The 72,089-nt window shown below is 43.5% G+C and overlaps 1 protein-coding gene across 5 annotated transcripts; it reads right to left on the reverse strand.

Annotated features, from left to right (window-relative positions):
* Positions 1-11,323: 11,323 nt before the first annotated feature.
* Gpatch2l (G-patch domain containing 2 like) lies at positions 11,324-60,440 on the reverse strand. 5 transcript variants are annotated; one of them, XM_045154827.1, is made up of 10 exons: positions 60,305-60,440; positions 56,933-57,604; positions 46,097-46,161; positions 42,605-42,637; positions 41,461-41,540; positions 37,209-37,276; positions 35,863-35,917; positions 33,860-33,945; positions 20,947-21,041; positions 11,324-13,226 (listed from the first exon to the last, which is right to left on the reverse strand). In XM_045154827.1, the coding sequence occupies exons 2-10, from the start codon at positions 57,592-57,594 to the stop codon at positions 13,063-13,065; spliced, it is 1,308 nt and encodes a 435-aa protein (XP_045010762.1). In that variant the 5' UTR covers positions 57,595-57,604; positions 60,305-60,440; the 3' UTR covers positions 11,324-13,062. The 5 variants fall into 5 exon arrangements, with proteins under 5 accessions (XP_045010762.1, XP_045010759.1, XP_045010758.1 ...); XM_045154824.1 differs by having other exon boundaries at positions 11,324-13,223; positions 42,461-42,637; XM_045154823.1 differs by having other exon boundaries at positions 42,461-42,637.
* Between the last annotated feature and the right edge of the window lie 11,649 nt (positions 60,441-72,089).

Consider the following 72,089-nt stretch of genomic DNA (forward strand, 5'->3'; position numbering starts at 1 on the left):
AAGTACAGTATTTTCTATAACAAGGGTTTTGTGGACCTGGTATTCGAGGTTTACTTCAAGAACACCCATCCAAAGTTTCCCGCTGGAGGAAAGATGACTTAATACCCAGGAGACACCATTGAATTCCAGGGCCCCAAGGGGCTGCTGGTCTACCAGGGCAAAGGGAAGGTTGCCATCCACTGGACAAGAAGTCCAACCCTATCATTAAGACGGCGAAGTCTGTGGGCATGTTCGCAGGAGGGACAGGAATCACCCCGACGCTGCGGGTGATCCGAGCCGTTGTGAAGGACCCAGATGACCATGCCACGTGCTGCTTGCTCTTTGCCAGTTATACCAAGAAGGACATTTTGCTTCGGCCTGAGCTAGAGGAACTGAGGAACGAGCATTCCACTCGCTCCAAGCTGTGACACGTAGCGGACAAGGAATGCTGCTGCACTTTCTGATGGCTGTCATGGCCACTCCCCTGCCTTCCCTCCATGCATTCACCATGCCCATTCACCCCCTCCCTCCCCACCATTGTCTTTCATCCCCTCATAGGTCCACATCCCACCCCAGGGCCTGGGTCCAGCCTGGTCTGCCCAGCCCTGGTCATCCAGCTACATTGGCCCCCGAGAGGTGCCTTTGGGAACAGGGCTCTGCGTCAGATAGCCACCTTCAGTATAGGCTCCTGGGCACTTGTTTTGTAAATCACTACAAAATCTAACCTAGCAAGCTTTAATGTCCTCTGTGCTTTGTTTGATACTTAGAAAGACCTTCCCACTGTTGAGTTATAAAATGATTTTCTTTTTATTGCTCATAATCTTAGAACTTAACTCTTTGTTTAAATCTCTGGACAGTATGCAGTTTATCCTGGTGCGAGGATGAAGTGGAAACAAATACATATATATATTTTGGTTCCAGAACATTATGCACTGATCCCCATCCCACTGATTCAAAAGTCACCTTTACCATTTCCTCAATAAGTATGCTTGCAACTATTTCTGAATCACTGTATTCTACCTCTCTATCAACAGTTTATTAATTTATTATCACTATTTTATTTAGCAATAAAATCTGTAACACATACAAATGTTAACGACTACTGGAATTAGTCCTGTTCACTTCTATCTGAGCTATTCTTGCCTATTTACTTTTCCATGTGAATTTCAGCATTAGCTTATATTAAGTCTTTGTATGTGTGTGGAGGTGTTTGAGGTAGGGTCTCGCTGTAGCCCAGGCTGACCTAGAACTCACTCTGTAGGTCCAGGCTGACCTTGAACTCACAGCTACCCTCCTACCTCTGCCTCCTGAGTGCTAGGATTAAAAGGATGCACCACCTCGCCTGGCTTATAAATGTTTTATTTTTTAAAAGCCTCCTAGGGGCTGGGGAGATGGTTGAGTGGCCAGAGGCGCTTACTTACAAAGCCTGATGGCCCAAATTCAGTTCCCCAGTATGTGCCACATGCATCTGGAGTTAGTTTGTGGTGGCAAGAGGCTCTGGTGTGTGCACTCTCTGCTTGCAAATAAACAAATAAATATTTATTTTTTAAAAAAGAGTCTTCTGGGCTGGAGAGATGGCTTAGCGGTTAAGCGCTTGCCTGTGAAGCCTAAGGACCCTGGTTCGAGGCTCGGTTCCCCAGGTCCCACGTTAGCCAGATGCACAAGGGGGCGCACGCGTCTGGAGTTCGTTTGCAGAGGCTGGAAGCCCTGGCGCGCCCATTCTCTCTCTCTCCCTCTATCTGTCTTTCTCTCTGTGTCTGTCGCTCTCAAATAAATAAATAAACAAATAAATTTTAAAAAAAAGTTAGGGCTCAAAAAAAAAAAAGAGTCTTCTGAAAACCTATCCATGCTCGTGCAAGCAACCCTAGTTAAACTTAATGGGCTACCAGAAAAACAGACATCAAAGGAAAATGGGGACCAGTTAGTTGGGAAGAATAAGGGGGTTCAATGGGAGTGGGAGAAGGAACAAGAGAAAATAATAGGGGAATGAATATGATCAAAATACATTATATACATGTATACAATCAAAAATTCATTATTACTTAATAGAAAAATAAAAGCCTTCTGGCAGAAAGCAAATAAATAAAAGGTTATTGGCATTCTTGGCTATCACATTACATTCACAGATTAGCTATGGGGAAGGGATAGCTTGAGGATGTTGATGATGCCTATGAATGATTTCATTTGTTTGGGCTGTTTTGTGCCCTTCATTGGCATTTCAAATTTTTCTGCAAATAAGTTTCTTTCTCAGTATTTTTTAATATTTTTTGCTGCCATTATAAAAAAAATTATCCTCTAGAACATGAAATTGAGCACTGTGCATCTAAGCTAATTCTGAAAAACTAATTTATTTTTAAATTTTATATATTTGAGAGAGAGGGAGAAAGAAAGAATAGACACATCAGGGTCTCTTGTAGCTGCAAACTCCAGAAGCATGCACCACTTTATGCATCTGGCTTTACATGGATACTAGGGAATTGAACAAAGGTCATCAGGCTTTGCAAGCAAGTACCTTTGACCACTAAACCATCTCCCCAGCCCTCTGGAAATTAATTTATTAAATGTTTACTTTGTTTGTAAGTTTGTGTTGGCCATCTTTAGCTTCTAGGTGCTCGATCCAATCACGTCATACAGAAATTGTGATTCTATCTTCTCAACTTCTCTTGCCTTCCGATTCCTCTCTCTTTCATTTCCTTCTCTTGTCTAATTATTTCGTCTAAGTCCAATGGAATAATTTTAAATAATAACAATAATCAGCAGACATCTTTGTCTTGTTCCTGACTGTAATAAAATTGCTCCTAATATTCTCAATGAAGCACGATTCTGGTTTTGGATTGAGATAAATATATTTTATCATATTGAGGAGACACCAGCTATTCCTAGTAGTAAATGATCCTTGCTTTCCTGAGTAAGCCTCACTTAGTCACGGTGAATTACTCTTTTATCTACAGACAGCTGACTGGATTCAGATCCTAGCATCACCATGTGTTAGTACTTGTGTTAAGGCTGAGCATATCTCCTCCTCATGATTCAGTTTCCTTGTCTCTTAAAATGAAGATGAGAGAGCCAGGCATGGTGGCACATGCCTCTAATCCCAGCACTTGAGAGGCAGAGGTAGGAGGATCACTGTGAGTTCAAGGCCACCCTGAGACTACATAGTGAATTCCAGGTCAGCCTGGGCTAGCTAGAGTGAGACCCTACCTCAAAAAAAAAAAAAAAAAAAAAATGAAGATGAGAGCTTAGTGGTTAAGGCACTTGCCTGTGAAGCCTAAGGACTCAGGTTCGATTCCCAGTACCCACATAAGTCAGATGCACAAGATGGCACATGCATCGGGAGTTCGTTTGCAGTGGTTAAAGGCCCTGGTGTGCCCATTCTATCTCTCTATCTTTGTGCATCTGGCTTTACATAGGTACTGGGCCATCAAGCTTTGCAAGCAAGTGCCTTTAACTGCTGAGTCATCTCTCTAACTAGTTGGGTTTTATAGTTGCTGTTGTTTTGATAATATTATTTATTATTTATTTATTTATTTATGAGAGAGAGAGAGAATAGGTGTACCAGGTCCTCTAGTCACTGGTGGTGAACTCCAGACTCATGTACATCTAGCTTATGTGGGTTCTGGAAAATTGAACCTGGGTCCTTAAGCTTCACAGGCAAGTGCCTTACTGCTAAACCACCTCTCCAGCCTCTGCTGTTGTTTCTTAATAAAGTCAGATGTCTCCACTTGCACGTGGATCTCAAGAAGTAATATGTGATGACGGCATGATTGGCCCCAGTCCTTCACCCTTCTTCATGTCCCCAGCCTTTATCATCTGAATTTACACTCTTCCACCTCAGGGGTGGTATGTATTTGCCCACTGGTCCAAAGAGAACGAGAACAACATGGAGCCGGCTGCTCTGGCCACTGCCCTTCAGCCTGCAGCTGACCAACACCTCTGGGTTGGCCCCTCCCAAGTTAAGACAGGGACAACATTTCTTAAGAAAGGACAAGGCAGCAAATATTCTAGAGTATGTAACCACAAAATGTCTCTGCCCATACATTCTTCCCTCTTTCTTACTGAATTCTTTAAAGGGGGGGTCAAATCACAGCCCCTAGCAGCCCCAAAATGAGCCTTAGGAAAGATGTCACCTGGAGCCATAGCTTCCTGACTCCTGTTACAGAGGAATTCAACCTGATCTTGGTTTTCCTAGTAATTGTATGCTTAATGTTACAATATTAGACTTCTGATTAGTTTGGAAATGATCCTAGCATATGGTATGAGAAACAAACCAATTTTCTTTTTCTGTATGGTTACCTATTGAATTCTTTCCAGTTATCCCAAAGTCATTCATTCTTCTAGTCCATCTTTCCCCCAGGGACTTACGGCACCTCCTCTATTGTATCCTGATTTGTTTTCTGACCTGTGTGTGTGTGTGTGTGTGTGTGTGTGTGTGTGTGTATACATACATGCTCATATGTACATGCGTAAGCATGTCTGTGTGGAGGCCATGGACAACCTCGGGTGTCATCCCCAGGCACATCATCCACCTCTTTTTTCAGAAAGTCTCACAGGCTAGGGTTATGGATTAGCGGTTAAGGCATTTGCCTGCAAAGCCAAAGGACCCAGGTTCAATTCCTCAGGACTCACATTAGCCAGATGCACAAGAGGGCGCACGAGTCTGGAGTTCATTTGCAGTGGCCAGAGGCCCTGGCGGGCCCATTCTTTCCCTTTCTCTCTCTCTTTCTCTGTCAAATAAATAAATGTTTAAAAAAGAGTCTCTCACTGACCTAGAGCTCACCAATTAGGCTAATTTACCAGTGAACTCCGTCCTGGGAACCTCCTGTCTCTCCCTCCCCAGTGCTGGGGTTACAGGAAAACATCACCATACCCAACTGTTTTACACGAATGCTGGGAACTGACGTCAGGTCTTCATGCTTGTGAACCAAACACTTTACCCGCGGAACCATTTCCCCGGCACCTGAATTGTCTTCAGCAATTAGACCTGTTTCTAAGCTGTCTCGTTTGTTCCACTGCTCTGACTGCCTATTCATGTAGCTGGAGCCCACTGTCAGTTAGAGGTCCTGTGTTAACGTGTACTGGGACAGGCCCGCCCTCCTCCCCAAATGCTGTTCTAGACTTTTCTTATTTGTTTGCCCTTCCCAGTCAATCTTTTAATTAACATGTCTAGCTCCAGAAAAGGAACTGATGGTATTTGGGAAATCACAGAAAATCTTTCTGTAATGAGTACAGTCCCAGAGTTTAAACTACTGATCAGATGTGTTTAACGTCACAGGACTAATCAAGCTTTTCTTTCTCTTGATTGAATTTGATAAATGATATTGTCATATGTGGATCCTAGCTACAGATGATTGGGCTTCTGTGTGAGAACAAAAATACTTAGTAGCAGAGGCCAGTAAGTTGAAAAGGAGACATAAAGGGAAGAGAAAGGAAGGGAGGAGGATACTTAATAGGTTGATATTGTGTATATGTAATTACAATGATTGTAATGGGGAGGTAATATGATGGAGATAAATGATAAATGATTGTTTGGGACCTGTCCCTTTTTTTCTAAGCTTTCAAATTTATCAGAAGATTATTCACAGAGAATCTTATTAACTTTATCATAACTATATAATTACTTCCTACTTGGTTTGTGGTTGTCAACTGTAAGCTACATGACCTTACTGGTGGGTGTTCTTTGACACCTAGATTGAAGTCTATTCTTTTATTTTTTTATTTTTACTTATTTATAAGGCAAGAGAGGAGGGAAAGGGCACACCAGGGCTTCTAGCCACTGCAAATGAACTCCAGATGCATGTGCCACTTTGTGTATCTGGCTTTACACCGGTACTAGGGAATCAAACCTGGGTCCTTAGGTTCTGCAGGCAAGTACCTTAATAACTGAGCCACCTCTCCAGATTCTTTTAGAGACTTTATGGTTGTTTCTGCTGGGTGTCTGCGATTATAACTGACCCATATCCACTGCCAAATAAATTCCATAGACAGAAATTTTATTATTATTATTTTTTAATTCTTTTACTTATTTGACAGAGAATATGGGCACACCAGGGCCTCTTGTTTCCCAAACCACCGGCACATGCACCATACCGTGTATCTGGCTTTACATGGGTACTGGAGAACCAAACCTGGACCAGTAGGCATTGTAAACATACATCTTTAGCCACTAAGCCATCTCCTCAGCCCTCCCTTGTGCAGAATTTTGGCTAAACAAGTACTATAAACTTGGAAAGGAAACCTATAAAATGGTGTCAAATATTTCTAGGTGAAAGCCAGGCATAGTGGCTCATGCCTTTAATCCCAGCACTCAGGAGGCTGAGGCAGGAGTATTATCATTAGTTTCAGACCTGTCTGGGCCACAGAGTGAGTTCAGGTCAGCCTAAGCTAGAGTATGCACTACAGCGCTTGGGAGGCAGAGGAAGGAGGACTGCCATGAGTTTGAGGCCATCCTGTGACTTCGTAGTAAATTCCAAGTCAGCCCGGGCTAGAGTGAGACCCTACCTCAAAAAACCAAAACAAGGAAAAGAAAAAAGAAAATTGTGCAAGTAAAATATTTATTTGCAAGCAGAGATAGAAGAGAGACACAGAAAAGGTGTGCCAAGGCCTCCAGCTGCCATAAACTAGCTCCAGATGCATGCATCACCTTGTGCATCTGGCTTTCTGTGGAGAATCGAATTCGGATCTTTAGGCTTTGCAAGCAAGCGCCTTAACTGCTTAGCCATCTCTGCAGCCCAGAATCAGACGTTTTTAGAGCTCCCAGGTGATCCTAATGGGTAGCCAGGGCTAAACCTCTGATTCAGTGGACTGTGACCTCACTGGCAGAGTACAAAGAAAGTAGCAATCATCCAGTGATAGACAGGGCTCCAAAAGGGTTGAGGAAGGGTATTTTTGCTAGGAGTCTGTGAATACATTAAATCACCAGGCTGTATGTGGTGGGAGCAAGCAGCTGAAGACAGAATGAGCAAGGCATGAATCAATGGGGGAGGACCTGGGGCACAAGATTCTTCCAGGGCAGGACGGTGGTGACCCTGGGCTGCGAGGGTAAGCAGGAAGTACAGCAGATTGGGTTTTCTGGTGGGGGAGGGGTGTTATTGAAAAATTCAGCAATTCAAATTGTCATGATTTTAAGGTGGCATCAGCTTGCTTATTCACGCTTGTGGCCCGCTGTAAGGAACAAGATGTACAATCTATGCACAATGAAATGAGCTGATTCTAAAGTGAAAGAAGGCCCTTTTTAAGTTTGCTGATATTTTCTTTCATTTCTCAATTCAAAACATTTGAGAGTTCTGCAAAGGTCAGAATTATTTGTAGAGAAAGTAAACATTATTTTACACTATTAAAACCTTAGTTTTTTTCTTGAGACAGGGCCTTGTCTTAAATTTGGAGCAATCCTCCTGCTCCAGCCTTCCCTAGCGCTGTGATCTTAGGCATGTGCCACCATACCATCAAGATGCAATTTTGGGGCTGAAGAGATGGCTTAGAGGTTAAGATGCTTGCCTGCAAAGCCAAAGGACCCAAGTTCGATTCCCTAGAACCCACGTACTATCTGCCGCTTTCTCTGTTTCAAATAATTTTTTTGAGAAAGGTAATTGTGGCACACATGTTTACTCTATGCAGAGACTAGAGCATCTAGTGTCCTCTGTCACTCTTACACATTGTTTCCTCAAGAGAGCGCTCTAATGCTGCCATTTTCAGACTGGCTGCCCAGCGAGCATGTGGTTTTCCTGCCTCAGCTTCCCACAGGACTCGGGTTATTGGCATGCGTGGTCACACCCAGTTGTTTACATGGGATCAAACAGGCTCTCATGCTTGCCTAGCAAATGCTTCTGCCTCCTGAGCCATCTCCCACCTCTCCAGAAGGGGTTTTCACTGATCTTCACACTGGGAAGAAGTTGTGTGTTTAAAGACAGGTATACCAAGCATCTGAGGACACAGGGCTAGACACAAGTAACTCAGCCACACCTCTCTTTGAAAGAGAACTTGGACTTACAGGCTTTGGCAATAAGTTAGGGCACAGCCTAAACTACTACATGTTACACACACAGAAAAAGTTACTTCTTTTCCAAACCAAGATAAAAGGATCAGAGTCTGCAATGCTGAACCCCTGACAGGATATTGCTATTGGTTCTGGGAACCCTCAGACCCACCTAGCCAGGGTATAAAGAAAATAAACATAAGGCATTTGCCAAGTGCTGAGATTAAGTGCTACTCAAAGATTATCAAAAGCTCGACAGGAACTTACATACTTATAGCACGTTCCCCAAACGATTTTCTCTGGATTTTCTTTGTCCTGAGCCATGTTTTAAAGCATTCATAATTATCCTGGAAAAAGTATGGTGCTTTTTGTTAGAACTAAGATGTAATAAACACACAGTTAAACTCACAGGTCATAGTATCTTACATTTTTCCTACCAATTGTGAAAAATGTCTATCAGTCAAAAACTCCTAATTTGTTCTTATATATTGACCCATTTTCAAGTTATTTTCATCTTTTTACACATGGTCATGAAATATTTTCTTAAACGTCATCCTTTCCTAATATTTTCCAACCATACAGGAGATTGAGAGGGAAAAATATGGGCAACAGATACTAAGCTTCTGCAAAAAATCATACCCAAGACCTGTCTTTACCTACGTTTCTTTTCAATTTGGCAGTATGTACTTCTAAGAATAGCCTGCACCAGAGTCCCCCAGAGGAAGGGTTGGCTGAAAGCCTTCAGGCCCTCACTCTCAGGCTGACTCTAGTGCTGGTGAGGCAAAAGTGTGTGGCTAGGCTACCCGCCTGCGAGAGGCGCTGCTCTGCCTCCTCTCTCCTGTGAGCATCTGCAGGACAAGCCTTATCCTCCAGAAACTGTGCTTGAAACCTGCTGAGCCCCCACACCAGCAATTTTGCCAAGCGACTAAACACACTTCCAGGAAAATGTGTTATTTTTCCCAGCTTGTTTTGCCAGGCTTGTTTTTGAGAAACCTTACAATGCACACTCGTTTTCTTTCTCCTTTTTCTACATTGCCACTTGCAGGCATGGGGTGTTCATCTTTCTGAGATCATACATAACACGAGGGGACAGCTTCTCTGGACCACTTGTTTACTGCCTGGTGGCAGAACTTACATTCGCCTCATCTTGTCTCTTTCAGTTTCTTCAGGGACTAGGGACACTTTCTGATTGGTGCCAGCAGCAATCACTCTGCTCATTGTGGTAATGGGAGTAGCAGGTAAGGCAATACAGTAAAACTAGGGCTGGAGGGATGGCTTATCAGTTAAGGTGTTTGCCTGCAAAGCCAAAGGACCCTGGTTTGATTCCCCAGGACCCACGTTAGCCAGATGCACGAGGGGGCACACATATCTGGAGTTCACTTGCAGTGGCTGGAGGCCCTGGTGAGCCCATTCTCTCTGTTCCCCTTTCTCCCAGCCTCAGCAGCCGACAAGAGCAAATGGCTCCCGCGACCCCATGATCTTCTCTAGACAGCCTCCAGGGCTGCCTGAGCATGCCAATCAGCTCTGAACTCAAGAAGGGTTCACAAGACACTGACTACAACTTCTACCGCTGAGGTTCATCTACTGCCTTCTTTCCGGGGATGGGAAGCATATAATAACATAATATACACAATATGTGATATATGATGTAATCTGTGTGCACTGTTTCTGATCCCAAAATGCAAAGCATTATCAGATTAATCTTTTTAAGTCCATAAATAAATACTTGCTTTACTTTATTTTGTTTTTCAAGGTAGGGTCTCACTATAGTACTTTTTTTTTTTTAATGAGAGAGAATTGGCACACCAGAGCTTCTAACCACTGTAATCAAATTCCAGAGGTGTGCACTATCTTTTTGCGCATGTGCAACCTTGTGTGTCTGGCTTACGTGGGATCTGGAGAGTAGAACATGGGTCCTTAGGCTTTAGAGGCAAGCCCCTTAACTGCTAAGCCAACTCTCCAGCCCATTGCTTTACATTTTTGAGCTTTACTTAACAAAGAAATTCATTCATAAGTCCCAAAGAAAGAAGCATTATTTATCAACTTTGGGTCATCTGGTGTAAGAACTACCTTGCTTAGAGCCTATTTCATAGCCCAGCAACAATGTCATCTGAAACCTGTAATTGCAAGTGACTTTTAAAGAATCCAATGCCTGGGACTGGAGAGATTGCTCAGTGGTTAGGGTGCTTACCAGTAAAGCCTAATGACCTGAGTTCGATTAGCCAGTTCCCACGTAAAGACATATGCACAAAGTGTCACATGCATCTGGAGCTCGTCTGCAGCAGCTGGAGGCCCTGGCACACTTATTCTCACTCTCTCTGTTTGCACATAAATACAATTTTTTAAAAAAGATCTTAATTAAAAAATTTAAAAAAACTTTTAAAATGTTGCATCTGAAAATAATTTCAAATTCTTTTAAACTTGTAAGTAAAGCTAACTTTTTATGAATGGACTTCATGCAAGTAGATGTTATGACTTCTTCACCTCTGCAAACACACACAGAGACAGACAGACAGACAGACAGACGATCTGCATAGCCAGCTGGGATAAACCAGAACTTGGAAACACAAACTGTGGAGCTCTGCTCCAGAAACACTTCTGAGCAGATCAGATGTGTGAGCTTACAAATAAATCAGGCTATGGGTTTCTCCAATGCTGACTTACAAAACCCAATTGTGAAACTATATCATTGTTTGAAAAGTAGCAGAATTTTCTAAATTTATGACATTACACAGTGTGCCATATAAAAATGGAAATTTAAGAGTTAAAATACACCTGATACTTAAGTATCAGGAAGCAGAGGAAGTTGAATTCCTTTAGCATACATGTTAAGATGAGGAGCACAATTTACAACTTTGTACTGGAATGTATCTGTGTGCTGAGTAATCTGTCCTTGCAGGCAAACAAATTTATTCAATTAGTACAAGTAGAGCTTTTATCCTGGGTGATCCCTGTCCAGAGTATTCAGGATGTGTAGAAAAGGATACGCTACAAAGATAATAAAATGTTCTGTGCAAAGACTGACCCAGGCCTATGGACAAAACCCAACAGATTTCTAGCTGGGCGTGGTAGTGCACACCTTTATTCCCAGCACTCGGGAGGCAGAGGTGGGAGGATCACCATAAGTTCGAGGCCACCCTGAGACTCCATAGTGAATTCCAGGTCAGCCTGGGCTAGAGTGAGACCCTACCTCAAAAAACCAAACACAACAACAAAAACCCCCAACGGATTCTAACCCAAAACAGGAAAGTGTTAACAGGTAGGGTTTTAGTCCTGGTTTAGTCATGCAAATTGGAACAAATCATGCAATTTTGTTTCCGCCTCTGTAAAATGCATGGCTTTGCAGAGATGTCTGAAATGTAAATAAAGTCGTGTGTATCAAGTACTTTAATGTGCAGGTAGAAAGCACTAATAGACAGCATGTAACATAGACGCTGGACACCTCTGCACCCGCACTGAGGCAGTCTTTACGGGCTATTAACAGGCGGCCAATTTCTGCACTCTCCACTGTTTGGCGAGGAGAAAACAAGTATCGTCCAAAGATCTCTCCCTTAAACCAACCAAGAATGTCAGAAATATGGGCCATGGGCCACTGTGGGGACTAGTTGAGAATGCTTGTGACAAGACCTTCCTGCATGCCTGACAACTCAAGAGTGCCCCCTTCTCCATGCTCGTGAGGGCGCAGCTTTGAAACCCCATGGGCGCCTCTGGGGGAGAACCAGGCTGATTCTGAGGGGAATGGATGGCTTTAGTGTTACTGCCTCCAGCCCATGACTCCAACTGAGCCTCCCTCCCCACTCCCGCGTGATGGTCATGTTCAGCTAGCATGGCCAGTCCATGCTCATTGGAAAAATCTTTTCCAACAAGATTTGCAACTAGCCACCTGCCCACTTCAGTAATGCAGAAAGTGCTGAGTTCCACCAATATGAACTGTAATATTTAAAGGAAACACACATTAATTATATTCTGTGTGGGAGGAAGGGACCAAGCACACTTTGGGGAACAGAGGCTTTGGCCCACCTGCTACCTAAGACAGGTGAGCGCACATGGGAGGGAAGAGTTCTCTCCGGTGAGCAAAGCAGCGAGCGCTCGACACGCTGCGTCCACTGCTTCTGAGTAAAGCACCCGGTTGGTACAGCAGGAGAGCTTCCTGTCAAGCAGGCTCCATCACGACGGACACTCCTGAGAATACTTTTGAGAAAGCGTAGGTTTCTTTTCCAGCAGCTCCCGGCAGTCACTTATTCCTCATTTTGACAAAGTGGCATCCTACTTCAGGCACGACTGTACATATGACCCTACATGCAGCCGAGCGGTCATAAACACACCAAATATAAAGGTATGTCAGAAAGACATTTTTCCTCCCCGAAGCATGGCCCCAAGCAGCCGTTCTTAGAACAGAGTGTGAGTTTCTGCGGCAGGTGCTTGACCTACGTAACAATAACAGTGAGGTCACGCTTAGGACATAAAGGTTTCCACTGGGAATGAAGCAGTAAGACATCATCCACTGGTGATTGGCTGTGCCTAAACCGCCTTCCTCACTTCATTACACGGATCTGTGTGCGCACACATGTCTTCTCTCAAGAGAACACAAAACGTGAGGAGAGGTCAAGTGCAGTGCAGCTGGTGGACCAGACCATCTTCAGGCAAGAGAAGACGTGCCCCCGGGGGCCCGACTGCTGGTGACTTCTGTGAGGTCCCAAACTGAGAACAGGCTGACCTATCTTACTGGCACTCTGAGCGAACTAACACCCAATGGTCAGTGTTATCACATACAAACACAACTCCGTTAGGAATCCAGGATTTCCTCAAAGGCTGTCAAGAGCTCTACACCGAAGGAACGAAAAGCGGTTCCTAGTTTCCGGGAACAATGACACAGCTGCCACAAAGCAACAGCGCTGAGAGGACAGCTGCAGCTCAACGGTGGGTAACAGAGCAGCACAGACGATCACCCCTTTTCAAGAAAGCCCCTCCCCCCAGTATGACGAGAAAGAGTCCACTGCTGTGTGTGAAGAGGAGTTGGTCCTGGTGGTGAGAGGACCAGGAATGTCAACTGGGGTCCTGAAGACCGCCTAATACCAAGTTTCAACAGCACCCAGGCCGCTCCAGGTGCTCTAGCTACATCCAGAGGTCTTTTCGGGCGGAGTTTTGAAGAACGGAGCTGGAGTGGAGTCGGCGGCCCTCTCCGCTGCGCAGGGCCTGCCCAGCCACACGGCGCCTGCCGGCTTCTGGGCGTGAGCTGCTGGCACGGCTGGCTCCGGCGCATCCACAGGGACTGCTTGCAACAACAAAGGCAAGGGGGAAACAGTCGAGTGAGATGGGTTTAAAAATAAATTTTCTCAATCTTTGTTTCTATTAACCTACGTAGCCAACATAAGGTTCAGTTTTTTTGTTGTTTTTTTTTTTAGATAGGATCTCTCTGTAGCCCAGGCTGACCTGGAATTCACTATGGAGTCTCAGGTTGGCCTTGAACTCACAGAGATCCTCCTACCTCTGCCTCCCGAGTGTTGGGATTAAAGGTGTGTACCACCACATCCAGCTAGGTTCACTTTTTCCTTTATGAGAATTTCTGTAATAATTTGGCCAACTGAGAAAATGGGTTTAAATGAACAGATGAACAAATTCAGAGTATGGAGTCACAATGCATTAAAAAAAAAAGACCAGTTGAGCACTTATACACCAAGCACTCTACTGCTAAGTACTGAACACTCAACGAACTTCTTTTTCTTAGTTCAGGCTGGACTCAAATTCGTGACATTCCTACCTTGGCCTCCTGAGCAGGTTTGTAGACATGTATCAGTACACCCACAAGACCCTTATTCCTTAACAGACACCTTACAAGTAAATACTGTCATCTCCACTTGCTGGATCAGGAAACTAAGGCATGCCAAGATCATAGGTAACAACTCTTGAATGCAAACACTAGACAACAAACCCTTTTGCTGTCAGACCTTAGTCCTCCAAGACAATAGTGCCACCAATTAATACCGTGCAGCAATGAAAATAACAGTAAATAAAAAATAATGATGATAACACTATCAAACATAGTATTGCTCACTAAAGCTCCTAAAGATATTCTTTGATGATCTCTGCTTGTGAAGAGCTGTGCTGTGCAGAAGTTTAGTGTCTGGACCCTGTCTACCGAATACCAGTAGCATTAGCCCATCAATGTGCCACCCAACGTTTTCTTCATGTTTCCAAACGCTCAAGTACGTAGTACAAACTACCAGCTCCACCTCTCACTGTGCTGAAAATGAAACCACTAAAGTACAGCAAAATATGCATGTAGCCTGGACTTCACTCTCCCATCAGTAATTCTACTCTCAAAGATATAACCTAGAATTGCAAATAGTGGGTCACAAAATTAATTTAGCACTTCATGACCAGGCTAGTACTTCTTCTTAATGAGAAAAAACATGCTACAGGAAATATAACATGACCAGTGCTTAATTCAGATTTGTAAGAATGCCCACAAACATATTCAAATATAATTTCTTACTGTAGGTTAACAAAACAGCTTGGAAACTATTTCTATACAGTTCATATACAAGTTTCTGAGAGCAATGGATTTCATATATATCAGAATTCCAACTACAACAGCATGAAATACATTTGACAACTCAATGTCTCTCTCCCTCATAAACACATATGCATACACTGAAAATAAACTCCATAAAACTTCATCTATCATTTCTACATGGTCACCAAACCATAGTAAAAACATCTAGCCTTGAAAAACTGTTATTTTTATTATGGTAAAATTTACATTAAATATGCCATTCTATGTAGTTCAGTAGGATAAAGTACACTGACACTGTTTGTACAACCACCATCAAAATCTATTACCAGAAAATATTCATCATCTCAGATGGAAACTCTGTACCCAGTAAGCAGTACCTCCCCACTTCTCTCCCCCCAGTCCTAGCAACTTACCATTTCACCTTTTGTTTTTAGGAATTTACTCCTCTAAGAGGCTCATAAAGGTGGAATCCCACAGGCTCTCTCCTGAGTCTGGTTTATTCACATACTGTGCACTCTGTTCTAAGAACGGCTGCTTGGGGCCATGCTTCGGGGAGGAAAAATGTCTTTCTGACATACCTTTATATTTGGTGTGTTTATGACCGCTTGTAGGGTCATATGTACAGTCGTGCCTGAAGTAGTACCCACGGTAACATGTTTCTGAGCACTGAAGGCTGTCAGGCTGTGTATGTATATGCACCACATCTTTGTTCACCCATTCAGCATGCCATGGACATCTGGGCTATTTCCATCTTTTAACTATTGGGACTAATGCTGCCATGGACATGGGTATATAAAAATCTCTGATTTCGATTCTCTAGGGTAAGTCAGAAGCAGAACTGCTAGAATCTATTGTAGTTTTATGTTTAATTTATGTTTAATTTTTTGAGAAACTGCTGAACAGTTTTCCATGTTGATGAACCATTTACATTCCACTGGAAATGCTCAGGGGAACGAATCATGTCTTCACCACACCTGATATTCTCTGGGTTTTTTCACAGGTGCATAGGACAAATCACATCTTCACCAACACCTGATAGTCACTGGGCTTTTGCACAGGTGCGCTATGATCACGGATACACGCATCATTTTGCATCAGGCTTTATGTGGTTCTGGGTAATTGAACCAGAGCCAATAGGCTTTGCAAACACAGGTGTATAACTGCTGAGCCATCTCCTCAACCCTCTAGTTTTTGCTACAGCCATCCTAATGTATGAAGTGCCCCAGAAGAAGGACTGCATTTGTTCTCTGTAAGAACAATGTAATACCTTTCCAATAGCATAGAATGGGATGTTATTCAACTGTTCATTGAGAATATTTAAATTGCAGGGTCTGGAGAGATGGCTCAGTGGTTAAAGACACTTCCTTGCAAAGTTTGATGGCCTGGGTTCGATTCCTCAGTTCCTGTGTTAAAACCAGATGCACAAAGTGGCACATGCATTGGGAGTTCATCTGCAATGGCAGGAAGCTCTGGCATACTCATACTCTCTTCCTCTCTCTTTATGTCTCTTTCTCTCAAATAATAAATAACTTAATTAATTAATTAAAAATAAGAATATTGGGCTGGAGAGATGGCTTAGCAGTTAAGCGCTCGCCTGTGAAGCCTATGGACCCCAGTTCGAGGCTCGGTTCCCCAGGTCCCACGTTAGCCAGATGCACAAGGGGGCACAGGCGTCTGGAGTTCATTTGCAGTGGCCCTGGCGTGCCCATTCTCTCTCTCTCTCCCTCTATCTGTCTTTCTCTCTGTGTCTGTCGCTCTCAAACAAATAAATAAAAAAAGGAAAAATAAAACATGTTTTAAAAAAATTAAAAAAAATAAGAATATTTAGTTGCAGTATAGCCATCATTTTCATACAATGGAACACCATACACATGGCAGTGAGAATGAGGGAATTTTGACCGAACAAAATATGCATGGACCTCAGGAACAGAACTAGCTGGAACTCACACAATGGCATACAGAACCATGCAAAACCAGACAACACATTGTTCAGAGGCGCATGTGTTTATTACAACTACTTGTGTGAGTGTAGTTTTTGAGGCCCATGTTGGCCTCAACTTTGCCATGTAGCTGAGGATAGGCTTAAACTACAGATCAGCCTACCTTCAGTTCGCAAGTGTTGGGATGACAGGTGTGCACCCCCGAGCCCAGCAGAACTACTTTCTCTACAATGTGTATGTGCATGCTTATGTGTGCGGAGGTGCACCTGTGTGCACGTGCATATGGAGAGCCCTGGACAAGCTCGAGTATCATGCCTCGGGAACGCAGTCTCCCTCTTTTGCAACAGCGTCTCTCAGTGGCCTGGAGTGCTGGAGTGCAGCAAGACTAGACTGAGTTGCCAATGAAGTCCAGGGCTCTGCCTGTCTCCACCTCCCCTGCCCTGCCCTGGGATTATACATGTATGTCACTGACCCTCCTTCCTCCCTTTCTACCGCTTTCTTTCTTTCTCTCTCTCTCTTTCTTGGTAGGGTCTCACTCTAGCCCAGACTGACCTGTAGTCACTCTATAGTCCCAGGCTAGCCTCAAACTCAGGGATCCTCCTACCTCTGCCTCTCGAGTGCTAGGATGAAAGGCATGCACTACCACACCCGGCTTCTTTCTTTTTTAAGAAGAGAATTTTTATTTATTTATTTGTGAGCAGACAGACAGAGAGAGAGGAAATGGGTGCACCAGGGCCTCTTGCCATTGCAAACAAACTCTAGAAGCATGTGCCACTTTGTGCATCTGGCTTTATATGGGTAGTGGGAATCTGACCCCAAGTAGACAGTCTTTGCAACAAGCACCTTTCACTGCTTAGCCATCTCTCCGGGCCGTTTTCTTTTTATAAACTGCAAGTTCTAGAGCTTGAACTCAGGTCCTCATGATTTCAAGGCGAGCACTTTGCCGACACCTATCTCTGCAGCTTGTTAAACTACTTGAAAAAATAATCACAACCCCCACAAGATGACTGCTACTTCTGAAAAGAGCGGGACACTTTAAAGGCACTGCTCTTTCTCCTAAGGCAGAGGGCGAGGGCGCGTACATACCCAGCTCTATTGTCCTCCTTCACGTCACGTGGACCACGAGTGGCTTTTACAGCAACTCAGTGCTTACTACGGGCTAGGATAACACCCAAAGCAACTCTGTTTCAACTTTAGATGTCATCGTTCAATACAACCAATATCCAGTAAGTCTATTCTAGTATGGGGGTTCAGCAGCGAGCAAAACAGACAAAACTTCTGTCCTTCTGATGACGTCACTGGCCTGGGGCTTCGAGTAACTACTTAACAGGCTCACTATTATATATCCTCCTTGACGATGGCCTAAGGACACATACCTCGTTGCGAAGAATGGTCACGGGCATTAGGACTAGTTCCAACAATCCAGTCTTTGCACAGACGTCCTCTCTGCCAAGAGCAGGTGTTTGCTTTCTGAAGGGGTGGGACTGCATGCCAAAGGCACTGATGAACACCATTTCAGGCAGTCTGGTTTTCACCTGGGCTCTTTGTGGTTCTTGTAGCTACTCAGTCCCAAATTTTGGAGAGAAACAATTCTTTTTTTTTTTTTTTCTTTTCTGTAGGTGTTTGTGTGTTTCAAAGTAGGGTCTTGCTCTAGCCCGGTCTGACCTGTAGTCCCAGGCTGGCCTCAAACTTACAATGATTCTCCTACCTCTGCCTCCCTAGTGCTGGGATTAAAGGCGTGCGCCACCACACCCGGCTCTAAGTGTGTGTGTGTGTGTGTGTGTGTATTTTATTATTAGATATGAACATATTTTATATGTAAACATCACATGTTGGTACCATCCTTTCCCTCCTCTCTGCCCCTTTTCTGAAGAGGCCTTCCTCATTGGGGATTCTAAGTATATTTTTTAAGGACATATAGAGCTAGTCCACTGCCCTGGGGTACCACATTTAGAAGCAGATTTGTACACTTATTAAGACTCAAGGTACAGCTCTGTGCACTAGACATCTGCATGTTACAAAGCCAGAAAGAGGAGAATGGAGACAAAAAGAAGAAAATACTGGTGCTACATTTTCTACGTCATGATGTGTGTAAGTTCCTTTTCCCTAGCCTTGTGCACTATCAGAACAAAAGGAGGAGGAGGACATGCCCAGTCCTTCCTATTCGTCACACCTCTGGTCATATTAATACCTTTAAATTCAGTCAATTTTAACTCAAAACTTTGTACCAGTGGGGGGGGGTAAGATTTGTGGCTGCATGTTAAAGAAAGAGGCTGAATTCATCACAGTGACAAGGGAGAGTGCTGGCAGAGATCTGAGCTATTTATTCTTTTAGGAAAATCCTATAGAGAATGACACAAGGAAGCCTCTATCTGCAGTCTTGTTCATCACACTGGTGAAGAGCTGATAACAGATGTACGCAGTAGCGTGATTTAGTGCCAGGAGCTGGCCCCTGATGTGTATTAATACAGCAGCAAAGCAGGATGCACCTCTCTTCATCACTCATTTCTATAAAAGAGGTGGAATCCGAGATGGCCCGATGCTGGGCAGAGCAAGCCCATTTGTTCTACTGACTGATGGCGCAGGCTCAGGCTACGTCCTTCACCTGCATGGGGCACTCAGGTTGTGAGAGGAAAAAAGAAAGTGCTCAGCAAAGCAGAGCTGAGTCAACAAGTGAGAAGAGAGTCAGCTCACTAGAGGAAACGTTTACTGATTACTGTCTTCTTTAATACCCCCAATACATTTCCTGATTTGAATATGGAAGAAGCATTTTAAGTTCTTCCTAATGGTTCTGAAAGCTGGGCTGGGCTGGGCTGGGCACTTGCCTATGGCTTTAGTCCCTAGCATTGAAGAAATAAAATTAAAAGCTGAAATTGGGAGCTAGGCAATAAGGAGAAAAAAAGAACAAAAAAAAAAAAATAAGATTTTGTTTCAATTCTTCAAATAACAAGAAGTGGATGAAGACCTGAGTTGATACAGGTTCCCAGAGTGACATCAACCCTGCTGTACATAAAAAGTATGACTATAAATACTCATAGGAAAATGAGTCTGATCTTGACTCTACAATTTATTAACATGTGACTTCACAATTGATTTAAGAATCAATCTCATCATGTATAAATGGGAATAAAAATAGCATATTTCTTAGAAAGGCACTGTAAAGATGAAATTATATAGTATCCACCAGCTCAGGGCCTGGCATATGAAAAGCACTATAAAGACGTACAATCATCATCAGCCTGTGGTTAAGGCTGTCCAGTATGAACGCCCACTCAGCAGTCACCCCACACAGAAGCTCAAAGAGGCCACTTCGGAGTATGCTGAAAGTCACGAAGTAAAGGCAAGTGGGTATGCTCAGAGCTGCCTGTTTCCTACCTTTACTGAGCTAGCAACCGACCTTAAGCATATAATATGCAGTACAAATTCAGTATGCCTTCTTCAAAATGTTTAGGACCAGAAGTCCTTTGGATGTGGGAATTATTTGTTGCGCTTTTCAATATATGCATATACACAATGAGATATCTTGATGATATAACAAAAAACACAAAATTAACTTATGTTTCACAAACACCTTATGCACACGGCTTGAAGGTAATATTTACACTGTTTTTACTGTGCCCGCATTCTGACTGCAAACTATCACACGAGAGCACATGTGGAATTTTCCACTCATAGACTCATGCCAGTGCTCAAAAAAACTTCACATTTTAAAATATTTCAGACATTAGATGTTTGAATTAGGAATATTCAACCTATATTTCTTAAGGAAAATAATTTATAATAAGCTTGACATACAGCACTCTTGACAACATACCAGCGGTCAAGTACATAAAGTGCACAGATCAAGAGCCTGCGTGTACATAAGCGTCACGCCTGCCGGGTACCACCAGGCTTTCCTATGTCATCGCCATAGGTCCAACTCTGCTTAGCTTCTGATATCACAGCACACTGGGCACATTCCAAGCACAGCTGGAGACTCCTGTGTCCTCTCGTTATCACTCTCCCCACCAAAAATAAACATTATTTTGGCTTTTACAAACTAGTCCTAGTTCTACACAGAAAACTAAAATGTTTTAAATTGAAAAAAAGAGTTTTTTAGTAGACACTTAGTGACGAGTAAACTATCACCACTCTATTGTATATGGGGGGGGGGGCACTGCACTGTGTACTTACTAAAAAATAAACAAATCCACATGGCCTTGACTACTGACCAAGCTGCCACCCCAGCTGGCTGTATCTTCATGCATTTAACACGGACGGGCTGCAACAAAGCTTAGCTGACTAGAGGCTCCTGACAGTGAAATACAGGGCTTCATACTCAAGAAAGCCACACAACCAAGTAAAAACAACAACAACAAAAACCTCTTCAGAGTCCAAAACAATAGAAAATTCCTCCTCATGGTCTCTAGTTTCTTATGCCAAACAGAAACAAAACACCCTATCTTACCACAAAGACTGCATGAAAGGGAATATGAAACTTGCAACTGAGTGCCTGACAAGCAGGAGGTGCCCCACAAATGACGACTGCATACAATCACCTGTGCCAGGGCTAGACAGAGATGCTGCAGCCACAGGCTTCCGTTTCCTCTTAATGTCACGTGAACATGGTGGTCCCCAGTGCACACTTGCTTGTCTGTAGAAATGAGAAGAGAAAAAGAATGATTTTAACACTGTGATTTTCATCGCAAGGCATTATACTGACCAGATGAAATCCCTGACCCATTGCTGACAAGCACTAACAAAATGAGCATCATCTTTGGTCAGTGATTATAGCATACTTTTGCACATGACCATTCCGAATTAATCATAATCCACAACACTTGCCACTCCCAACTTTTTACCTGATTCCAGAGTAGCAAACATTCATGATTTACCCCAATAAATATGTTTCATTACATGCTGATTTTATTATTTTTCAGGAAAACTATAATTGCAATTGTCCTACACTCACTAATGAAATACCTACTCCCAAGTGATAATATAATGAAAAGTTTAATGCTGTATGAGCAGAGATATTTGTACAGAATTTTAATAGGAACTTTAACTCTTCTAATACATATCTGGATTTTTAACACTGTTTACATCACAAGTTAAATGCTGAGTTTCTGTGATTTTTGAAAACATGAATTATAGGCCCACACTATGTTCCCTCATCAGCACATTTGCTTATTTAAAAAATAAATACACTGATAGGTTCAAAGACAGAAAAGCAAGATTCTGTGGAAGATGGACTCTGCAACGGATACACCATCTTAGTTCCCTACTTTCTGCTTTCTTGTATATTAGCTTGAGCTTGACCCTGAATAAAGACCAAGTTCAATGTCACCTTTACACAAAGCTTTCCTTGAACACTGGAGGCCTTACACACCATGAATCACTGTCTGACTGACAGATATATACCTTGCTTCCCTTATGAGGCTTAGTCTCAAAAGGTTAAGAACAGAAATCCTGGGCTGGGGAGATGGCTCAATAGATAAAGGGCTTGCCATTCAAGCATGAATACCTGAGTTCTGATCCCAAGCACCCACACTACAAAACCAAAAATTGTGGCGCTAGCTTCTGCAATCACAGCATATTAAGGATATTTTGCCACAATTTTAAAGACACAGCTCAAATAGACAACATTTGAAAATGGACTCTAGGGCTGGAGAGATGGCTTAGCAGTTAAAGTGCTTGCCTGCAAAGCCTGAGGACCGAGGTGTGATTCCCCAGATCCCACATAAGCCAAATGCACAAGGTGGCGCATATGTCTGGAGTTCGTTTGTAGCAGCTGAAGGCCCTGGAGCACTCATTCTCTCTCTCTCTCTCTCTCTCTCTCTCTCTCTCTCAATCTCTCTCTCTCTCTCTTTCTATCTGCCTCTTTCTCTCTCTCAAATAAATAAATAAATAAATAAAACATTTTTAAAAGAATGGAGTCTAAAAAGGTAACATGAGATGAACTCCTATTGGTACCAGCAGGGAATCAAATCTCACAGCTTAATAATCTTAAGAGCATCTCTCAGACCTGGATAGCAAGGTAATAAAATAATGAACGAATAGACAAAGCTTTCTTTCCTATTCAAAGAGCAACTTACACAATACATATCCATACACTCATTGTTCTAAGGAGCAAAACTTGGGAGTCAATTCAGTTTACAAACAAAAAAACAAGAGAATTTGATGGGAATCCTAGGAATTTTCTTTTAGAATACAAAGTATGCTACAAATTGAGATTATTGTAATTTCAGTCAGAGAGGGAAGGTAGGAAGATTCCTGGGAGTTCAAGGAGAGGGCTTAAAGACCTTATCTCAAGAAAAGAAAATTACATGTAAAAGACAAAAATTATACAATCTGAGGACAGACCATATTATACAAGTTCCAGTGAAATCGCCTTTCAGTGGTCACTTTGTCCTATACAAAAGAGTTAAGGTACAAACTCCAGGAAACCAATTCCAAAAGCCAAAGGAATGAACTCTAAATCCATGTGTAACACAGGGAAATACTTCATTTCTCACACCAGAATGGACCGTCAAAGATGCACAGGATGTCTGTGTGAATGGAGACACAAACACACACACACTCGAAGGCCAAGACACAGACAAACAGACAGTGGCACGACAGAATCGTGCTCCTCATCCCATGAGAAACATGCACGAACAGGCTTCCATCATTTATAGACAAGGTCCTTAAGCATATGGGGACCGTAATCCAAGCTGTACAAATGCTTCCACATAATTTAGTTATGCTTGCCCCAGGAACTTCAGAAAGAGACAGACAGGCGGAAGGTTATGACAAGCAAACAGAGAGCTGTGTCTGCATCTTTCCTCTTCTTCACCTTAAAAGAACCATCAGACCTTTTCGAGCTATGTTAGTCTGCTTCAAACTACCCCATGCTAAGAGGAAAGGAAGTGGAGGGGCGGTGACTAGAAGAGATGCGGGAGACTCTGGGTCTTCCTAGCAATGCTCATTTTCTTGTGACAGCTTCCTAGGACTTTGTGATAATTCACCAAGTATGTATTTCTTTGTAATTGTCTCTGTATTCTATCCTTTAATGCAAAGTATAAAAAAAGCATTGATTGAATGTTCACAATCTGCTGAGTTTTATGAGATACATGTAAAATGAAAAGAGTAAAAGTACTCAAAAATTTATTAAGATACTAAAGGAAGAATAAGAGTAAGGTAGTTTTATTTTCAGGTAGTTAGGGATAGAAGCCCAGAGAAAGAACAAGAAGATGCCAGTCGGTCCATCTTGACAAAACTGAAACTTGGGTCTGATCCTAAGATGGCTGCCAGTGACAGCCCAGTAGGAACTATTATTTTTGAAAGCAACAGACAGAGAGAGAAAGAGGCAGAGAGAAAGAATAGGCGCACCAGAGCCTCCAGCCACTGCTATTGAACTCCAAATGCATGCGTCACATTGTGCATCTGGCTTACGTGGGTCCTGAGGAATCGAACCTCGAACAGGGCTCCTTAGGCTTCACAGGCAAGTGCTTAACCGCTAAGCCATCTTTCCAGCCCCGTTTACTATTTCTTAATCCTCTCTGGTCTGTCATTTGATGGGGCTTCTATGTCCAATCTATGTGTGTGTGTGTGTAATTGCACCAGCCGTTTCCTAGGTATCAATCTCCCCTAAATAAACCTCGTGAAAATATGATTCTCCCCCAAATAAACTCAATAGTTCATAACTCATCTTTCTTGAGTCCATTTTATTGATTCTTTTTAAAACAGGATAAGGACCCAAAATTTGGGTTCACAAGTTTAGAAGACCCCCTCCTAAGCCCCAAAATCCTGCAGCAATACTAACTCCCAGAGTATCAATTCAGGCTGAACTAAGTACCAGCATTTATTTTTATCTCATCCATCACTTCCCCAGTGCTGCATGTTTGATTTATATCAGTAACACAGTTAAGGGCCCATATTATCAACTCCTTTATAGATCTACTCAGGAACACTGATCTCACTCTTTCAAGGAATAACATGTTTTGAGTAAAAAGATGAAACTGTTAATGTATCAAAATGCAATGGCCACAGAGGGCAACTACTATAGACTCCAGGGCTCAGGTGGAACTGTACTTTCCTGCCCCTTTAGGAGGTGGGTCTTCAGTCCCCATTCCTTTCTCTACTGAATGACTTTTTAGCACCTCTGGGATAACAGTTCAGCATTAAATGACCTCCAACTTCTAAGCTCCACCCTGTCACTTTCCCTCTGGAGCAAATGGTGTATTTCTATCACTCTACCCTCACTACTTTTTAAAAAAAAAAAAAAAAAAGTTTTTTTTAATTGAGAGAAACAAAGAGGCAGAGAGAGGGAGAGAGACAGAAAATGGGAGTGCCAGGACCTCCACAACTGCAAATGAACTCCAGACACATGCTACCTTGTACATCTGGCTTACATGGGTCCTGGGGAATCGAACCAAGGTCCTTTGGCTTTGCAGGCAAGTGTCTTAACCACTAAGTCATCTCTCCAGCCCCTGACCCTCACTTCTAATTGCTATCTTGAACGTCAGATAGCCTTCACCTTTTGGAATTCTCTGGTTACAACTTAAGAAAGAACTGAAGGCTTTCTAAGCAAACTGAGTAACAAAACATTTTAGTCACTAACCTATTTTGTTGGAAAAGCATGTTATTTTGTGTGGTCATCTCCTTTCCGTTCAGCAGCTGTTTTGCCTCTGTCACCATTCACTAAGTTTTTACTGAGCATGACTCTGTAGCAATCACTGTGCTAGACACCAAGAACACAGTGATGAGCAAAACAGACTGACTGATTCAACAGGTCTTCTAACCAAGTCCTATCTGTAGCTATGTGGCTTTTCTGGTTATAGAGCATAAGTGACAGAAAAACAGAAAAAGTGGCAGCAAGGAGAAAGCGTGTTGACTCCTAAGACTATGTTTAAATTCTCTCAACATCTTGAAGAGGTGCTTCAAGGGAGGCAAAGTAACACCTTCAGTTGAGAACATGAGGGCTTTCCTTCCCTCCCTTCTTCCCTCCCTCTCTCCTTCCCTTCCTGAGACAAAGTTGTATAGCTTAGGCGAGCCTTGAACTCCATATGTAGATGAAAATGAATTGAACTTCTGATCTTCCCACCTCTACTTCCCGAGTGCTGGCATTACAGGCCTGTGCTGCCATGCTCAGTTTATATGGTGCTAAGATTTGAACCCAGGGTTTTGTGTTTGCTAGGCAAACACTCTAGAAACAAACTGTTTCTTACAAGAGGACAGTAAGATAGTTTTCTTCCTTTTTGATATAGTTCTACTTGCCTGGGGGGAGAGCTTAGAGGATAAAAAGGAAGAGAATCCAGAACAAGCCTAGGTCAGTAAGAAGCAAGCTGGGTGCTCCGCGCAAGACGCTGTGAAGGAAACCCAAACAACCTGCCACACTAGGGCAAGTTCAGAACCTACAGAAATGGGCCCCAGGGTTACTTTGGAGACCCCTTAGCCCGTGGTATGGCAAATGCTGAGCCTCTGCTTCCTAGCCAAGAGAGAGTTCTGGTTTCTTGTTTATCCCAAAATAATTCAATACTAGGTTAAAAATAATAAATCAGCTGGGTATGGTGGTGTATGCCTTTTATCACAGCACTCGGGAGGCAGAGGTAGGAGGATTGCTGTGAGTTTGAGGCCACCCTGAGACTACATAGTGAATTCCAGGTCAGCCTAGCCTACAGTGAGACCCTAATCCAAAAGAAAAAAAATCGAGGAAGGGAAAGAAAAGCAAAGCACTTGGCCTCCAGGTCCCCTTCCACTCACGTGCATTAACAGCCTGGCTCCTTTTCTTAATGTGTTACTTATTTTGTGTTATTTTACTGTGACAGGCTTTGGTCTACTCTCACAAAATGGGAACAAAACAATGCATGAAGTGGAAACGGGGGCTGGAAAGAGGATTGGCAGTGAAGCGCTTGCCTGTGAAGCCTAAGGACCCCGGTTTGAGGCTTGATTCCTCAGGACCCACGTTAGCCAGACGCACAAGGGGGCGCACACCTCTGGAGTTCATTTGCAGTGGCTAGAAGCCCTGGCGCGCCCATTCTCTTTATCGTTATCTGCCTCTTTCTCTCTCTGTTGCTCTCAAATAAATAAATATAAATAAACAAAAAAAAAATTTTAAAGAGGAAACGGAAAGAACAGGTAAAAAGAAGAATCAGCTTCCTCCACACAAAGGGCCCCTCCTCCAGCTAGGAAGAGGAGATTTGAACATTCTCCTGCAGGAGCTCTAAGGCTGCCAACTATGCTGTGGGAAGGGGCGTTTCAGCTCTTCAGGTTGCAAAAGAGGCAAGCAAAAGTTAAGCTGACATTTTGACCGAGTTGGAATATCTCTCGACAAGAGTGGTAAGTGGTTACTGGCATCATATAAGGTGCTTTTATAGAATCCACACATACAACAAGACCCTTATTTAGTATGCTGGGATGGCATGGGCACAGAATCAGCAAAAGGATTATTCTGAAATTTGTCCCCATATAATTCTGCTAACCTGCTTACTGTGGAAAATTACTGAGTTCAAAAGCCTACCAAATTTCTACAGTCACTCTAGTCAATAACAGAGTTCTAAGTACTTATACTGAAGAATAGGTAAATTAAGATAAAAATATCATTCCCAGTACTTAAGTGATTAACCCAGGGAAAAGATGGGCTCATTGTTCCGACTCCTGTTGCCAGGCCTCAGGATAAGGGCATGCAGGCCAGTAAGGAACTGGCCACGCGCATCTTCTATGGCGTAAGGGCGGGATCAGCACTTCCACGAGTGTCACATGCTCCTAACTGGAGGGTGAGGTGGCCCTTGCCAGAAAGGACTGAGAAGTGGGTAGGAGGAATGAGAATGAAAAGCAATAAATACACTATTTTAGAAAATGTCTTTCTTTAGAAACCTTCACGAAGTTCCTACAGTGGTGTGAAGGTGAACGGTGAAGATTAACAATTAATTGAAAGAGAATTCTTTATATCCACACATGCACACAGCATTTCTACTTTTATTTTTACTGCACAGAACTGAAAGATCAGGTGAATCGTTCAAACTGCAGTGTTACTTAGGAAACTGGGCAGATCACCATGTCCCTGGGGCAGGAATGTACTTTTAGGGGGGAAAATTACTTTGAGAAATACATGCATGTTTAATAGAACCAATGTTGGCAAAAAAATAAAAATAAAAATAACTGAAGTGACTGCTTCTGGTTTAGAACAAAGATGTTGAGTCACTCAAAAGAAGCAAGAGCAGTCTTTGTCTGCCAGTGGCAAGTTAATTTAAGGCACAGTTCACCTTCAAAACCACTCATTTTTAAAAGCTATGAAAAAGTTCACTTTTGCATAAGCTAAAAACAAAACTAGTGTGGGAAGGTATTTATTTGTGGCACTTTCTCTTTAAGTAACATCAGGGGAAATGAATGTTTCTAAGGACCAAAGAGCATATGCATCATATATTCTAATTAGTCTTCTTAATCACAACTTTATTCCCCTCAATTATTTTTAACAAAAATTTATGGGGACTGCCCTATATGCTGGGTGTGGAGAGGGTCTATACATGACAAGTGAGCCAGAGCCCTGTACCCAGGAGTGCACACGACAGGACTAATAATCTTAGACAATGAGCTGTAATCAAGGAACAAGTCAGGTGCTGAGGCAAAACGAGAGAGGATTGCATCCAGAGCAGACAGATCCCCCCGCCCCCCCACCCCCCCACCCCCGCCTCACCGGTGATTTTGTCTTCAGGGTACCTGACATTTATTAAACACCCAATAGGGGAAAGATTTTCACTAACTTACACAAGGGAAAAATGTAGGCCTATGACACCAGGAGCAGCTAGGGAGAGAAAACCACTTCACAATTATCGTAGTAAACAGAGGTGGCTTATCCAGCAGGAAGACACCCTGGCCGTTCCTCTCTCAGCTCTAGCTCAAACCTAACCCTCAGCAGTCTATGAGAAACTGCTCACAGCACCTGAAAACTGCCTATTTTAATTCCCATAGTAAGAGCAAGGCAGGCTGTCATAAAGCTATCTCATGCCACCTACAAGGGCAGAAGCACTTTCTATCACTTGGGAAGGCTTGTATGATACGGAGGAAAGGCAGAAAAGAAAACGCTTTCATCACTCCACATAAGCAGTAAGATGCCAGCAAGTTGAGAGCTGCTGTAAACAAGACTCTCCAACAGAGGACAAAAGATTCAAGGGCTGTGTCTATCAAGCGGAAGGCTCTGGCGTGCGGGCACCGGCTGTGGACAGCGCAAAACACTTCCTCACACGTGGCTGAAGCTGCGGCACCAGAGTGGGGCAGGAGCTGCTGTGCACCCCGGCGTCCCAGACAGAGGACTCATGAAAGGTTCCTTCCTCCCAAGCCCTGGGGTAGAACCTGAGGCTGTTTATTATGGCTCCAAAGGTCAAAATTAATAGCATGAATTGAATCGTCTTTTTGCTTTTTGAAACTCCTTGTCAAGTGGCAGAGCCAGCTGGGCACATAACTCTGATATGCAGATCATAATGCTTGTGAACAGATAAAATGAATTACAATGAGCCAGGCCCATGGTATTTCAACTCTCCAATGGGCAGGAAGTCTCGATTTCTTACTTAAACACTGTCCAAAGGCCTCCTCTTACAGTCTCCGGGAGGCCCTCAAGCACCTGCATGGCCCCACACTAGAAAGTGGCTCCTAAGGGCAGGAGAGAGAGGCGGCTCACGAAGAACACCAGCTGATGAGTGGCTACACCCTCCACTTCAGTTTATCCCTGTTAGTCCGAGAAGGAAAGCTTGTCACTTCAAACATGAGGAAATTGAGGAATAGGGAAGTTGAGTATTTGTCCAGGTGAAGCCATGATTCTCTCCTGCATCTGTCTCCACATTAATATCCATGCTCGTAATGTCATACTGCTTCTGCTTGGAAGCTCATGGACAATGAAGACAATAGACGCTTTGAGACTTTTGATCATTCACTTGCAAAAATGTAGAATAGCTGATTCACTCTGCCATCCTCACAAGATTAAAAATAAAGATTTCACAAAAAGTTTATTTACAAAGGAAGTAACATATATGAATAGATACTAAACAAGTGCTTCACTATTTCAGAACTTGAAAGAATAAATGGAATAGCACTGCATTATCAAATCACCACCCCCAATAAAGGTAAGGGTGCGGAAGTTAGAGAAAACTAAAAACTGTCATAAAGCACTCAAATATGGTATCTAGTAACAGGTACCAGAGATGAAGCAATGGCAAGTTCAGTTACTATTTCCTCTAAGTAATAATGCTAAGAAAAGTTCCCCATCACAATCAACCTGTCATCTGAGGACAAGCTGCCGAACTCCGGACTCACCACAATCTGCCTGTCTCCGACAACAATGGCACCGCTCCTATCAGAACACCAACCACACCATCTGCTGTTTGCATAGCAGCAATTCTTAACATGAAGCGGAGTGTTCATGCTCTAACAGCAAATCCTAGTGCCAGCCAACAAAGCAACAAAATCAACACAGTGGCATGAATTTTATTCACACAAATGTCCATATGCCATCCCAAGAGGCCTCTGCCCACCCATTTATCAGCCATAGACTGACCATCGTGCCACCCTTCACTGGAAGCAGCTCTGGAGCTAAGAGAAGCCCACGGGTCTGTGTCCACGAGCAAACGAGGAAAGCGAGCCCAACGCCAAGACACAGAGCCCGCCAGAGCCCCGCGAAGCACAGCCGGGAAACCATCAGCACGTAGAGCAAGATTTTTTAATGTATATGCCTTCAAGGCAATGAGATTTATTGAAAAACTACATATGTATTAAAACACCTTTACACACATCGCTCCCATTACAAGATAGCAAATGTATAAACGTCAGTTCTGCCAAAAAGTCAGCATCTTATTAGAACTGTAGAAAACCTATACCCTAATTTCATCACTTAAGCTGGTATTGCCCATCTCTCAGTAAAAGACAAACACAATCTGCTCCAACTCCCCATGTCTGGCTCCTGGCTCTAACGACACTCATGTGGGATGGTTTTCCAAAAGCAGTGCTGATGCTCAGTTCTGAGGGGGAAATAATTGCACCAAGTTCCTGAGAGCCTTGTGGAAGCTCAAGGAAAGTGAGGAGCAATGGCAGCCCAGTACTTTTATGAAATTCCATGGTGGCCTTCTCTTGCCATTAGTAATGGACTATTAAAATGCTCTCTGATTGGTCAGAGCAACATACTCAGCCCAGGAGATGTATTTACGGCTATGCTGCTTCTTGTTTGGAGAGAAGGGAGAATCTTGAGCATGTGTTTCAATTTGAATTTAGTTCCAGGAAAGGTCTCTTCTCCAGTTATGTACTGTGGGAAGACATCCATTGGATATAGCCCTTCGTCTCCGTCCTGCACTCCAGAAACTCAGGGTTAACTCAATTCTCAGTTGAAGACTAGACAACAGGCACTGCAGACAAGAAACTCTAATGATTCAGGCCTAGGCCTCATCCCAGACCAACAGCATCAGGACCAATGATGGTGAGACCCAGCATGGCAAGCTTCTCACATGTTTCCCAAGTGGAGTCAGGGTTGAAAGCCACCAAACTTAGAAGTCCGAAAGCCTCTGAATCCACAAATCTCTTGGCTGGCATACAAAACTCTCCCTCCCATACACTGCATCTGCCACCTGAGCTATACTGAAAGGACATGCCCATGTAGTGTTACCTTAAAATTAGGTTCCCAATATTTACTGGCTTATAGTGAAAGGCTAAACAAGAGAGTACTTATCTAAGGTCACTTCCTTTCCCAGTGGCTCCTGGTCCATTCTGAGACCCCAAGCTGTTCCTGAGGCAAACTCGGCTGGAATGCCAAGGACAGGCGAGTACTTGGCAGAATGTAACTGGCAGTGTCCAGGCAAGAAGCAGCCTCAGCTCAGTTCCCTGACAAGAGGGAACCTTCCCAACCCAGGCATGGTTATCAGACTCTTTGTGCTCTTAAAGGAGAGTAATTATAGGCATGTGAAAAAAGGGAAGCACTCCCCAAGGAGCTCTTCCTCACATGCTTCCCAAGAGGCAGGAGGGCCATTAAAAATTCCATGATGAAGAGGAAAAACAGCCTGGGAACAGCCAGGAGGCAATACAGCAAATTAATACACCAGCCCTCCTCAGGGAAAGCTGTGATAAAACAGGAAACACTTCTCTCTTTGCAAAATAAAATTATACCACTAATGATAACATAGTCACCACACACACGCGCGCAAATCGTTTTAATGATGGGTGTAAAATTCCCAATGCTACCCAGATGCTTTGAAAGAAATTTCTTCCTACTACAAATAAAATGGAATAAGAAGAAGATAAAAATTTCCATTCAAAACAGTTTTTAATACAGTCATTCAGCTGCCGCTTCCGTCCCTCCTTGACACGAGGCTTTTAAGAGGCCCACTCTTAGAGGAACTCAATGCTCAGTTCCAAATCCCATCTTCCAGTCCCCTACGCCACCAGAGCAGGGCTGGTGCTTCTCTGCTGACTCCTTGCTGGGTGGCAATCCTACTTTTCCAAAGGTGTGAGAGCTGCCTCGAGAACTCAGTGTTTTTCATTCACATTTTCTGAAACCTGCACTGAGGTCACCCACATTGACCACTTTCCACAGAGCAGAGCTTGCCAGACCTTACTGTCCCTTCAGTAAGTAAAAACCGAGGAGACAGTAGTCAATCTAAATGTAATACACACACACACACACACACACACACACACACACACACACGGCTAGACTAAAACAGGATAAGGCAATAAATGTTGGTGTTTTTCCCTTCCCCCTTCCCCCGTCTTAAAGAACCTGCACACAGGCCACTGGGTATCCCATGTGTGGGAATGCTCTCTAGGGGTCAGGACAAAGAGTGTCCACATTCCCTCCTTTGCTAGTAGCAGCAGTTTAAAGCGACAGCAGTGCAGCTTGGGGGGCTTCCTAATGTTTCCAAGTCCAGCCACAAGCAGCATCAGGCAGAAGAGTGACAGCAACGGCATGAACAATGAGACATACAGAGAGGAAGCTGCCTGGCCCTAGACATAGGGGTGGCTTCAGAGACGCAGAAGCCCTGACAGAAATACCAGTACTGCCCTCAGCAGAGCCCAGGTAGCAGACACAAAGAGAGGAGGACAGAGGAACCTGCTGTGGGCAGTGGACACCACACTACCGCTCATCCCATCTTCTCAGTAGTCACAGCCACTGTGACCTCCAGGAAAACCTCCCGGGCCTGATCAGGAGTGTCAGCTGCCCAGCACCTGGGCTCAGACCTTTGGTGCAGTTGTCAAGTTTCACACCTGAGTTTCCCATGAGAGTAGTTCCCTTAGCAAGAAGTCAGCAAACGCTGACTAGATGAATGAGCAAATAAGCAGCATGCTCCTAAAGAGAGGTTTGCATCATCCATAATTTCCCACATTTACGGTGGTGTCTCTTTTCACAGGACAACTTGAATATGAAAGCTCTACAGTGAGCTACAGTGCAGAGTCCATTATTATAACTGCCAGTGGAAGTTCTGACTGTATCTAAAGAACAGTAACTTCTTTGTGTGGCCTGCATCACAAACTGTACCTGCCTAAGAATTGATTAGTAAGAAAATCATCAAAGCCCTAGAGAGAAAGGCTCCATGCTACCAGCAACAGCAGAAGCTCCTTGGTCCAGACTGTTGGCTGTTATTCTGTGTACAAGAACCCTGTCAAGCCATGTTATCATGAAACTATATTCATTTCTATGCCACCTGCATTAAGGGAATCTGTAATGAGAAGTGTGGGGTATGTTCCACTTAGCAAATATATACAGATGCTTATGTTTATTTAACAAGAGCCAGGCCCACATGCCAGAGATTTATCAGGGAATAAGACAAGGTCTGTGTGGTTTGAAGCTTATTCTACAGTGAGAGACATGGGGGGGAGGTAGAGAAATATCAAATTAATATACAAATTCATTAGACTGTCATAATAACAATAAAGGAATCAAACAGAGTGAACTAACAGTGCTGTAGTTAACTCTTACAATCCTCTCTGAGGAGGTGACTCTCGGGTTGAGACAATCAGGAGTGTAAAGAGGTTTCCAGGCAAGGGAACAAGAGCAAAGGTCTGAGGCAAAAAGGCTGCTATTTTTGAAGAACAAAATGGGAGCTCCATGGTCCAGCTGGAGCGCCCCACCCCCCATGGAGGGGAGCAGGATTATATGAAAGGAAGCTGGACATGTCAGCAGAAATCAGATTATGCAGGGCTTTGCAGGTCATGGCAAGGGACATTAATAATGTTCTTTGAAGATGGGGCTTTTAGCAGCAGAAATAATATGAAGTATGAGCCAGAAGACGTAGGCCACAGTTCAGACTTAATCACATACTAGGCGTGTGACTACAGGAGACATTCCTTTGCCCTTAACCTGCTTCTCTATCTGTAAACCGTTGACTTACCTCCAAAGGTTGCTGTAAGGACCAAGGTGGATCATATACACAAACATACTATACAGTCTGAAGAGTCATGACAAGGAATGTGGTACTGTTGAGACTAAAATAAAGGCCACAAGTAGCCAGTTACCTGGCAGAGCAGTGTGCAGGTGAGCACCTTCGGTGAGAAGCATCAGCAAGAACGTCCAGGGAGTAAAGGGGAGAGAGAGGATTAAACTGTGGGGATAAATAAGATTATTTTAACAAGACTGAAATGACATAGACCTGATCCCAAAAGGCAGCCTGCTACTTCATCCCTTACCCTCTCTGACAGTCCCAATCTTCTGCCACACTCAACCCAGATACTCAGTGAAGTTGTGTGTATCTAATAAGCACCCATGAAGGTTCCACTGCACATCAAAAGACTATTCTTGGGCTGCAGAGATGGCTTAGTTGTTAAGGCACTTGCCTGCAAAGCCTAACAACCCTGGTTCAATTCTCCAGTGCCCACGAAAAGCCAGATGCAAAAAGTGGCACATGAATCTGGAATTTGTTTGCAGTGGCTGGAGGCCCTGGCATGCCCATTCTCTCTATACTCTCTCTATCTGCATATCTCCCTCTCCACTTGTAAATGAATAAATAAATAAATATTTTTTAAAAGACTATTTTTGATAAACAATAATCTTCCAAAATCTTCTAAAATATATTAATCACTTACGTGGCAAAAAAACAATACTTCCCAATTGACATTCCAGAAACTTACACCTAGTTACCATGCACTGTGTATCAGCCCTTTTTCCAAGAAGGCTAGCATGAAATTACATTCTCACTTTGGCAAATGTGTTAAGAATCCTAGTTAGCACATTCCCCCCCCCACCTCTCTCTCTCTCACACACACACACACACACGCACACACACACACACATGCACACACACACACACACACACACACAGTGTAACTTTAGGAAAATGGCTTAAATCTTATGGCTTGCCATTTTCTCACTCATATCTAATGAATATGGGCAAGCTCCCTGTGCCCTGAATCCTCTGATACCAGTGTGATCAGGGCTCTAGTGGAAACAACCTAAAAGGCACTTGCTTGCATGCCACCTGCATGACTTGTTCCTTATGTGTCTACCTCAGGCACTACTATTTACTTCATACTTTTCTTTAAACCAATTACTTCCTTAGCCTGTTCTATTTCCATGAAATAAACAGTTTGAGTGCTGGAGAGATGGCTTAGTGGTTAAGGTGCTTGCCTGCAAAGCCAAAGGGCCCAGGTGCAATTCTCCAGTACCCAAGTAGGACCAGATGCACAAGGTAGTACATGTGTCTGGAGTTCCTTTACAGTGGCTAAAGGCCCTGGAGTGCCCATTTTTTCTTTCTCACTATCTGCCTCTTTCTCTCTCAAATAAATAAATACATTTTTTAAGGTTTTAAAAATTTTTAAAAATCAAGACTGGAGAGATGGCTTAGCAGTTAAGGTGCTTGTCTATAAAGCCTAGGAAGTCATATTAAAATCTCTAGTCCCCACGTAAGCCATACACACAGTGATGCAAGTGCACAATGTCACATATGCGCCCAAGGGGGCGCACGTGCCTGGAGTTCATTTACAGAGGCTAAAGGGCCTGGCACACCCATTCTCTCTCTCTCTAATAAAAAAAAAAATTTAATAACAAATTTGATATAATAATTGTATTTTTCTAATGTTTAAAACATAACTTAAAATTATGTGTCTACATACATATCAACTAAAATCACCTCATAAGTACACACTAGTTTTATTATCATCCACTATTCAAACTTTGAAACAGTAACTTTATAATGAAGAGTCCAAGTCTAACTTGAGGATCCAACCAACCATCCACTGAGCAACAGGAAGCCCGAGAATTTCTACCTACCTGTCTTCATCAATCTTACAACTCATTTCTAAGGTAAAGCAACCCCTGCTATGCTAAAATATGAACATAACAATAGACACCATGAGGCATTTTAAAATTATGAACATTACCCAAAGGCCTAAGTATATCAAGAGCCCCTTAAGGTGATCGAGTTGAAGCTAAAAAGGGGAATTGGCTATGGTTCTTACTGGTGAACACAGGACGTGACTCTTGAAACATAGTCTTCAGAGTAACATGGGGAGGAGAACCTTACCTGATGAGCACAAGCAGAAATGTGGGGAAAATCAGAAGCCAACGCTTTATTCTTTCTAAAGAAAAGGAAATCAAATGATAAAATGAAGATGACAATAGTGATCTTACCTGATTTCGCTCTCTTTTCCCAGCTGATGGTAACCAGAAACTAAAGAGAGGGAGAGAATAACAGGAAAGAAAATAAAAGAAGTGGTAGGAAAATTATAAAAGGGAGAAGATTAAAAGTGGGATAAGGAAGCAAGGACAAAGAAGACAATGGTAAAAGAGGTGACTGAAGGCAAAAAGAATGACAACTACCTCTGTGTGGGAAAGCTCCTCTTTGAAGGAAGAGCCTCCCACTGGAAGGTAACGGCTGGGCAGGCGGAAACAAACCTAAGAGTACAGGGTGACTGACACCTGCCTATCTCAGCTGTGCAGCAAGCAGAGGACCTCCACGCTGCAGAAGTAGAAACATCTTGCCTATTTTGTAAGAATTAAAATCGGCTGGATGTGTGCAAAACTGTCACTGGGAACTGAAGGTAATTCGCAAGTCCTTTGGGGTGCAACATGTATTCAAGCAGATATTGAGGTGATGGAAGTGAGTACCCAGTCAGTGTACCAGTATGAAGGCTGTTGGGGCTGTATGACACAGCAGAGCAAGTCATATAGGGGACAAGGCTGTTACGGGAAAAACAGATGATTCTTCTATCTCTATTTCCAGACTTGCCATTGTACGTACCACAGTATTAGGATAAAAATAGTTCTCTACAAAGAGGTCTAAAGCTGGGGAAATAATAGAACAGAAGCAATCATACATTTGGAACACCAAGAAAAAAAAATGTGAGAGCTGGGGAGATGGCTCGGCAGTTAAAGGTGTTTGCTTGCAATGCCTGCTGGCCCAGGCTCAATTCCCTGGCACCCAAGTAAACCCAGATGCACAGAGTGGTGCATGCATCTGGAGTTCGTTTGTAGCATCAAGAGGTCCTTGACACACTTGTATTCATTCATTCATCATTTTCTCTTTCTCAAGTAAATAAATAAAAATGTATGAAAAACAGAGGAAAAGGAGTTTAAAATAAAACAACCTTAGTTGTGGCTACCTAGAAATATTACATAATGGTAAAGTAACACCAGATGTTAAAAAAAAAAAAAAAGTAAGAAAATTAAAAACCAGTCTACAAGGGAAGAGAAAAATCACTGTCATGGTTTTAGGGCTTTCAAAACCTTCACTGTTATGAAGCACAAATCTCAGATGTCTTTCAGCTCTCAGCCCAATTTCTATGTTGCTTTACAAAGTTCCCTCTGCCTCAGCCTCCGCCTCCACGGGACATGCTAGGAGAGCTGGTGAACAGTGAGTGCCGCACTCACTCTTTCTGCCGGGAGTCACTGATGATATGACTTATCCTCTCGGGACCCAGACTGCTTATGCTGGTCTCCTGAAAACAGAGACAAGAGAATCACCTAAGCACAGAAGTAAGTATATGCCATGCAACAGGACACCAAGCTCACATTCTACCTTAAAAGTGCTAGTGACACCAACCTGATGCACATGGTAAATGTCAACCTTAAAACCCAACAGTAGCTGTATTTTCTTTTTATGGGAATCCATCCTAAAAGTACTATGTTACCCTGACTATTAGTCTCTGAGGGTCTAAAACGTCACTAGACACACTGTTTACTATATGTGATACGTTTTAATCCTGAATTTTTAGTTGACATATAAAAATGTAAAAGTTAGGCTAGAGAGAGATGGGTTAGCAGTTAAAGCGCTTGCCTACAATGCCTAAGGATACAGGTTCAGTTCCCTAATACCCACAAAAGCCAGATGCACAAGATGGTGCATGCGTCTGGAATTCACTTGCAGTGACTGGAGGCCCTGGAGCACCCATTCTCTCTTTCTCTCCTTTTCTATCTCTTTCTTTCAAATAAATAAATATTAAAAAGATACACACATTTTAAAAAACCTAAAAATTATATATATTAATGGGTGTCATATGATGTTTCAGTGCATTTTTTTACTATTTAAGTCAAGTTAAACCTACCATCTCAAATATTTACTTCTTTATGTACATGTTATTTTAATATAACAATGTTTCCTGTAGTTACTAAAGAAATAGAAAAACTTTTTCAGAAAATTTAATAGCAGCCAACTTTTTCTTTCTTTTTTGAAAGAAGGTCTTACGACATAAGCCCAAACTAGCCTCAACTGCTCAGCTTCCTGAGTGCTAGGATTTAGAGGCATGAGCCACCACAACCAATAACAGTGGCCAAGTTTTAACAGGATAGCATACCAGTACACTAAGCTCCATCAACTACAAGAGTAAAGGCCATCAGTGTTCATACTAGGAGAGTGACTTAAATCTTCACTGCTAAAGCCTAAATATTTGTTGAATAAATATATATGTGTCAAAGAACTTTTGTGACTAACAAAAATGGGTCACCCTGGGCTGAAGGGATGGCTTAGTGGTTAAGGCATTTGCCTACAAAGCGAAAGGACCCAGGTTTGAGTCCTCAGGACCCACATTAGCCAGATGTACAAGGGGGGGCGCACGTTTGCAGTGGCTGGAGGTCCTGGCGTACCCATTCTCTCTCTCTCTCTCCCTCTTCTTCTGTCAAATAAATAAATAAAATATATTAAAAAAATGGTCACCCAGGTTGGAAGTATAGTTCAGTGATAAAGCACTTGATTAGCATATACAAAGCCATGGGTTCAAACTCCAGCAGCACAACAAACAAACAAATAAATACCACCAATTACCACCTTGTAATCTGTCCCATAAACATCATCTCAGAGTAAAAACGGAAGGCTACATAGATTGCAGTATAATTCAAGGTCCTCAAAATTGTAATGCGAAAGCTCACCCACAATACCATCTGTAAGTCAGAAACTAATCATCTCCACAGTGGCAAGTTGCAGAGGGCACGGGCCCTCCCTTCCCTCGTGTACCAGGGTGGTCTGGGTGGGACCTGAGAAAGCACAGTTACCTGCAGGCAGCAAGTGGCGACGTGGCAGCACAAGTCCCGGCATGCACGTCCAGAATGCCCCGCCTGGTACTCGAGCACCCTTCTTGCTGGGCAAATGTTACCTGTACACGCATCAGGCTGCACAGCAAGAAACACTGAGGCAGTGCCCCTAACTGTAGAAAAGTTAATCTGAGGCCATATTCTGGGCAGAGGTGGGCCTACATGAAAGGGCCACAGTGCATTCTTTACAGTCCCCATCCCTGATGACTGTGCCTTCCGGGATAGAAACAGAATAGTAGAGGGGCCAAGGGAGAAGATGGTGAAAAATGAGCTGTTTGTTACAGCAGAAAAATTATTAACTTAAAATGCCGTAATGTTTAAATTTACAGTTTATTACTGTGTAAATTACAAGCAGTACTTTGCGTAATTAGCAGCCTGCTGGCAGGAGCTGTGAATGAAACTCATTATTTATGATTACAATTTAGAAGAGGAGAAAAGAGGTGGGGGGGAGGAAGGGGAAGCAGCACAGTGACCTCTGCTAGAAATGACAAATATCCCTTTACGGAGATGACGATGAAACAAGTAAATACCATCCTATTCATTTGACATTATCTGCTGTACAGCCGACAGGCCTGGGTCCCCCGGTGCAAGCTGAAGGGAGCCTTCAAGACGAGCTGAGTGGCTGCCATGGCAGCAGAAGGTTCTTACTCTATATGAGCCAAGAGAGTGGCAGATGGCGGGGAGCCTGCAATTCTACCAGGACAGAGGAGGGGAAAGTAAAACCACTGCTCTGTCCCCACGCCCAAGCTCCTGCATCCTGCAATGCCATCTACTCCTGTGTGCTGCCAGTTCTATTGAGAGCGAGTTCCCAGAACAGCAAAGGGCAGCCCGTCATCGGCAATCAACATAAGTGATCCAAAAGGAGCAAGGTGCCATTCTTCCAAAGGTAAGCGATGTCTTTCTATTTTACAGATTAGAGTTAGAATTTACAGGTAAGAAATAAGAGGGGCTGGGGAGATATCTTAGCCGGTAAAATGCTGCCACGCAAGCATGAGGACATAAGTTCAGTCCCCACAGCCCACATCAAAAATAAAAAAGCAAAAAAAAAGCTAGGTGTGGTGGCACAAATTTGTAATGGGAGGAGAAGCAAAAACAGGCAGATTCTTAGAACACACTAGCCATCCAATCCAACCTACTTAAGTGAATTCCAGGCCAAATAAGAGACCTTGCCTCAAAAACAAAAACAGGTAGACAGTACTTGAAGAATGGCAGCTAAGATTGCCCTCTGGCTTCCACACACATAAAAGAAATAATCTGAGTTCATAAGGAATAAGCACCCTCCTTTCTTTTATGTGCCCCAAACTACAGAAAATAGTTCCCTTAGTATACTATCCAGGTAGCCCATTAAGGGTAACCAGACAGTGACTGATCACACTGCACATGTGGCTTGCTCTATAACAGGCTTTCTAGCTCTTTCCAAAGTCTGTCTTCTCTGATTGACTACAAGCCCCTGTCTTAGCCTATTTCTCAATCTCAAACTAGAATACAAAATTAAGTCAAGAGCTGGGTGCATGCCTATAATCTGAGCACTCAGGAGGCTGAGGCAGGATGATTCCAAGTTCAAGGCCAGTCTAGGTTACATAAAGGTCCTATCTCAAACAATAAATAAATAAATACTATGTAAATAATAGTAACCCTGGGTTCAAATCTCTACTCTACTGCTTTAATCCAAACACACATGTTTTAACTGCCCTGAACTTAAGTTTTTGCTCATCTGCTAAAGAGACTGTCACTTTTTTTTAATTTTATTTTTTTGGTTTTTCAAGGTAGGGCCTCACTCTGGTCCAGGCTGACCTGGAATTAACTCTGTCATCTCAGGGTGGCCTTGAATTCATGGCAATCCTCCTACCTCTGCCTCCCGAGTGCTGGGATTAAAGGCGTGCGCCACCACGCCCGGCTTTTTTAAATATTTTATTTATTTAATTGAGAAAGAGAGAGGCCGATAGAAAGAATGGGCATACCCAGGCCTCTAGCCACTGCAAATGAACTCCAGATGCATGCACTGCCTGTGCATCTGACTTTATGTGGGTACTGGAGAATAGAACCTGGCTCCTTAGACTTTGTAGGCAAGCACCTTAACCACAAGGCCATCTCTCCAGCCCCAACTGTCACTTTTTTGACAAGGTTGTTGGGAGGATACAATGAGCTAAATGTTCCCCTTTGTGGCCATGGAGAAGCTCTTGGAATTCTATACAGAGGGTTTGTTTTTTAAAGATTTTCTTTTTAAAAAATTCTAGGATAAAAAAATTCTTGGATGAAAGGTCCAAAGTTAACATAAAATCACATTTTTTAAAACAGGATGACTGATATTTTAACTTAAATAATAATAATATAGGATTAGCCAAAAAGCACAGGAACGATCAGATCTGCAGATTTATGCACAGTACAGGCTGTCAGAAGTGAGTGGCATAAGTTTTATCTTTCACGTGCGTATACATTCAAATCCCACATAATTTTCACTCTTACAAACTCCTAGAACATGCTGGTTGGTTACATTAACTTCAGGGAGTTCTGTGACACTTTGTTAGCATGGCATGCAACTCCCCTGAGAAACACCACCTTCCCGCAGTGCCTAAGAAAGCGAGTGAGCCATCACCTTCCCAAGCAGCCTTCTTCGACCCTTTCTGAGGCATCGAGCCGCAGCACCAGGCAATCGATGCAAGCGCGCATGGTATCCTGAGAAAGAAGAGAGGCCTCTGTTATTGAATGAGGATGACTGCAAGCAGCAGTTTGTTTCTAGTATGTTGGAGCACTTATTTTTAAAAGGCTATCTGTCAAGAACTTTTTGTTCCCATATCTTTGTCATGAGCAGGAGGATCTTAAACTTGTCATTCTGACCACCAACAACTCTCAATAAACACATCATAACTAACTGCATGTCTACTAATTCCTGACAGTCCTAGAGGTATAATTTACAGAGACAAAGAAACCTTAAAGCAGTTTGGTTCACTGTCACACCTTTCTTTGTACATGTGTGTAGTATGGTGTGTTGTGTGTGGTACATGCATGTGTGTGCAGACGCACATGGCCTGTGTACGAGCAGGGGAGCAGGTGCCCTTCTCTATTGCTCAACTGTGTATTCTCTGAGACGGGTTCTCTCCCTCAACCCAGAGCTGCTGTCTTCATCAGGAGTCCCAAGATTCTTCAGTCAACCCCACCTATCATGGACTGAGGTTACAGATGCGCAGAACGACGCCCGGCTTTTTCCAAGAGTTCTGGGAGAATTGAACTCCAGCAGCCTCACACCCTCCAAGATCCTCGTGTGCTTTTAACATACAAGCACTTTTAACTGCTGGGTCAGCAGCCATCAGCTTTTCAGCAAGATGAACAACTGTGACATGATTCGTGCTAGGTTTCCTACATGTGGCACAAAGTGGCCATGGCAAGCTGAAGGAAACATCCTGCTGTGTGCCCCAAGAGTCTCCATGAATTGGCTTAGCAAGGAATGGGGAGAATCTTAGCTTTGAGACCTGTCCTTGAGCCCCCAAGAGTGCTGAGCTAGTTCTGCGATTCAGATGATAACGTGTGCTTAGGGGCATGGGAGTGGGACTCTTGCCAAAAAGAACCATGAAACATTTAGTCTTCTTCAAATTTACCTCTTTGAGCTGGCCGAGAAGGTAAAAGGAATGTGGAATCTGAAAGTTTATCCAGTCCGGAGTCCATTCTTTCTACTTCAGTGCAGTGATCAGGAGCCCACTTGGGCAAAAGATTTGGAACAGTGAATCCTGGGACACACTCACCTTCATAGAACCAATCGCTCTGCTCATCATCCCCTAAACCAAACAGATTGTGTCATAAGCAAAAAGTCAAAAAACTATGCTGTAGTTGAGATATGCTCAAGTAAGCCAAAGTACTAAAAAGTTGATCTGGTCCTTCTTAATACATTTTATGATGAAAACTGATGCACAGTTTTAGTTTTACATGAATCTCATGCTACTTTAGATATGACTGCTTTAATACTGAAAATGAATAAGACTACCACTTATCCCGTACATTAACCCTCTAGGATCCATGCTGAGAATCTTCCAAGTTTCCACTAACTCCATCTGACAACGAGGCCAGAGAAGTTAACATTAAATTAAGCCAGAATTTCAACCTAGAGCCTGATTAACAAAGCCCAAGGTCTTTTTCACTAATAATAATAGTAGTTGTTGTTGTTTTGATTTGCCTTCCTTACCATTACCTATGGTACAGGTACACTTAGCAGTTGGGTTCAAAGCCATAAATGCTCATCAGTTCAAAACTAGTTGTTGATCTTTGAGGATTTTTTGATATATTCCTATTTTCTCATAACAGATGAATATGTATGCTATGGTAGTTTGAATATATATCCCCCAATAGACTCAGATGTTTTACTGAAACTTGGATTTCACTGGAGAGATGGCTTAGTGGCTAAGGTGCTTGCCTGCAAAGCCTAAGGACCCATGTTTGACTCCCTAGATCCCACATAAGCCAGACAAACAAGGTGATACATTGACACATGTGCACAAGGTAGCACACGTGTCTGGAGCTTGACTGCAGTGGCTGGAGGCCCTGCCATGCCATCTCTCTCTCTCTCTCTCTCTCTCTCTCACACACACACACACACACACACACACTGACACAAAGGAAAAAAAACTTGGATGTCCAAACACCTAGTTGAAGGAGGTGTCCCTGGAGGTGGATGGGATTTCTAGCCCAAAGGTATGCAGAGCGGTCTGAGTTCTGCCTGGGTTCCTGTTACTGCTGTGGTTCCCTGCTGGTTGCTGCCATTTTGTGCTTGCTCATGGTGCTGTTTAGTTTTATCTCTCTGCATGGATCTGTGAAAGGGAACCAGCTTCTCCGGCCATTGTGGAACTTCCCTTGGGTCTGTAAGCCTGAAATAAATCTCTTCCTCCCATTAATGCTGTCTATTTGGAGGTTCATCGCAGTACTGTGGAACTGACTACAACAGTATGCTTATAATACTTTTTCCATGGTATATAATTAATGGGACAGAAAATCATTTTGTCCCTAAAATTCCAAGCTATTAGGAAAAACTAACCAAAGAAACAATGTTATTTCCTAATGCTTTTCAAGACATTATGCCACTGGTCCAAGCCATACTGTTGATTAATGACAAAGTCACAACTAGATTCATATAGCTGCTTTCTTGGTTCAAACCTATTAGCTAGAAAAACAACACTTCAGTTTCCACAGAGGACATTCCTGTCAATAAGACAACTTTATGACTGCTACCCTACCCCCTTTCAAAATTATAAGAATGAAGGAAATTATTACAGAACATTTAGAGTTCATAATGCATTCATTGTCTAATTTCAAGTGGATCCCAAAGAAGCTATTTGGCACATGGCAAATGCATGAAGCCACTAACCCCAGAATAATGAAGGCTCTTAAATAAAATCAATGTGAAAATCTCTAAAAGGGGCAAGGAAAGCTGAATTCTGGCAAACACCAGCACTATTGCCACCAAAGAAGTTCCCCATCATGTTTCATCATAGACAGGCACTACAAGGCTCTCTAACACAGTGGTTCACAGTCTGTAGCAAGCACCAGGGCTTGTTAAAATGGGGCCGGGGGATGGGAAGGGCATGTGACACATGACATACAGACTGCTGACTACCACCAGTCTCTGGTTCTGGTTTGTACCAAAACCTTGCATTTCTACAAGTTCCCCAGTGAAGCCAAGCTTGTCTGGAGACTGCAGTCTGAAAACCACTACTCTATATTTATTTATTTATGAAAGAAAGAAGCAGATAGAGAATGGGCACGCCAGGGCGCCCAGCCACTGTAAATGAACTCCAGACTCTGTGTATCTGGCTGTAGGTGGGTTACTGGGGAATCAAACCTGGGTCCTTAGGCTTAATAGGCAGGAGCCTTAACCACTAAGCCATCTCTCCAGCCCCCTGAAAACCACTACTCTAAAAGCATCTCACCAACCAGGAACATGCATGAACTAAAGACAGGCAGTGGTGAACAATGGCCAGTCTCTCTGCACTGCAATGTTTGTTCTTTCCTTAGCCAGAAGCGTTCACTAGGATATGTACTGAAACACATGACTTCATTAGATCATATTTATGATGACAAAGGAGAGAATGAAATGCTTTTTTTGTTGTTGTTCTTAAACATGTACTTACGATTTGATAATACAATAAGGACTCACTGAACCAGAGGGAATCTTATGAGCTTATCTAGACCAGTACTCTCAACCTGGCTTGACTATAAAACCTGACACAGGAGCTCCTATTAAGAATGCTGTCAGGCTGGGCGTGGTGGCGCACACCTTTAATCCCAGCACTCAGGAGGCAGAGGTAGGTGGATCTCCATGAGTTCGAAGCCACCCTGAGACTACATAGTTAATTCCAGGTCAGCCTGGATCAGAGAGACCCTAACTCGAAAAACCAAAAAACAATGCAATGAGAACTAGACTCTTGGGTTTGCCTCAAAAAAAAAAAAAAAAAAAAGTCCTGGCCTCCAAATTCTTCCTTTAACTAAAACAAGTTCTGATGTTTTGTTTTGTCATTAAAGATTCTTTCTACATACAGTTTGTTTGGGGGAAAAAAAAAAAGAATATTTTCCTTACCTGAGTTTCTCAATTTATTAGGAACCTGTTATACACCAGGCAATGTGTTAGGTACCCATGGTTGTTAGCAAAGTTTCAAATCACTATTTAGGTAGTAAAAATAAAGAACTGGTAATTAACACACACAGGCCCTATTCACAGGGCTCACTAGCTCATCATCAGAACGTTTAATTTAAGAAAGACAATACTGTATGTATTCATTCAAACACTATAAGCAGACATATTCACAGGGCTCTATAACTAATCTTCAGAAGTTTTAACTATAAAAAGAAAACAATACACATAATATATAGAACCACCCAGAACACTATAGTTAGTAATAATTAGGGTAAGAGTCTTCCTTGGTTAAAAAAAAAAAGTCACCCAAAAGAAGAGTAACTCATGAGGCTAGCTCTTCAATTCTAATTCGAGGGGACTTCCTCCCAAACCCGCAGATTGGCATGCTAACCCCCTGGACCACTGCTTCTCAAAACCTAAACCACTATGTAAGAACCACTTCAGGGGGATGGTTAAAAAAAAATGCAGAGTCCAAGGGCCCATGCTATTTGATTTCTAGACGTTCAGGATTCTCAGTGGTTCTCAGATGCCCCAAAGTTTGAGGACCACTGCACAGACAAGCACCATATTTTCAATGACTGAACAAATGTCCCAAAGCTGCAATCAAAATTACCTTGCCGTCCTTCATCATTGGTAAAGAGCCCAGTGTCACTGCTGCTACACACACTGCTAGTTTCACTGGGAAAAAAAAAAAAAAAAGAGTAAGACACAAGAGAATTCAGCAACGCCAGTCAAAAGCCACAGCACACTTCAATGTACCGATGTAAAGCTCCCAATCTTCCCTAATCTCACTGCAGCCCATCAGATGTGGACATTTCACAGGAAACCCTCAAAATGAGAAAAAGGGGAAAACTTTTACTGATATTTCAAGGTATTTTAGAAAAAAAAAAATCAAAGTTATTCTGTCAGTTTAGGATTATAAAATATTATCAAAGCTCATACAAATAATCTCAATTTGGTTTGGCATATTAAGCAACACAAATTTACCAAACAATTTTATTTTTAAATACTGCAAACACCCACTTACCAATGAAGCTAATGTACTTTCTGCTATTTAGTATCTCTAAGTTTTCTCCCACTTACAAAGTAGCAAACAAAAATCCATGGACAGGAAAAAAAAAATTAAAACAGTAAAAATTGTCTTTTCCCAAATTTACTTCTACCTTGATATGGAACAGATACATAGAACTCACTCTGAAAAAAGGAGTTAAGGTTAAAAATTAAAATATAAAACCAATTTCCAGCTGGATGTGGTGGCACATGCCTTTAATCCCAGCACTCAAGAGGCTGAGGTAGAAGGATTGCTGTGAGTTAAAGGCCACCCTGAGACTACAGAGTGAATTCCAGGCCAGCTAGGGCCAGAGTGAGACCCTACCTCGAAAAAAAAAACCAAAATACAACCAAAAAATTCCATTTGGACTCAAAGAAATAAATATTATCCTCACAAATGATTTCTACTTCTTGTGATTTTTCTTTCTACCTAATATTCATAGAATTTGATTTATCTGATTCAAGAAAAATTTCTCTATCGCTATTAAGCCGGGCGTGGTAGCACACATCTTTAATCCCAGTCCCCGGGAGGCAAAGATGGCAGGATTGCTGTGAGTTCGAGGCCACTCTGAGACTACACAGTGAATTCCAGGTCAGCCTGGGCTAGAGTGTCTCTACCTCAAAAAACCAAAGAACAAAGCTATCCTTGTATTAACTATTCCTTGACTTGGGATAGTTCCTTCCAAAGTAGGTTTCTTTCCTTCAGCTGCTCTAGAAAACACAGCAAAGCAAGGAAAAGACGTTCTCACCATGCTGAGAAGACACAAAACCCTAATCTACAAGCCCAGACCAACTATATGACAGTATTTCCTATTTTGCAGCATTTCTAAACCTCTAGACAAGTGTATCCTCAGGATGCTGGGCAAATTGGTAGCACGTGGAAGAAAGCTGTCGCTAGAGCAATAACACACACTGTGTCTCTCCAAGGTCACTGTCAGAAATGTTTCAGAAACCGGTGTCAGAATCGTTAAGGGTTCTGCAGGGAAGCCCATACGCTGTCCTCACCAAAAGCTACATTCAGAGTTTCAGGAATGGTGCTGTTTTGTATTTTTTTTAATATATATTTTTTTGTTTATTTATTTGAGAGACGGGGGACAGAGAGAGAGAGAATGGGCATACCAGGACCTCTAGCCACCGCAAATGAACTCCAGATACACCTGCCACCGTGAGCATCTGGCTTTTACGTGGGTACTGGGGAATCGAACCACTGAGCTACACACTCCACAACTCTGAGAAACGTTTTTGTCATGTGTGAAAGAGAAAGAAGGGTCAGAACCCTACCGGCACCCAGTGTGCACGCACAGACCACAAATGCTGCTCGACACCCTTGAACATACAGCACAGTCCTGCTCCACACAAGCGGCTGGCCCAAATGTCAGCAGCGCCCAGGCTATGAACCCCAACACAGAGCACTAAGTAAAAAGGCAAACTTTATCATCAGTGTGTGTGTGTATCTCAGTATTATCCATGGTTTCATTTAAGGCATCTGCTGGGGGGTCACAGAAAATGTGACCCTAAGGATGAAGGAAGTGAGCTACTGAACATTTCCTGAATTCAACCTAGTATGAACTAGGTTAGGACAAACTTTCTGATAGCCAGTAGCTGGAGTGCCTACGGTAACCAGACTCACAAACCTCAACCTGTGATTGTTTTAATTATTTTACAGAGTGCCTTGGTAGAGTCCTCATCCTGGAACAAAGTTGGTCTATGGAACCTGCGGCATATGGCAAAAGTAACATGAAACTTCTGCGATTCAGTTAGCGTCTAACTTAACTCCCACTCCAATACCTGTCTCAGACGTCCCGCAGGAGAAGCTGCCTACCACACCAGGAGGAGACTGACATGGCTGTAGACAGGCCGCATGAAAAGGAGTTGAGACTCAGCCAACAGCCTTGTGAGGAAGGTTTGGCCATGGCCAGGGAGTAAGGCTAGAGCCAAAGGACCCTCCAGCCAAAGCAGAGCTTTGAGAGAACCCCAGTCTCTGTGGCCCTTGCCAATAACAGACTACAACCTCAGGCGACAAGCAAGATCATCCAGCTAGACTCAGACTCAGACTCCTGCCTCAGGGAACGGAGCAAATGTTACTTAGAGCCACCTTCAGTGTTTCTCAACTATAGGGAATTCGGTATCTTGAGAGCTAACTTTAGTGTTTCCCAGCTATACGTAATACTTTATGATCTCCTTATGAAAAATAATTCCCTACTTTCAATAGCTTCTGGTTACCACTGGGCGACTCTTTCTAAATTTCCACAATTGGGAGGAAAAAACAAGTTCAGCTTGTCCTCTGACCTTTCCTGTTCCTAACCTCAGAAGACTGTGCATTTAGAATTAAGAATCATTTATACCTGTCTCAACTATGAAAGAGGCAGAGAATTCATTAGTCATCTTTAATCAAAAGTTGCTATTAAGAAGCTATCACCTGGATTTTTTTTCCCATTTAAGATCTCTTACATCTAATATATGCATTTAAAAATAAGCAAAATGAAATTTATGACTGATAGCATTACTCTAAAACTTAAAGGGTTTTAGCTTAATTGCTTCATTAAATAATAATGCATTTTAAAAAATAAAAATGGTTTTAGAACTTAAAAGAAAAGTCATCCCTAGGCCCATTTCCCAAAGACATCTCTGCTGTTACTATCTGCTACCTGTTCTTTTTCTGGACAGAGGTGGAACCTTTGTAACTATGTACTCAGAGTTCTGAATTTGGAGGTCCACAAGACTGAGGGAGAACCCACTCAGAGAAAACTCTCTCTTCAATTTCAAGATTATTCCTGAAATGAGGACAAATAATGAGTCTTTGTTCAGACTTATTCTAAACTGAAGGCTGACCAGGAACCTCTCCAGCTGCATAACCTTCAGTTGAACTGGGACAAGTAGAACATCTTGAGATACCATCTGAGATGGGCACGAGGCACACAGAAGCCAGCCCATCCTTTTAACATACACCTGTTTGTATAGTTAGTGATTTTTTTTTTTTTTTTGTTTTCGTTTTCGTTTTTCAAGGTAGGGTTTCACTCTAGTCCAGGATGACCTGGAATTCACTCTGTAGTCTCAGGGTGGCCTCGAACCCACAGTGATTCTCCTACCTCTGCCTGGAATTAAAGGCATGTGCCACCACACCCAGCCCCAAATACTGGACTCTTATTCATCCCCTCCTATTAACTTCTGTCCTCCTCCCCATCTTCTGCTGGATCCCTTCCTCTTCCCAAATAGTCTCCTTCCCATTGCTTTCAGGTTTTTTCTTGTTAACTGTCAACATTTCACATAGGAGAAGCCATGGAGTGTGTGTTTTCTGAGCCTGGCCAAACTTACTTCTTGTATCTCCAGTTCCACCCATTTTCCTACAAATGACTGAATTTCATTTGTAATGACTCTTTTACTGCATATGCATATCACAGTTTTCTTATTCATTTGTTGATGAACACTTATTCGGAGCCCGTAGCTTGACTACTGTGAATAGTGCTACAATAAGCAGGGATGTGCAAGTAACTGTCGTGAGCTGGCTAGTATGGCGAAATTATATAGCAGTTTCTGTTTTTAGTATTTTATTTATTTATTTGAGAGAGAAAGAGGCAGATAAGAGAATGGACACACCAGGACCTCCAGCCACAGCAAGCAACTCCAGACACATGCACCACCTTGTGCATCTGGCTTACATGGGTAGTGAAGAATCAAACCTGGGTTCTTAGGCTTCACAGGCAAGCACCTTAACCACTAAGTCATCTCTCCAGCCCTGTTTTAGTTTTTGAGGAACCTCTATACTGGTTTCAAATGTGGCTGCATTAATGCCCAGTTCCACCAGCAATATACAGGGGTTCCTTCCCTTGCCAGTATTTCTAGTTGCCTGGTATTGGGGTGAAACAGCATCTCAATATAGTTTTGATTTACATGTCCCTGATGGCAAAGACACTGAACATGTTTTCATTATGTTCTGGCCATTTACACTTCTGTTGAGAATTGTTTGCTCAAATAATTTACAAACTTATTGGATTTGAGTGTTTTTTGAGTTGTCTGCATATTCTGAATATTAATCCCCTGTCAGATGAATAGCTGGCAGATTTCCCTCTGCTCCACAGGCTCTCTTAACTATGGCAATTGTTTCCTTTACAGTACAGATATTTCCTTTCATTGGATCCCATTTGCCAACTCTTGCCATTATTTCCTGAGCTATCCAAAGGCCTCTGGTTCACACTTGAAAGTACAAAGATTGCTCTTTAGCTCCATTCCCTACTGCCACAGATAGGAACAGTTTTTAAATCTATACCTGGCTAAAGGGCATGCGGAGCCCCTGGCCTAATTCCCAACGTTTTGACTTCACACACTTCTGCCATTGACACTGGATCAGCTCTCTGATGTCACTGCCGGACTCTGATCCAACCCAGGAACGTGTCACACTGAGGTACATAAAGCACTACAATCTCCAGGACGCCATACGGGGAGGGATTTTTTCTTCTCTGGCCATGCCAACAGTGAATTTTATTCTAGGAGACCCAACTTCCCAGGACCTAGTACCCTGTGATTGCTTCCTATACCCAAACAGACACAGAGAACATCAGACTTCCCTATCAAGTATATTCTGAGAGTCACAACCTCCAAACAGAAACTGAAAGATCCCGTTTGGGAAGTGAAACATAGAACAGTGTTGTCTAGAGGGCAACAACTCCAATTTCTGACTGAGACAAACTTTGCTACTCTAAGGCCCAAGCTGCTCACGGAGAATGGCACAAGGCCTTGCCCTCTGGGGACACCTCGGCACCACTCACGAACATCGGCCTCCAGCTCCACTCTCCAAAGCAGGTCTGTCTAGCGCCGTGTGAGGAAATTTGGTGATATAAGTGTGCAAGTGCTTTAGTTTTCCTCAGTATTCTGGTAAGTAGTTGAGGTCATTTATCAAATGTCTTTTAAAATAAGTCCTCACAATGGGAGGTAAGTTGTGACTACAAGAAACGCCGCATGTCATGCTGCAAGAGTCCACAGACATAGTTCAGTTTCTCCCTCTCATCGCCATGGTGCCAGTAAATGGTCATCAGGCCTGCGCCGGAACCAGGACTCCCAGCGTTAAGCTACAGCTTGTGACCTGGTGAAACAACTCAGTTCATTTTCACAGAATTCTCATCTTTAGGATATTAGTATACTGAGGTACCATTTAGTTCTGTATGTTCTGTCTGAGTCCCAGTTCCTTCCTCTGGAGCACAAAGGACTTCTAGCAGAGTTCTTCCCAAGAGGGAGACTCTTTAAGAGACCCTCAGATCCAGTCAGGTCACAGCCACCTCCCAGGGTGTCTTTGGTTGTTCCTAAGGACGGGCTAGCAGAACTCTGACTAGCTCTACATAAGCAGGCCACCCTAGTCACTCAACACCTGCAGATGAACACCGCCAAAGAAAACAACAGGAATCCACTCTTGGTCAGCAGTTATTTACAGAAGAGAACATTCCCATCCTTACACATATGTTCTTTTCCTCAGCTCCAGTAACCCCTGATTAATGACCTCCACTTGCAAAAGAGGCTACTTACCTTAACCATGAAATAATGAATGCTATTGATCCAACAAGCTGCTGCTATAGAAAGTTATTGATCACCCAATCTTTGGTTAAAATGGTCCTCATTTAGCAATTTCACTGTCACAAACACCTGAAGCAGAGCACACTCATAATTAAAGAGTTTGGGAGAGTTAAAGTGAGAGGTGATGGACACAGATCTTGGCTTCCTCCCATTTATTCTTGCTTCTGAGCTATTGTTTGTGTCAGAAGGGATATTGATTTTCTATAAAAATAAGAAAACAAGAGGCACCAAGGGGCCGCAGAAGGTCAGCTTGGGCTGGGAGGAGGGGCAGACTTAGCACTCTATCTCTGTCGCTTGCCTTCCAGGGGAAGGGAGTATTTTCCTTCCTATGAGATCAGTCTCTAATACATCACCTTAGGAAGGTCTCTGGATGTGACTTCAGGCCATCACGCAACCAATTTGCTTAAAAAGAAAAGAATCTAAACTATATTCAAGGGGAATAAAAATGATGTGTTAGTGAAGAACACAGCAAAATCAGGCTACAGTCACTTAATAGGTGCTATAGAGAAAATGTGAATAAAGTCCAGTAGAAAATAATCTCACCAGAGTTGTAAAATTTTAGCACATTCACTAACATACATACACAGAAAAACATTAAGATAATAGTTTGATCTTTATGCAAGCATAAATAAAGCTATCACATCATCCACTTTTAATTTCTCAAATTCTTGGCAGGAATAGACATGAAAGAACAGAAATAGACAAGCAGGGCTGGAGAGATGGCTTAGCAGTTAAGGCACATGCCTGCGAAGTCTAAAGACCCAGGTTTGATTCTCCAGGTCCCACGTAAGTCGGATGCACAGGGTGGTACATGCATCTGGAGTTTGTTTGCAGTTGCTAGAGGCTCTGGCATGCCAATTCTCTCTCACTCACACTCTCTCTCCCTCCTCTGTCTCTAATAAATAAATTAATTAATTTCTTCAAAAAAAAAAAAGAAAAGCAGAAATAGTGGCAAAGCTTAAAACTATTAAAACTTAAAACTATTGTCTGTTGTGAGCAAAAAGTGCACTGAAGTAAAATAGAACTGATGCTGTTTGGGACACACATTTTCAAATCTAAAACACTTGACACATGACAGACTAGGCTAAGCTCGGCTCATAACCAGCTAAACATCTTATGAAGTTTACAAGGTGGACCATGTCTCTGATAACCCTCCACACCACTGATACAAAGTTAAGCTCCACAACTTGATCTCTATGCCACAAGCCATCAGATATCCACACAACTTTCCTAAAGAATAACTGGTTACAGGGATTCTTTCCCTCTAAGTAATTCTTTTTCTGGTTGGAGGGGAGGGAGGGAAGGTAGTAAAACTCTGACCAAAAGGAAATGATAGCCAAATTATAAACTAGGGGCTAGAGAAATGGCTCAGCAGTTAAAACGATAAACTATATCTACTTACACTCTAATGTGCTGCTTATATGGTATAGTCAATAACAGAGGGCAGGGCTTGGGGTGTGGCTCAGTAATGGGGTGTGGCTCAGTAACAAAACACATACACACAAGGCTCTGAGTTAAAACCCCAGCACGAAGACAAAACAAAAGAGCCAGGCCACATGCCTTTAATCCTAGTGCCCAGAAAGCTGAGGCAGAAGGATTACAAATTCAAGCCCAGCCTCAAAATAACAGACACAGTAGCAGTAGCAATGGTAGCAGCAGCAACAGTACGAATGTAAAGGAGGAGGAGGAAGAGGAGAAAAAATAAAGTAAAAATTGAGGGCAACTTGAAAATCAGTGAAAAGAAACTGAATATAATCTGATGTCAGAAAATAAGAATGATAGGCTGGAGAGATGGCTTAGTGGTTAAGCGCTTGCCTGTGAAGACTAAGGACCCCGGTTCAAGGCTCCATTCCCCAGGACCCATGTTAGCCAGATGCACAGGGGGCGCATGCATCTGGGGTTCATTTGCAGTGGCTGGAAGTTCTGGTACACCCATATATTCTCTCTCTCTCTCTCTCTCTCTCTCTCTCTCTGCCTCCTTCTCTCTGTCACTCTCAAATAAATAAATAAAAATAAACAAAAAAAAAATTTTTTTAAAGAAAGTAAGAATGACTCATCTTTCTCCATAGAATGGACTTTGGGGAAGAAATGCTAAGTGTTTCCGTTTATACCTACAGGTAAATTAAGGGGAATTTAAAATGCCTAAATAATCCATTTTTTTTCTTTTGAGACTGGGTCTCATGTAGCCCAGGGTGGCCTTGAACAGCTATTTTTCCTGCCTCTACTTCCCAAGTACTAGGATAACAGGAGTGTGCCTCCATGCCTAGAAATTCAATTAGAACATCTGAGAGAAGAATTGTTCTCCCTCCATGCTGGGCACTTAGCTCCATAAACCCAACACCCACTTTCCCTGTGGTTTATAAAAAGGAAACAAAAGGTGGCCAAGGAAAATGAATTTATTTACAATTCGGCATTAAATCAGGGCTAGACAAACTCCTACTCGCTAGTCCTTTTCTGTAGTGGAGTTACAATTTTAGAGATGAAACAAAAACCGGGAAATAAGATGCATGTCAACTTGTCAAAACTGTGTGAAATCTCTTCCTGTGAGGCAAGTACCTGCTTTGGCAGGCTCCAGGACTGCAGTCTTTCTTTCTCTTCCCCAACACAGGATTCCCGGGGAAATTTAATTCACTGGGGTCCATTGTTTCAACAGTCTAATAGCTGACAGGACAGGACCGGAGTCTCTTTAGACTGCCTCCTCTCCCACTAGGGCATACACAGGATCATGGTTACACGACCATTCTATCCACTCTCCCTTCGTGACAAGGACTCTGAAGTCCAGAAAACAGCCCACAAGGGAGAACCAGGTGCCCTCAATTTGAAAAGAGCAAGAATTTCACACAGCTCCTGTCCACAATCAATTGCTCCAGGCTCTCTGATAACTAGGACCTGTCACAACAGATGGTACTGTATCACTAGAGCGCAGGCTCTACATGTGGGGTTGTATCTTATAACAAGTTCTCACACTCAGAGTTACTTCCTATTTGGATGAGAAATGGAGACGAAACGTATGTAAGCTTTCATTTCAAAGGGCTATTTTAAACTTGCCACTCTCTTGCCACTGTAAACAAACTCCAGCTGCATGTGCCACTTTGTGCTTCTCTGGCTTTATGTGGGTACTAGGGAGTCAAACCCAGACCATCAGGCTTTGCAAGCAAGCACATTTGATCACTGCGCCATCTCTCTAGCTCTTCAATTTGCTATTCTCGATTATAAGATTATATATCATGTATTTTGCTTGATATTAAAACAAACTTGGTATTTTTTATTTCAACAGAGGTTTCCAATGTTACAAAAGGCTACAAGGTGATTCATGTTTGATTAGAAACAGCACAATTATAGGAAAAAATACCATTTTAATCCAAAAATTACATATAAATTGGATAAATGGACCTTAGTCAGAATTAGGCTTAAAAGAAAACTACAAAGTCAAATTTTGAGCCATTCTCAACTGAGTTTAAGCACACTGGCACATGAAAAGGTATTGAGACATTTAGCTGGATTAAAAAAAAATCCATGGGGCTGGACAGTTAGCAGCTAAGGTGCTTGCCTGAGAAGCCTAAGGACCCAGGTTTGATTCCCCTGTAACCATATAAGCCAGATGCACAAGGTGGCACATGTGTCTGGAGTTCGTTTGCAGTGGCTAAAGGCCTTGGTGTGACCATTCTCTCTGTCTCTTTCTCGCTCTCAAAAAAAAAAAAAAAGTCCATATACACAGAAGCATTTTGACCTCCACAGCCTCATCTCAGAATATCTATGATTCGTGTTTTGCTTTTAAGGAAAACTTCCACAGAAGCAAAGTCCTAAGAAAGGTCATACGTTCTACAGTTGTACGAGTTGGGCCAGAAAGGAATCATGGAAAAAGCAAGCTCAGGGAGCAGCAACACCTGGTGCAACATGAGCTCGGTTCGGTTTGGGCACCGGGTGGCACTGGCAAATTATCCGAACTCTACGATCAAGTGGAACTGCGAACACCCTGAGACTACCTATCAAGCATGCAGTAGTGTCTGCTGCACACAGTATTTCAAAAACCTGGAGTTCCTGACCCTGGAGGCATCTGAGTGGATATGACAGAGACATAGGAACACGGCAGACATGTTAAATATCTGCAGTGGACCACAAAGAACTGCCCCAAACACTAACAGTGTCCTCACTGAGAAATCAAAGACCCAGATTAACCCTAGTGACACTAAAGTGTCAAAGCTGGAAAGTGTCAATGTTCCTAGGATGAGCGGAGATAGAGAAAAATGAAGTTCTCAAAACTACACTGACATCTTAAATACGCAGCCATTAGAGTTCCATCATGTTTAGCTCAAGACGAATGGAACTCAACTCTGGTATTTTCAAAGCCCACCACGCATACAGACAACTGCTACGCCTGCCGGAAGACATGCACTCACATGATCAAGTCATAACTGGCGGAGGACAGAAGTACGGCCTGCAAGTTCCTAAAAGCACAGTGGATAGAGGACTAACATGGCTTGCCAGGAACATTTACTGACTAACTGCATATGCGCACATACGTAAACACCAGCTTCTGCCCACATCTTGTTCTGAACAATCTGTATGGCATAAACCATAGCCATACATAAAATTCTTGGCTATCCATTTGAAATTATTTTTAGAATCAAATTACTTTTCTTGCACGCAGCCTTCTTGACATGGGAGACAAGACTCATGAACGGCACTCTCCGCACCGGGGGCCAACCACTGACTGACTGCAGGAAGGCTACTGGTGTGACTGTTCTGGAAGAAAGTGGAACTCCTAAGAGACTGGGTGTGCACGTCAAGTAACATGGACCAGGAAGCCCTGTGACTTATGGGAGGTGCTCACCATTCTGACATGTTCTCATCAGAGCCCTGTTTCTGCTCATCAGCTTCACACTCCATCCTTTCTTTCCTTCCCGTTTTGCTCAGTAGAGTCCTGCTTTCTGCCGATTCACAGAGCCCGTGGCCCGATGAGGTCCAGGGGGCATTCTCCTTCCAGCGGGACAGTCGCTGCTTCTTGGCTGACTTGAACCTGCAGCCTCTCTCATAGCTCCAATCTGACACCTTCAGCTTCTGCTGAAGGCTGGCGGCCACCTCTGATGTCACTCTCTTCACCTTCCGCCTGCGCCTGAGAGGTCGGCAAGGTGCATTTTCCGTAAAGGAGTCAGATTCGTGCCAAGTGTGTTGCTTACTCTTAGCTATGGCGTTGAGAGCTGGGTGGCGTCTGGCCATCACTGTGTCATCAGAGTCACTGAAGTTGGTAATGGGGGCCACTTCTCGACAGTCCTTGGTGGCCTCATCCAGACTTGACTCGGAGGCCTCACTGTAGCAGCAGGCATGCTCTGCCAGGTGAGTAAAGTCAGACCGGCGCTTCCGGCCTCGGCGCTTCCGAAGCTGCCGCCTCTGCTGCCGGGGGCTCAGAGCCATCTCCTCCCACAGCTCGCCCAGCTTATTCTGCTCAGATGTCTGCTCCAAGGCCGAGGCTAAATCGTGTACCAACTCATCCATGAGGCCACATCTGCAAAAATCAAAAAGAATGAAAGTTTAAAAGTTTACAAGAAGAAAAAAAAATATAGCCTGAACAGGATATGTAATTTTCAAGTAATTTTATAAATAGAAAAATGGTGCTGTGGAACCCTTCTTATCTAAAGAAAATAAAGATACCTTTCACCTACCTACACTTGACACTCTGTTCCTATCACTCAGGTCCCCTAAAGTCACACAAACACCCAAAGTCAACAAGGCAACAGCTCACCAGATAACAAACCAGGATACTAGCATAAACAAACTCAAGGGCTGAAGAGATGGCTCAGCAGTTAAGGCACCAGCTTAATGACAGAGGTTTAATTAATTCCCTAGTACCCACGTAAAGCCACATACACAAAGTGGTACATGCATCTGGAATTTGTTTGCGGCAGCTGGAGGCTCTGGCATGCCCATTCTCCCTGTCTCTTCTCTGTTTGCAAATAAATAAATAAAGCATATTCAGCAGAATAGAGCTTCCCCTTTTCTCAATTGAACTTGTCACACCTTTACCTGATAATGAGATCCAAAAAGATTAGGAAATGCTCAAATCATGCAACTTCAACACCATGGGAGAGCTGGGGGAACATAGGGTAGGATCCAGTCACACAATGACAGAAGCTGAGTGAAGAGCAGCTCTGGGGCCAGAGATCTGGGCCATGAATGCTTGTGGCAGGGAAGAGGAAGAGAACTTAGTGACACACCCCGAGGAAGACTGCTTGCAGTATTCATGATCCAAGAATCTGCAGTGACCCATATATGAACTCAGAATGGAAAAAAGAACCCGCATCTGGTACCACTGAGGTGCCAAATGCCATCTGGAAGTTATTAGGTACAGAACATTATAAGCATGACATTGAAAAATATTTTTCTCTTTATTAATTTGCAAGGAGAGAGACAGATAGGAAGAGAGAGGGCGAGTAGACACGACAGGGTCTTTCTGCTGCAAATGAACTCCAGATGCATGCACCACTCTGTGCATCTGGCTTTACGTGGGCACCGGGGAATCACTCAGGCTGTCAGGCTTTGCAAGCAAGTGCCTTACCTGCTGAGACATCCCTCCTGACCTGACTTTTTAAAGATTTATTTATTTGTTTGAGACACAGAGAGAAAGAATGGGCACACCAGGGCCTCTAGCCATTGCAAGCAAACTCACATTTGCCACCATGTGCATCTGGTTTACATAGTTTCTGAAGACTCATACCTGGGTCCTTAGGCTTCAGACAAGCACTTTCACCACTAAGCCATCTCTCCAGCCCTGCCCTGACTTTTTAATCATTGCAACTTTTAGGTTCTTCTCTTCATCCTTATTACCCAAATTATGTGCTTTATGCCAAACAATCACACAAAAACAACAGAAATAAAGTGGAATGGCAGGGCTGGGGTGGAGTTGGAGAGTTACAGCTAACTGCTTCCTAAGATTACTATTTTCTATTTATTCACATCAAAACTCATTTCAGAAGCAACCCTTTCGAGATGAGAATAGAGGTGATTTTCAAAACTTCAATTTAAGCAGAAATGTCTACTATAATCTTAGAACACCGAACAAAATTCATATATTAAATTAGTACTTTCTCCCTTGCCCTTGCTAAGCCCAAAAGTACAACCGGACCATAATGAGTGGCAAGCTGTGTGCCACTACTCTGAGAGCCAATGTCCCCTTTACATTTAGCAAAGGACTTTCTAAAGCCTATTTCCACTTGGTCCCTATGCCAACAAAGTCAAAGACAGGAAGTCTTCCGGCCCCTGTGTCACATCTGCTGAAGTACCTGAGAAATCGTAGTTTCAAAACTACCACCCAAAGGAAACAAAACTACTGTGTCAAAAGTCACACACACATAAAATGACCATGTACCTTTAAGCAGGAAGTATTATAAAGCACGACTGGGGTCTGGAAAACAACTGTCCCTAAGCCCAAGATAGAGCATGTCTAAGTCTCATTCCCTAATAAAGAACTACTGCTTTAAAAACTCAGGCTGAACAGCACACAATGACAGGGAGCAAAGTGTCCTAAACAACGTGCAGTCAAATGCTTGCGCAGAATCCTCTCCTGTGTCCGAGACAGCAATCTGCACAGAGGTGACAGAACCACCCTGGCACCCCACAAGTCCAGTGTCGCCCGGGGGACACACCCCCGAGAAGCCCCAGGTCCCGGCTAGGGCTGTCTGAGTCTCACACACAGGACGCTGAGGGACAGCAGGACGGGAGACTGGAAGGCAACTCCTCATGTGCATTCAGCGGAGGCGGGAGGTCAGCCCTCCGGGGGCAGAAACGGTCTTTAAAGAAAAATCACACCCTGGCTCCAGAGTTCCCTGGGCGACCGGAGTGGGGGGGGGGGTGTCACAACCCCGCCACACAGCTGGGAAAACCCGTGTTTCCAAAGACGGGTCCCCACCATGCTCCTCCAGCGCGTCCCCGAGGGCCAGCCCTGCTCGGGACACCACGTCCTCAAGCTGTCCGGGCCGGAAAGGAGACAGCAGAGGAGCGACTGTCCACCCCGCCAGGAGCAGCCCGAGCCTCGTCGCCCGGATGAGAGAGAAGGGCCCCGAAAAGCAAGGCCCTGCCAGCCTCGCTCCTCCCGCCGGCCGCCGCAGCCCCCAGGGTACCCTCAGCCGCCCGGCCGCGAGCCAGAGCCCCGATGTCGCCTGCCGCTGGCCCAGGAACCCCGACTCTCGCAGCCACCCTTCCCTCTCACCCGCTGCCGCAGCCACCTCCACCCGGCGCCGCTTTGGGGAACCAATCTCCCAGCCGGGGTTTCCCTCTCTGACTTCATTTCCGGTCTGGGCCGGAGGGGCGGGGCGGAGATGGAGCGCGAGGCGCGGACTGCGAAGAGAGCGCCCGCCGCCTGGCCCGGCACTTCCGCCCGGGGGACACGCCCACTTCCGTTGCGCGGTGGGCGGGGCCAGAGAAGAGGCGGGAAGGCTGCGGGGAAGCGCAGCCAATAGGGCTGGGAACAGGCCTGTGGGAGCGGAGGTGACAATTCGGGAGGATCGCCTTTGGGGGCGGCGGACGAAGGTTAGGCGCTGTGGTTGGGGGAAAGTGGATCCCTTGTAATTACATTGTTCTCAGAAAATTAAAAATGTGCATGCCTTGAGAAATGACGCAAGGGATACTGGATTACAACCCAGAATATAAAGGAAATATTCATGAGTCCATACTGAGTGTAACAAAAGTTAACCCAAGGGAAGAAAAGATAGATCTCCTACACAAAAATCCCAAATAATTCATGTAAATACTCCACCCTTAAGCATAACTCCAAATCCTCTTAGGGATTGTGAGCAGTGTGTAGTGGCTTCCGTCCAATGACTCCAGGATGGAAAGGGAGTGATTCTACAGTGGAGAAACCCAACAAGCGTTACCTCAGTCAGGTTATCAAGGTTAACATCAACAGTGATAAACTTTGTTGCTAGCACTTGAATTTGATACATGAGGAGAATGGCAGTTATGGTACTTTGCTTCCAAAACCCATAACCTCAGTCTAATCTTGAAAAAGAAAAAAAGAGCCGGGCGTGGTGGCACACGTCTTTAACCCCAGCACTCTCGGGAGGCAGAGGTAGGAGGATCACCATGAGTTCAAGGCCACCCTGAGACTACATAGTGAATTCCAGGTCAGCCTGAGCTACAGTGAAACCCTACCTCGAAAAAACAAAAACAAAAAAAAAAACTCAGACAAACTATATTTGAGGAACAATCTGCAGAATGCTGAACAACATTCCTCAAAGTTGTTAAAGTCATCAAAATAAAGAAAAAGTTATGACATCACATCTTAGAGAGCCTAAAGAGAGATATAACTAATGTCATGCATTATACTGGGTGGGATACTGGAAAAGCTTATTAAATAAAACCAAATCTGGGTAAAGGATGAACTGATGTATTAAAAATTGATTAAGGGGCTGGAGAGATGGCTTAGCAGTTAAGTTGCTTGCCTAAGGAGCCTAAAGACCCAGGTTTGATTTCCAGGTTCAAATTTCCTAGTACCCATGCGAGCCAGATGCACAAGGTGGCACATACACCTGGAGTTCATTTGCTGTGGCTATAGGCCTTGACGTGCTCATTCATTCCTTCCCTCTGCCCTATCCACCTCTCTCTCTCTCTCTCAAATATATAAAATTATTTTATTTTTATTTATTTATTTGACAGAGAGAATGAGACAGAGGGAGGGTGCACCAGGTCCACCAGCCACTGCAAATGAACTCCAGATGCATGTGCCACCTTGTGCATCTGGCTTATGTGGGTCCTGGGGAACTGAACTGAGGTTCTTTGGCTTTACAGGGAAGCGCCTTAACCACTAAGCCATCTCTCCAGCCCTATATAAAATATTTTTAATTGATTAATTAGCTGGGTATGGTGGAATACGGCTGTATTCCTAGCACTTGGGAGACTGAGCCAGAAGGATTGCTATACCAAGTTCCAGACCAGGCTTGGCTTGCATAGTGAGACCTTGTCTCAAAGAATTTTTTGATTACTTGTGATAAATGTGCTATATATTATAAGAAGTAAATAAAGGAAACTGGATGTGAGTTACATAGAAACTGCAGAATGTTTATAATTTTCAGTTAACCTAGCTGTTCTAAAATAAAAAGGTTAGGGCTGAAGAGATGTCTCAGCAGTTAAGGTGTTGCCTGCAAAGCCTAAGGGCCCGAGTTCAATTTCCCAGAACCTACATAATGCCAGATATGCAAGGTGGCTCACACAGGTGGAGTTCATTTGCAGTTGCTGGAGGCCCTGGCACACCAATTCTCATTTATTTTCTCTCTCTCTCTCTCTCTCTCTCTCTCTCTCTCTCTCTCTCTCTTTCTCTCTCTTGGCCTCTTTATCTCTCAAAAATAAATAATATATTTTGAATATATATGTATATGTGTGTGTGTATATATATATGCACATACACATACACACACACACACATATATATATATTGGGGCTGAAGGGATGGCTTAGCAGTTAAGGTACTTGCCTGCAAAGCCAAAGGACCCAGGTTTGATTCCTCAGGACCCAGATGCACAAGGTGGCGCATGCATCTGGAGTTCATTTGCAGCTGCTGGAGGCCCTGATATGCCCATTTTCTCTCTCTCTCTCTCTCTCTCTCTCTCTGTCAGATAAATAATATTTTTCTCAATTTTTATTAACATTTTCCATGATTATAAAAAATATCCTATGGTAATACCCTCCCCCCCCCACTTTCCCCTTTGAAATTCCATTCTCCATCATATCCCCTCCCCATCTCAATCATTCTACTTACATATATACAATACCAACCTATTAAGTACCCTCCTCCCTTCCTTTTTTTTTAAGATTTTAAAAATTATAAAATAACCAGGTGTGGTGGCTCACACCTTTAATCCCAGCACTTGGGAGGCAGAGGTAGGAGGATTGCTGTGAGTTTGAGGCCACCCTGAGACTGCATAGTGAATTCCAGGTCAGCCTGGGCTAGAGTGAGGCCCTACTTTGAAAAACTAATGTGTGTGTATATGTATGTATATATATACATATGTATATATATGTATGTATGTGTGTGTGTGTGTGTGTGTATATATATATATATATATATACACACACACACACACATACACACATACATATATACATACACACATACATACATATATATGCTTAGCAGGCACAAGGCCCTGAGTTCCATCCCCCACACTGCAAAAAAAAGGGGAGGTTAGATGTTGTATATAGAATATTTAGTGACATGAAAAAGTTATTGATTTGTGATTATATGTGTTTCTACTTGATTATTCCATTTCAATATAAAGATAACTTTAAAGGGGTCACATTTGGATACTCCTAAAAGAAATCAGAACTGTATTTTGTTAGGAATATGACCAGTATGATATACAACACAATGTCCAAAACAGTTGTGTGTAAATGCCAATATCTCTGATATGTTGTTTTTATGAGTATCCAGACTTTTCTGGGGGATGGGGGTTTAAAACTAATTGTGTAGAGTTAGAGGAGGAGACAGAGGTAACAGGTTTTGAGCCAGAGTGATGGACAGATCAGAGTCACCTGCACAGCAGGAGATGTCAGGAAGAGAAATGGGTTTGTGGGGAAATGATTCATTCTATCTGGAACATGCGAATTTGTGACTCCCCCGGGATCAGAATGTGGAAATTTTCAGTAGGTGTTCACAGCCGTCAGACCTCTGTTCTACTTAAGTGAAAATTCTCTCCCGTGAGTCACATTAGTCTCCTCCATCCATTCCAAAAGCTCCCAAATGTCTTAAATTCAGCTTCATTTTCTACTTTCTGCTAGATGTCTCCACTTTACATACTCCGCTGGCATCTGTAATTTGAGATGTCAAAATAGAGCTTAGATTCCTCCATAGTGCCTGTCACATCTGCCCCTTCTCCTGTTCCCTGCTTGGGATATGTCACCATCACCATGCAGTCAGCCGAATGAAAAGCTTCAAAACCATTTTCAGTCCCCATAATAAAGATTCTGGCAAGTCCTCCTTCTTCATTCACTCTGCCCTGTTCATTCTAGCTGAAGGCTGACACCCAGGATCCCCTCCTACAGTGTATTCACACCTACCTTCCCTCCATTTCTCTTCAAAGTAGAGTCTCACTCTAGCCCAGGCTGACCAGGAACTCACTCTGTAGCCCAGGCTGGCCTTGAACTCACAGTGATCCTTCTACATCAGCCTCAGCAGTGCTGAGATTAAAGGCACTCATCACGGTGCCGTCCACTTCCCTGTTGGAGCAGGTGGCCACTCTGCTAGATGATGCGGCCGCCACCGCATCGGCCCTGCTAATTGTCACCGTTCGAGAGAAGCCATGCTTTGCTGTGGTGCTGCAGCGAACTTCCGAAAACACAATTTGGATCATGTCATTTCATCCATGGTCCACTACCTCCTTGTCACGCTTCAGCACAGCATAGCACTTGCTGCTTCTGGAACACTCCCGGGATTTGGGGTGATTTAAAGCTCCCTGCCAATGTCACCTCCATGAAGATTTCCCCTTGTTTGCCCACTCCTCTCTCTCTCTCTCTTTTGTCAGGATCTTTATTACAGCCCTTTCTTCACTCAACCTTGAATTAGAGGCAATTATGTGCAAGTTTGTCTCCCTAACTAAATCCCTCATCCAGCAAATATTTACTGAGCACCTACAACATTCTTGGCCCCATGCTAAGCTCTGGAGATATGACTGTGCAAACAAACAAAGCCTCCTCTGTTGCCCCAGAGGCCCAGGCTATTCATCATCTTGCTAGTGCGCTGGCTCAGTGCTCTGCACAGGGCCTGCACTGAACAGATTAAAATATTGAACTAATATTTGTTTACTGAATGCTGGGTCAGGAAATTGGAAGCACTTGTCTCAACCCTAAGAGAAAAATTTCAATGAAAACTCTACTCTTGTGAAGTGATAGGTTCCATGAGCAGAGTGACATCATAAAAGAGTGTGGCAGGGGCTGGATAGATGGCTTAGCAGTTAAGGTACTTGCCTGCAAAGCCGAAGGACCCAGGTTCAATTCCCCAGTACCCACATAAAGCCAGATGCACACTAGGCGGCACAGGCATCTGGAGTTTGTTTGCAGTGTGCCCATTCTTTCTCTCTCTCTCTCTCAGATTAATTAGTTAATTAATTTTTTTAAAAAAAGAGCATGGCAAGGACTGGGGATAGCCCAGCTGGAGGCAGGCTTGCCTAGTGTTGCAATTACCTTGTTGCTGCTTAGACCAAACACCCAACCAGAAGCATCTTGTAGGAGGGAAAGATTTATTTTGTCTTACAGTTTCAATGGGAAGTTACATCATGGCACAAGCAGGAAGTTGGCTCACATTATCACATACTAGCAAGAAGGAAGTAGTCTGAGTGGGCTAATTCTGAACACCAAGTGGGCTGGACTAAAAAAAACCCTTTCATTCAAACCACCACACCTAGCTTGGACGAGGCCCTGGGTTTGACCCCCCCCAGCACCACAGAAATGGGAATGGGAGAAATCACCAGTGGAGATACTCAACAGTGGACACTGCAAGCCTTAAATTTGGCCAGCCAGGCCAAATGAGCCAACAGGTGCAATAGTGGCATGTCTGTTATGGGGTAAACCAATTGCTTTCTAATTGGACTAGAGGCCAGCTCCATGGGAGGGAATGCATCCCTGATAGTGAAAACCTACAATAGGAGTAGTCATGAGCCCTAGGGGTATAACGTCTGCTGTTATCTGGCTAAATGTATATACTATGTTCACCAAACTGCCCAGTAAGCACTTCTCTTAACGTTCATACCCATATATTAATGCTACTCTCAATTTTGTTTAGAGAAGCTTCTCTTTTCAGATGGCAATAACCTTGGGATGACTCAGAAGGCATCATGATGCTGAGAAGTGACAGAGGAAAGCTCAGCACCAAAATATCTCTATCACACCTTCCAAGGCTCAGGGTCCATTGCAGAAGAGGTGGCGGAAAAAATGTAAGAGGCAAAGGAAGGGTAGGACTCCTTACAACACACTCCTCCAGACACAAAATGGCCTGGCTATCCATGACCTTACAGTGTCTGGAACTACCTACACTAGACCATCGTAATAGGAAAAAAAGAGATCATGACATCAAAACAAAAGAGAGACTGATTGAGAGGGGGGGAGGATATGATGGAGAGTGGAGTTTCAAAGGGGAAAGTGGGGTGAGGGAGAAAATTACTATGGGATATTATTTACAGTTATGGAAGTTGTCAGTAAAAAAAAAAATTTAATTTAATTTAAAAATAAATGAGGGCCGGGCGTGGTGGCACACGCCTTTAATCCCAGCACTTGGGAGGCAGAGGTAGGAGAATCACTGTGAGTTTGAGGCCACCCTGAGACTCCATGGTGAATTCCAGGTCAGCCTGGGCTAGAGTGAGACCCTACCTCAAAAAAAATAAATAAATAAATAAATAAATAAATAATAAAAATAAATGAGAGAGAGAGGAAGCACTACACAAATTCTATAGTTTGGATCTGGAATGTTCTTCAAAGGTTCATCTTTTGAGTACTTACACTCAGCTAGCAATACTATAGGGAGGTGATGGAAACTCTAGGAGGTGTGGCCTCACTGGAAGAAGTAGGCCACTAGAGACATGTCTTGAAGGGAATATCTTGTCCTTAACTCTCTTTACAGCTTGTCTGCTATGAAGCGAGCCACATGGCTTTATACGTGCCATGATATTCTGCCCAGAAACAGTGGACTCAGCCAACCACAGACTAAAATATTCAAAACCGTGACTCAGAATATATTGTTTTTTAAGAGCTGGGTGTGGTGGCACAAGCCATTAACCCCAGCACTTAGGAGTTGAGGTCAGAGTATCCCTGTGCTTTTAAGGCCAGCCTAGAATTACAGAGTGAGTTCCAGGTCAGCCTGGGATAGAGTGAGACCTTCTTTAAATTTATTTAAATAAATAAATAATTTCTCCCTTAAATTGATTTTTTTTCAGGTATTGTTTGTCACAGCAACAGAGAACTAACACACAAAGGCTCTGTCCCAAGAGTATGGATAGTTATGGAGATGATGAGAGGCTAGCCAAAAGGAGCTTCCCTTGGTTGACAATTCCCTCAGTGATACAGTGTGTTGGGAAATCTCTTGCTGAAAAAGGGAAGAAACAGTAGTTTTCTCTCTTCTTTTCTCCCCACAAGGAAAAAAAAAAGTTTTTTATGTGTTGATTTTGTGTTTGTTTTGAGGCAGGGTCTTGCTCTAGCCCAGACTGATTTGGAATTTGCTATGTAATCTCAGGCTGGCCTCAAATTCATGACAATCTTTCTACCTCAGCCTTCTGAGTGCTGGGATTAAAGGTACGCATCACTATGCCTGGAAAAAATATTTTTTGAGGTAGGGTCTCACTGTAAACCAGGCTGACCTGAAACTCACTCTGTAGCCCAGGCTGGCCTTGAGCTCACAGCAGTCCTCTTATCTAAGCTTCCCTAGTGCTGGGATTAAAGGCATGGGCCACTACACCAAACATAATTCCTATTATTTTTAATTTTTAAATATTTATTTGAGAGCTATATGGAGAAAGAGAGAGTGGGAAAGAGGGAGAATGGGTACACCAGGGCCTCTAGCCATGGCAAATGAACTCTACTTTGTGCATCTGGCTTTACGTGGGTGCTAGAGAATCAAACCCAGGTCATCTGACTTTGCAGGCAAACATCTTTAATCACTGCACCATCTCTCCAGGCCCCAATTTTTTAAAAGAATTAGTTAATCACATAAATTTTCTTTTGTTGATTTGTTAGAATCTGTGCACTTAAAATAACCTTAATGTCCTTACCATGGCCTGTATACCTCTCATAGTCTGCCCCCTGTACCTCTCTTCCCAGAGGTCATAAGAATAGCACATCAGGCCGTCTTTCTCCAACCTCCTCAGGGCCTTGACACATGTTGCCCTTCCCCTGAGAACATCCTTGAAGTCATGGTACATCCAGAAAGACCTTTCTTAAAAAAACAAAAAAAAACCTCTTTTTTTGGTTTATTTTATTTATTTATTTGAGAATGACAGAGAGAGAAAGAGGCAGAGAGAGAGAGAAAGAAATGGGTACACCAGGGCTTCTAGCCACTGCAAACAAACTCCAGATGTGTGTGCCCCCTTGTGCATCTGGCTAACGTGGGTCCTGGGGAATCGAGCCTCAAACTGGGGTCCTTAGGCTTCACAGGCAAGCTCTTAACCACTAAGCCATTTCTCCAGCCCAAGACCTTTCTTGATATGACCTAAAGTACTTTAATTTAGGGCTGCAAAGATGGTTTACCAGCTAAGGTGCTTATAAACAAAGCCTAACGACCCTAGTTCAATTTCCCAGGACCCACATAAAAAAAAACAAACCAGATGCACAAAGTGGTGTATGCATCTAGAGTCCCTTTGCAGTGGCTAGAAGAGGCCCTGGCACGCCTGTTCTCTTTCTCGCTTCTATTTTATGTCACATGTTCACAGATTCTGTGGGGCCATTATTCTGCCTGTAATTCTATTATGTTATCCTCATTTTGAAGATGAGAAAACTGAGACTTTGAAGAAGTGAAAGTTGCATCAATCTGATTAGTCAATTTAGAGAGTCCTGGGTGCAAGTGAGAGACTATGCTTCAGCAAATAAAGTAAAAAAGCACTCAAGAAACCAGGTGTGGTGGCACACACCTTTAATCCCAGCACTCAGGAGGACTGCTGTGAGTTCAAGACCACCCTGAGACTACAGAGTGAATTCCAGTTCAGCCTGGGCTAGAGAGAGACCCTACCTCCAAAAAACAAACAAACAAAAAAGCACTCAAGAGATTGACACCCAATGTCAAACTCTGGCCTCTACATACGTGCACACATGTGCACTTGCACCTACACATAGGTGTGACCACATGCATACAAACACAGTTACACTCATGCATACACACCAAACACACATACACATGCAATGACACAAGTCAAGGGTCCATCCTCACAGATCCATTTGAAGCCAGTCACCTCTTTAAAGACCTATCTCCTCCCAAGCACAGCTACAGTCTGAGGTGTTAGAGGAACCCAGTGCATTCTATAATGCCCTAAGAGTCCAAGTGCTTAGAGATTGCTGACCCTAGTTCCCATCTCAATAAGTGACCAATCCCAGTCTCCATGAAGATGGTTTGAGGAGTGGGTACATGACCCAACAATGAGCAATGTGAGGAGAGTGTTTGGGGCACCTTCTGAGATACATGTCTACCCTCAGATACACTCACAAGGAAGACACTATCTCGGCTCTTTCTTCTGTCATTTGGGCCTGGGTGTGACATATAGGACGGCTGCATCTTCTTGTAGCATCCTGAGGATGACAGAGCAGAGAGATAAGGAGAACCTGGATCTTTCATGAGTTTGTTGAGCCCTGGATCAAGGAGCTCAGCCGAACGTTCTGCTACGTAATAACCAGGATCTTATGATTGAGCAACTCAGCTGTGATTCTGTTACTTGCTGCCCAGAGCATCCCAGCTTTTCCATCTGCCAGTCAATCCATTCAACCTCCCTTATTTACCACTGTCTTCCCTCCCGCTCATCCTCACAACCAAAAGACAATGCTGCCATTTATTTTGGCAAAATCCATGACTCCTCTACTCATGTCCTTCTTCCTATCTGTTTCCAGAAATGTCAGAGAAAAATGTATACCCAACCTTCTGCCCATGGGTACATGAACAATGTTCTTCCACTGAAAGTTTGGCATTGCAAGATCCTGGAGCTCTGTGTGTGAAAAGGGCTCTCAGAAGGTGCAGGAGCCATCTGGCCAGGTCATGGGGGACTGAAGTGCCATGCCCAGATCACTTACCTCCTCTGCTGGACGAAGCTGGATCTTACATGGACTTCATTGAGCTTAAAGAAAAGCAGGTGACAGGAGTGCTCGGAGGTCCGGGACTATGGGCTGGAGAGAGTGCTTGCTGGTTAAAAAAGCACTTTCCAAGCCTGGTGTGATGGCACACGCCTTTGATCCCCTCTCGGGAGGCAGAGGTAGGAGGATTGCCATTGAGTTCAAGGCCACCCTGAGACTACATTGTGAATTCCAGGTCAGCCTGGACCAGGGTGAGACCCTACCTCAAAAAAAAAAAAAAAAAAAAAAGCACTTTCCTACAAAGCCTAAGGACCAGGTTCAATTCCCCAGTACCATGTAAAGCCAGATACACAAAGTGGTATATGCATCTGGAGTTTCACTTGCAGCAGCTAGAGGCCCTGGCGTGCCTATTCTCATGTTCTCTCTCTCAGTCTCTCTCTTTCTCTCTCTTGCCTTGCAAATAAATAAATATTTTTTTTTAAATAAAAAAAAGGTCTGGGCTGCTTCAGAGGGTGCACATGCAGAAATCTGTTTCTCTTTTTCAGAAGGTAGCAAGACCCGAGGAGACAAACCACCCCTTGCATCTCAGTCAAGGCCCAGGCAAAACCCCAGAGGAAGTGGGGAGATGGGCAGGAGTGCTGCTTCCATGATGAACCTCACAATCAGGGTCAGGGTGAAGGAGACAGAGGCTGAGGATCCTCAACACCTACCAAAGCAGAGATCCAGAGGCTCCTCAGAGCCCTTCACTGAAGGAGCCTTAAATCCCACCTACCAAGGCCCAGGAAATTTTGTGGAAGAGGGAGTGGAAAGATTGTAAGAGCCACAGGGTGGGATGTCATGCCCAGAGGCACTGCCTCCCCCCAATACCTGACTGCAGCTTCCACAATGCATCACCCACAAGCCCGTGGGGAATACCAGCAACCCCACTGAAGAGGGGCCCCTGCGGAATGGGGACAGGGAAGAGGGAAAAGATGATACCAACACATGACAGATCCATATGAAGTATATTCTTAATGATAATAAAAAAGAAGTCTGGGATTAAATTGAGATATAACTCATGGGGGGAGAGTGACAAAAGGGCCGCTGAACCTTTAATTGCAGATGAGTGGGGGGGATTAACACCAGCATGTCAAAAACTGCCCCAGAACTAGAGGATAGTAAATACAGCTACGCATCACTTCATAAGGAGACTATGCTCTGAGAAACATGCCATTAGGCAATTTCATCATTGTGCAAACACTGTAGTGTATTTACACAAACCTAGTTTGTCTAGTGAAATTGCTTGGTGTGGACTCTGTGGCTCAATCATGAGATGTGTAATGCTGCTGCTAGTGTAATGAGGCAAACAGACATCAACTGGTTTTTTGTTTTGTTTTTTTACAAGAAAGACAGGAAGGCAGGTCGATAGAGTATGGGCATGCCAGGGTCTCTTACCACTACAAACAAACTACAGACACATGTTGTACTTTGCGCATCTGGCTTTACATGGGTACTGAAGCATCAAACCTAGGTGGACAGGCTTTGCAGGGAAGTGCTTTTAACTGCTGAGGCCTCTCTCCAGCCCTTACATCAACCTTTTCTTGGCATAGGTGGAAAAGAACCCACTCTGAGATAGCAATACAGAGTACACCCCAGTAAACTCATGAACTAATAGCAAGGGCTGGGGAGGTACCACAAGGCAGGGGAAAGGAAGAGCTGGGAGGACCTCCCTGCCATTGGTGGTAGGGATCTCTGAGAAGGGTTACATGAACAGACTCCTCAAGGGGAGGAAGCATGGCATGCAACCATCTCGGGACAAACATTCTGGGGGGTAGGAACCAGAAAGCTGAAGCCATGAGGCAAGATTCTTAGTTTCTGGGGCTTTTGCAATGGGTGATAGTCCATCATAAACTAGGTGACATTAAGCAACTGATTCATTCTCTTGCAATTCTGGAGACTAGAAACCAAAATTAGAAGTCATGACTTGGTTTAATTATTTTTTTGCATGTGTGGGTGTGCTGTGTATGTTTGCATGTGTATAAAGGACCAAGTAATGCATTGAGTATCTTCCTCAATTGATCTCCATCTCATGTTGGGAGACAGGGCCCGTCACTGAACCTGGAGCTCACCAGTTCAACTAGATGAACTGACCAACCAGCCCCAGGGACCCTCCTGTCTCTGCCTCCCCGACACTGGGATTGTAGGTGTCCACACTATCATGCTCAGCTTTTACAGGGATGCTGGGAAATTTGAACTCAGATCCT

This window comes from Jaculus jaculus, chromosome 7, assembly GCF_020740685.1.
Source record: "Jaculus jaculus isolate mJacJac1 chromosome 7, mJacJac1.mat.Y.cur, whole genome shotgun sequence".
NCBI lineage: Eukaryota > Metazoa > Chordata > Mammalia > Rodentia > Dipodidae > Jaculus > Jaculus jaculus.

What these genes read in the sequence shown, in the direction of transcription:
- Gpatch2l (XM_045154823.1), bottom strand. Translation starts at nt 57,594, where the DNA reads ATGGATGAGTTGGTACACGATTTAGCCTCGGCCTTGGAGCAGACATCT. An exon ending in GAAGAAGGCTGCTTGGGAAG is followed by an intron (nt 37,277 to 41,460) that starts GTGATGGCTCAC and finishes CTCTGTTTTCAG; the next exon opens with GAGACCAGCATAAGCAGTCT. An exon ending in AGTGACTCCCGGCAGAAAGA is followed by an intron (nt 35,918 to 37,208) that starts GTGAGTGCGGCA and finishes CCTTTTCTTTAG; the next exon opens with AAAGAATAAAGCGTTGGCTT.